General features: G+C 35.1%; 2 protein-coding genes across 9 annotated transcripts in view; one reads left to right on the top strand and one right to left on the bottom strand.

Moving 5' to 3' along the window:
• The window catches only part of LOC134529666 (transmembrane emp24 domain-containing protein 1), a 25,445-nt gene extending 22,919 nt beyond the window's left edge, over window positions 1–2,526 (bottom strand). Inside the window, exons 1-2 of one of the 5 annotated variants that reach the window (XM_063363990.1) lie at window positions 2,453–2,526; window positions 1,903–2,018 (exon numbers count right to left, since the gene is read on the bottom strand). In XM_063363990.1, coding sequence (XP_063220060.1) covers window positions 1,903–2,018; window positions 2,453–2,492 — 156 coding nt within the window. In that variant the 5' untranslated portion in view covers window positions 2,493–2,526. Of the gene's footprint in view, window positions 1–1,902; window positions 2,258–2,452 lie in introns of those variants that run through there. The other 4 variants (XM_063363991.1, XM_063363992.1, XM_063363993.1 and 1 more) reach the window with 4 other exon arrangements.
• Window positions 2,527–20,961: 18,435 nt separating this feature from the next.
• On the top strand, window positions 20,962–63,115 carry LOC134529664 (glutathione hydrolase 1 proenzyme-like). 4 transcript variants are annotated; one of them, XM_063363988.1, is made up of 10 exons: window positions 20,962–21,066; window positions 25,376–25,605; window positions 30,786–30,937; window positions 32,536–32,751; window positions 36,898–37,070; window positions 50,355–50,633; window positions 51,864–51,981; window positions 56,527–56,612; window positions 57,059–57,121; window positions 57,441–57,633. In XM_063363988.1, exons 1-10 carry the CDS (start codon window positions 21,039–21,041, stop codon window positions 57,494–57,496), a joined length of 1,401 nt encoding a protein of 466 aa, XP_063220058.1. In that variant the 5' UTR covers window positions 20,962–21,038; the 3' UTR covers window positions 57,497–57,633. The 4 variants fall into 4 exon arrangements, with proteins under 4 accessions (XP_063220058.1, XP_063220057.1, XP_063220056.1 ...); XM_063363987.1 differs by lacking the exons at window positions 56,527–56,612; window positions 57,059–57,121 and adding an exon at window positions 60,763–63,115 and having other exon boundaries at window positions 51,864–51,963; window positions 57,441–57,751; XM_063363986.1 differs by lacking the exons at window positions 56,527–56,612; window positions 57,059–57,121 and adding an exon at window positions 60,763–63,115 and having other exon boundaries at window positions 57,441–57,751.
• Window positions 63,116–72,089: the final 8,974 nt, after the last annotated feature.

The raw sequence follows: 72,089 nt of genomic DNA, 5'->3' as shown, positions 1-72,089 counted from the left end.
TGCATTTTTTAATCTTGTGTACTTTATAAACTAATATCTGAAAATATATGTTATTCATCTTTTTACCCCTTGGATTTCTTCGGTTGTTTATAAACCACATCTAAAATAATGAGAATAATTGGTTAGGAATGGTTAGCTACATTAAAAATATTGTGAAATATTATGAATGCTTGGTTGAGTTAGCTCCATTAAATACTATCAAAATATATGTTGATGATTGGATAGCTTTAACACTTATTAAAAGTAATTGCAAACCAACAATAAAACAATTTCAAAGCATTTTTAATGTACCTAACCTAACTAGTTATAAAAATAAACTATTTGAAATATCGTAAAACCCTCTTACAATATTATTGGAAAACATGATATAAAGTGAAAAATGCATTCTGGGAATTTTTTTATGTGAAAGTTGCTTAGCTCCAGAATTACCTTTTTCTCTATAAAAAGTGTATTGTTATGTTTATCAGGTAGCTGTAAAAATTTTAAAAATGTGAAAACATAATAAACTAAGGAAATATTTAGTACAATCTAATCAACACAATAAATTTCCTTATTTAATACAATTTTCACATGATAGTACACTAAGACATTCTGGGCTTCTGATTTGCTAAAAAGGTAAATATGTAGAGTCGCGGTATATGCGAAAAAAAAATGCTAAAAATCCGAAAATACTTTTATTCTATGCTCTTTCACTTCCTCTTTTCAATTAACCCAGCGGAGATAAGAAATTCCAAATACTTTAGGAGATATTGAATTTTTATTTTCCATCACAATACCGACCATTGTTGCTTGTTTACGTTTATGATTTTTTTATTTTCGCGACGTAGGTAGAACGACTACATCATTTTCTACTGATGGCAAAGGAATTGTACCCGCCTCTAACGTAGGTGAGTTTTTAAAGTTTCAAATTTTAATGTTTTATTTGTTGCGCAAGTAATAAGTAAAAAAAAATTACGTGAGTTCCTACCGTTCATCCTTTGTCCCGGTTTGTTAGGTCAGGTCAGCTACATTATAAATACTTTAAAACTAAACAACCATTAAAATTAATTTATATTATTTTTAATGTCTGCTTAGTTTGAAAGTATTGATAATGTAACTGACCTGACCTAATCGACCATTTTAATTAATTAGACATTCACGAACGGTAAATCAAGATGCACATAAAGTTCTGCAATTCCCGATTACACCCGAACAATTTACATTCGGCCAACCTCGGGTTTATTTATTAATATTTATATTTCTCTGTTTATTTTAATGTAGCTATACTAACCTAACTAACCGTCCATAGTGTTTTAAAGTGTTTCAATGTAGCTAACCTAACATAACATAACTATAATAAAAGTATTTTCAGATTTTAATAGATACTCCCAAACAAGCAACAATGTAGTCGTTCACCTACGTCGCGGAAAAAAAAAATCATACTCATCTCGTAAACAAGAAACAATGGTGGCCGCCTGAATTCACAGGTGTGATGAAAATTTAAAAATTCGATATCTCCTAAAGTATTTGGAATTTCTTATTTCCGCCGGTTGATTTGAAAAGAGGAAGTGAAAGAGCATAGAATAAAAGTATTTTCGGATTTTTAGCATTTTTTTCACATATACCGTTACCCTACATATTTACCGCTAAAAATATTGCTTATTAACATTTTGTTTTATCATGGCTACAGTGTTGTGCTTGGGAAAGGCTCACATTGTGTTCGGGACTTCTTCCTTCCCACTTACCGAGATAATCAAGCAACTATAGAAGTACACAAAACTTTCATTTTCAAACTTTTCTTTTTTTTTCTGAACAGCCCATAAAACTCCAAAATTACCTGATTTTAAGTATTTTATTTTTTAAGTCGCTATTGTACACAATTATCCTAACTCTAATTCTTGATAATTAATTGTTCCAAATTACCTGATACTCTAATTCCATAACCTGACCGGCAGAAACATTTTCAAAAAAGCACTCTTCTTTTTTTGGTTGTATACTTATGGTCATATCTTTTTCCAGACAATAAACTGCATGAACAACTATACAAAAGAAAGACATTGATGTTAAAAATTCGTAAAACCCCATTTTATTATGCAAAATTTTACCCAATTATTTTAAACAAAACCAAACCCTCTCAGCATCAAGAAAAACAAACATTGCCATGTGATAACTTGACAAAAACACATTTTTCCTACACTATAATTGAGTTAAGAAGTTGAATTTTTTTTTTTAATTATGGTCTCCAGCGGAAAGCCAAAGACCAAGGCTTGAATAATATAAGAAAATTAAAAAATTCACAGAAATAATTCTTGATAGGTATTCGCACAAATCTAAAGCGCTCTATTGGGATAGGGGACGAGCGATAAAATTTTCTAGGAAAGCTCTGATAAAAGTAGGTATTACTAGAAATTATATGGATACATTGAGACGGTGGAGAAAGAAGAAATAGCACAGAAAATAGTAAATGGAGCACCTATTACATATCCGGGAATATTATTGGGAATAGTAGTCATAACTCTGTTAACTCGCGTAAAAAAACTTGTTCTATCAGCGAATTGTGAACATTATAACAAAAATTGATTAACATCAGCTGATTGTGCTCCACAGTCACATATTGGTTTTTGTAACATTTGTATTTTAGGAAAATGGGCACGAGAAGAATTATAACTGGATCGGATGCGAAAAAAGAAATAATAAGTGTATCGACCAAAAGATTTGGCCTTCTAGAGGTGTTCAGGGTCTAATGTTGGGTGTAATATATTATATATAATAGAAGGATGTGCTTAATGTGACGTCGTACTGACCATGGCCGTTAAGCCCGTGCTCCGCACCGCCAGTACCGTATCCCGTTTTCGGAGAGCACCCCTTTGCCCAGCCGGAATGAGTCAGGCGAGCGCCTCGGGCGTGACCCCAATAGACGTAATGAAACTTAAAGGTACGGAACCCCGGAGGCTCGAACCCATAATTCAGTTAAGCGAAAAGCAATTAGTACGAAATTACTAATTACCCGACATGTAATAAGTGCGTCGTGGCCACTCCGGGCAAGTACACCACGCACGGAGCAGACAACAAACATCATTAACAGTCACTTTGGCCACTGGCCTTAATTAAAATGCCCGTGACTATGATCAAGTCAGAATAGGAGAAATCCCTCTAAAACAATTCGCAGTGGGATAATATGAAAGTAAATTTACAGTCGCCAACTTGATGTCACAATTTGAATAATTAAATACATTTGACACCGGTCTGGCTGCCTCCCCGTCAAAGCTATCAAGTTTTTGCGGAATGAGTCTCGGGGTTTGGGTTCGGCCAAGTGGCGGGAGGCAGGGACGTGACTGTAGAGGTGATCCTTGGGCTGTTTAGGACACCCAAGACGCCTTACACTACAAATGATACACTCCGCTACGTGAAGTGTGGTTTTTATTACACATCAACCTCTACATGGTGCTATCCATCCCCTGGCCGCGACTGTTCGGGGTTAGAGAGCTCTGCGCGTGTACGTCTGTTCGGCGATGACCCCGCTTATATGGAGAGAGGGGGAGTTTTGAAAGAACAGTACGTGGCGGACGTTGCTGCTAAGACCTGCGCGGTGATGCACGGCCAGTGGTGTTGTAACTCACGATCTAGATGAGGTTGCGGAATTGGCGCGAAGGTGGCCTCTCAACGTTGCGCGAAGACGACCAGCCTCTCCGAGCTCCCAGTGGATACTGAGTCGCTCGTGTAGCACAGCACTACAGCAGGCCTACCAATTGCGCGCCAGAAGCGCAGCGCGCGGGAAACAGACGCGGCCAAGTTTAGGACCTATTCGCACGTTGAACAATTGCATTACCAAATAAAAACATTTGATGAAATATACATTACATAGTTTATGTCTGTGAGAGAAAACATTGCCGTCCGCCGCGGTCTCGTGTTCGAGGTCGGGCGCAGGTCCTAGCGGGGTGGCTGGCTTTCTTAGAGATTTCTGTTCCGGGAGGGTGCCAGGCTAGCTCGGTGTCTAACCGTGTGATGGTCGTGGGTTCGTTGCCCCAGCGTGGTCCGCTAGAACCGTCGGTGGTGATGGAATTTGTTTCCTGATTAGGTTGGGTTGTTTAGGTTAATTTACATACACTGTTCTGGTTGTTCTACGGGTCGCACGTCGCGCACGGGAGGTGCGGGGTGGACATTTTATTGTTCACGATTTACACTGGTTCATTACATTGGGCGCGAGGTCTACTCGGCGGTACATGACTGCCAATGAGGCGTCGGAACACGTGGAAGTTTTGATTACACTATTATTACAATTAAACTTGACAAAACGGCACTCTGTGGTGCTTTTACGTACACGATTACACTGCACACGTTATCTGAGAGGGACACCTGCGTGCCTCTATGTGTGTTTACTTATTAAGTCCTCACGCCAGTCGGAGTTGAGGGAGAGCGTTCGATTACCATCGGCTAATCTCGTAATCGGTAAATTGCGACGCGCGGGCCCACCTGTGTGGACCGCGGCTCGCTACTAAATTAAAAACACGTTTAAGCTCGGATGTAGCCTGTGCACTGGGCGATTAACTAAAGTTCTGGGGTGGCGGGAGACGGCCCGTACCGTATACTGCATACTGCACGGCCCCACGTAATGCTTTGAGTGGGGCGTGTTAAATTGACGCGGCTGGGTTAGGCCCTACACCGGAAAAGGACCGGGCGCACACGGGAAGTATTTAAAAAAAGGTTTTGGTTGTGACTATAATTACCAGATGGACGTTCGGTGAAACAAAGAGATGCTGGCTCCCCGTGGGACGTGCGTCCGTCCCGGTTCGCGAGTCGCGCTGTACTGGCGTCTGGCCCTGGCGCGAGGGGAGGGGTGAGCTCCCTGTCGCGCCAGAGTTTCTAAAGTTCCGTTATTCGTAAAAAATTACATTAATAATAAAAAGCAAGTGGCTCTAAATTCATACAATAAAACTTCATGATTAACTTAATATCTATATATGTTTTAGAATTGACATTTAATAAGTTTGTCAAAAATAAGTTTGAATATATGAGTCAAGCTGGAGACTGTCTGTTTCTTGATAACAACTCCAGTGGCGAATGATAATGCTAATTTGGGGCAGTTTGCGTTACGTCACACGTTTCACTACTGAATTTAGGCTAAAGGCCGCAAGGGTTGCACTCACAGCTGTTTTAGTAGAAAGCTACACGTGAGTGACCCGGGCACTCCTACGTCGCACTCTATTAATTAGGGGCTTTTGTTTGTTTTTGATTACTTTATTATTGTGTGGGGAATTTTGTAGGCACCGGAAGTGCGTTGCATGCGTAATTAAAATGGTTCGCTATTCTCTACCTTGGGCTGCGGTCCGCTCACTTGACTCAAGTGGGCCATGGCTAGGGGTGCTTTCCGTTAGCGGAGCCGAGTACTGGCGGGTGCAGGTCGGGCTTTGGTGTGGCCTTCGGCCGTACGATGTCAAAATGTGCCCTTGAATGCTATAGTCCGGCGGAAGCACATTGCCACACCCGGCGGAGTGCTTCCGCCGAGGTGGCCGGTAGTGGTGCTAGCTGCGGGTCGTTCGGTGCACTCACACTAGTTGCACCATGTTGCACGCGCGGGCATGTTCGTGGCACACGGCTTTGAGAGGCATCGGAGAGGCATCGCGGCCTGTGCGACTAAGAGGCCCACTATGGACAGCCGAAGATTCACCCCCTCAGATCGACATGCCCTTCGGGCTGGGTCAGTAATGTTCGGGTTTTTTTTAAATTTTTTTTTATCTGTACGTTCAAAACAAACATTACATCATTGATCAAAGAATTGTAGACTAATGTTATTTTATATTTTTTAAGAGTAAAACACATGTACACTAATATTGCCTTGTTACTAATTATGAGATTTTCAGGTAAGTTATTGAGCTATTTCTGTTTGATTTGTTAGGAGATTAGTTTTGTCCGTTTACAAGTTAACATTGCTTGTGTTATTCTTGGCAAGTAATCATTTCTTATACAATTTTTTGTACACTATAGGCTTAATTTTTAAAATTTTAGGTAGCGTGTGGAGATATCATCATATGTTCATGAGCGCACAACGTATAAAATCATAAGAAATGTTTTCTGGTGGTGTGTAGCAGTTAACCGCATTTAAGTAAAAATATTTTGAAATAATTGTTACCAGAGCTGAATTACATTCAGGTGAGTGCACTCAATATAATTTGGGGTATTGCAGGAAAAATATACATACATTGATTCTAAGTACAGTGGAATTTACATTTGGTTAGCTTACGATAGCGCCAATTAAAAATTCTGTAAATCAATTGAACGGTTGGATGTTACTAACCTAATTTAACCAACCAATATACATTTTACAGTGATTTTTTAGGTTATTATCTCACGTTGCTGCGTTTTGTATGCAAAATAAACTTTGGACTCTTATTTTTTTGTTATCTCTAAATAATTATGTACCTGTATTTACTCTGAAAAAAGTTTTTCTAAATTCAGACTGGTTTTTGAGAAATCACTGTTTATAGGTTACATTACATTACCTGTGCAGTAAAGGGCCTGTCACCATGTTGTTCTTTAATTGAGTTGCAGATCTTGTTGTTTTTCATACACAAATTGTCTATTTTTTATTTGGATATTGCAATGCAGTAACGTAAATTATAACATTAAAAAAAGTTATGTGACTCCTTATTGTGCATTCCAAACCCAAGGCATCAGTCCTTGAGAGCGATATTTTTTAGCAGTTTATAGGTGCAAAATTCTGATTTTTTACGTGAGACAACACATAACCTGACATATAAAATAAATTTTCATTTTGTAACAAATGATTCCTTTTATACGTCAGGTTACGTGCTATTGCAGGTAACTAATTTGCGCTTTGTGCCTCCATACTGATATAAAAAAATCCCCGTCAAGGTTGGCGTTTTGGTTTGGATACACATTAGGGACTCGTAACTTTTTTAAAACTATTATTTATGTTTCATTGGGTTATAATATTCAAATAAAAAATATATACATTCTTATATATATGGAAAACCACAGAATCTGCAATGCAATTAGAGGAAAAAATGGTGTCAGCTGCTTCACTGCATAGGCTATCTAGTGTGACCTACAAAATGTGATTTCTTGAAAACCAGTAGGAATTAAGAAAAGCTGTTTACAGTTTTAATAGAGGAAGGTTTTTAGTGTCTGAAAAAATATTTTTAGAATTTTATAATTTAATTTATGGATAAGCAGCAACAAAAGAAAATTACTTTTATTTTTAAATTTAGCTAACCAACCATTCACATGATTTTCCAGATTTTGTATTGTTTATACTTACCTGCTTGAACATTAAACTACTGTTAAACCATTTATTTAATTTTTTTAAAATATCTTTGGGAATTAGTGCAGTGTAATCGAAGACGTTTACTGTATTGATGATTGATTTACTTTATTGATGCGCAACAAAGTTGTATAATTGTTGAATTGGTTAAGCAAATTCAAGCATCAAGGGTACTGATCAATGGTTTTTAACATTATATTTACTTAATGAGTCCATTGGTAAAACGTTAAAACACTGGAATGGCTAAATTTCCATTGACTGCTTATGTTTTTCCTCATGCTCATTTGAAAACAATTACAGGGTTTTACTGTAGTTCACAGTTGCAATACTTGGTTAGGTTAGTTACATAAGTGCTGTTAAATCACGAAAATGGTTAGGGAAAGGTAACTTCTTCATAACTACTGTAAAAATGGTGTAAGCAATTCTTTAGGTAAGTAGTACTAAGAATTACTATTTATCAAATTTTGTTTGTGCGGAAAAGTTGTTACTCTAGGAAATTTCTCAATCCATCTTTGTAGGAATATAAACTAATATTATTAGAAACAAAAAATACAATGTGTGGTATGTTTTAATTTTCTAACTCCCTCTGAACTCTGCAGTTATGCGGTTATCGATAATAATTGTAAATCATTGCAATATACATCTGACACATTTTGTAGTGATTTCACAACTGTACTATGAAGTAATGCCATCGACTACTGCAAAATAACATGCTGACATCTATTCTCGTGTATGCATTTTGTTGATACGACTAAAATATGAGCATATAGGATACATCATATAGAATCTTACAAATTTTGGTAACCTACCTACTAATACTCTCCCCGAAGACTTTGATTAGATACTTTAAAAAAAAAGAACTGCTTATGTGACATGCATTACATGAAATGAATTCAACTTGTAAACATTTTGCTTGAATCAAAGCCTAGATTTGCTTAAGCTGATAACAAGCAAATACATCACTCGAGGCCCTGAGAAACATACTTCTAAAATTGTGTAGTTACTTGGATTGTTAAATACCTAGTTTTTCTGCAATAATGGGCACAAGAGCTTAATTTTACAACTCAATGTTGCTGAAGCATCAAATAGAATTATGTTTTGCATATAATTTTTTTTCACATAAATGAGTTTTTTGTCAAAAAGTATTTGGAAAAAAATATCTGTTTGAAAGGACAAAGAAAAATGTTAATTGTAGTACAGAAATGAGAATTTACCATAAGTATTTGTGAATGTATCAAAATTCTAACTAAAATGGTTTTGAAAGTAATTTATCATTCTGGTACGCATAACTTTTTTCTTTGATACATTTATTTATCAGTTTCATTTCTCTTTAGTACAATATAAATCATTTAACTTTGATTTCTTTTTTGTTTCAGGCTTGTGGAGAACAGCTTTTTTTTATCTACTCTTTGGCTGGCCAATGTAAATAAGCAATGATTTCATGAATGCAGCGAGAGAGTTTATTTGATGTATTTTAAAATCACTGATAATATTTATTGGTGTATTTTAAAATCGCTGATAATATTTGTTTTGTGGCTGGAAGATGGTAACCATGGTGACTTGTGAATTTTTATAAAGGATTAATAAAAAGCAGTAAAAATTATTAATGGTTGTCACAAGGAATTTTTTTTTCAATAATCAATCAATCATCTACACTCTACAGTAACAATTTTCCTTAACTCAAATAATATTTCAATACATATCTTATAAAGTATTAATATATGTACAATACAGACCAATTTTGAGCTATTCTGATATCAGTATATTAGTTATTATGAACATATACTATCAGAACTACCATTTGCATATAGTGCACATACATACATAACACTAGCCAACAACCATAAAAAAAACACCACTATATACACTTACATAAAAAAAACAAATCATAGACAAGTACAGATTATTCACTATTATATTCTAGAGCCAATTCCAATAAGTGTGAGGGCGTACCGGTGTTACGATTTGAATTATTGGTGGAAATAGTGGGCGCCACCACGTGAGTGGGCACGTGAACCCGGCTATATGCTCTTACTCAGGGCGTTACGTGGCCCGTGTGCGGTGAGATATTAGCCCTCCTGATACCTAATTCAGCACCTGTCCCTACCCGAGCCCGCTCTCAGCGTCGGGCACGCTTATACTTAACCGTAGTGGGCTCTTAGGGCGTCCCACACGCCGCTGACTGGGTTAAGGACCCACAGGGCCCCCTACGAACACAAAGACACATGATTCAATTAAGTTGGTTTTATTTACTTACACGTTACACACCCTCATACAATCCTTCCGTGATACTGTTAAAAAAAACGCCCGAGGCACGAATCGGTTTAGTTGAGGAGGCAGACCACACACGTGGTTGCCTCAAGCCTTTACTTAGAACACAGGTGGTTAAAAACTCCGGAGAGTATAAGAATTATTACTTAAGCAGTCTCTCCGACCGAGAGAGACCCCGGGGATGAAGAGAAAACTATTTGAATTAATCAACTGAACTGAACTACTTATCGGTGAGACAATGGTGATGTCCTCGGGGTGTCTGCAGAGACGTCCGCTCTCGGCCGGCTGAAGAAGGAGACCGGGGGGAGGCAAGGCTTGCGGCAGGAAACATGGCACTCTTTATAAAATTACCAGATACACATCCATGACCAGACCGTCTGTAATAATTACTTATGTGATAAAATATAGTTTGAATAAAGTTATGTGTTGGTTCCGTCGTTGCCGTGCTTGCACGTACTTTATTACAATAATATAACATATTAATAAAACAAAAGGCACTTACTTACTGAATCGTCATGACACTATTTTAGGGGCGAAAAGAAAAGGTTACAATAATATTAATTATAAACAGGGGTGCGGCGCACTGCAGCTAAGCGCCCTCTTGCCGGGCTACCATTACACACACGCACTCGCTGGCGGGAGGTTTGAATATGAACAGAGGATGGAGGTGTTTGGGCGGTGGCATTTCGGATTCGAAAGGGGGCCGCAGGCCCGGACGACGTCAAGTGTATTATCAACAAAAGAAAATAATTTTTTTTAAATAAAAATATTTCGATATGAAGGAAAATCTGTATTCTGAAGTTCTTGTATATGTTTGGTATCAATCAATGTAAATTAATCAATCTTTGATAATAAAAAAATCCCAAAATAGATTAATAAATTAAAAAAATTGCCAACCAGCTCTGGGTTTTGCATGAGGGTTCAACTTCTCTGACTTCTGAGATTACAGACAAGATTTTAATTAATAATACTATTGGCTTCATTACTAGATTATCTTTCAACCTATAATTTATTATTTGAATCCGTTCATTGAACTCAAATATTTGCAGCAATTTGTTTAAATGTTCATGAACTTGGATTATTTAACATACAAATGTAGGTAGGCTTACTAGACCTTTAATGCTAGAAGATTGTAATAACATAGGCCTAATTTCACATTTACAACTAAGTCTTGGAGCTGATTTACATTAATATTTGTGCTAGACTGTAATTCTTAAAATTTTATTTTCTGCAATGTTCCAAAGAGCATTGCTCTATTTTGGAACAAAACAATTTAATCTGACAGTTTGTTACAACACTATTCTTCATAAAACAATGCACATTAGCCTGTTAAATAAAAATTATATCTAACATAACAACTACAAACTGCACATTTGCACTTAAAATATTCATCAAACTGTTAGGGAAAGAGATTAAACATAACATTTAACTCTTAAATCGTCATACTTCATTTTAGTTATTACACTTACCTATGCTTGTATGTGAACGGGATCAGATATTAGCACTGCAAATGCACATTTAACACTAATAATTATATCAAACACAAATGATATCAGTAACATCATACTTCATTTTTGGTGTTACAGTAAGCTTCCGTAAATGTTTCTTTTTCTCAGAACATACATCAGAAAACTTTTCTTGAATTTAAACATTACAATAAATTTTTAAATAATGATTTGTTACATAGCAAACCTTCCAAATATGATTTACTTCTAATTTTTGGATAAACGCCATTGAAGTTTTGCATTGTTTGCCATGGAAAACTATGGAAATAAATAAACAAATAAATAATTAAAAATATAAAGACACAACTGAATCAGCTGTAGTTGAACATACAGAACCAGCGAGGAGAATTAAAATATAATATGTTAATGTGTTCACTAAAGGTATGCAATGGATGGAGGATGCCCTACATTAATAACAATTAGTAACAGAGAACAAAGCAAATTTGTAGAGAAGAGACTTTTAACAGTAGTAGAATAATAAAATTCCGAAAAGGGCTGTTTCAAAAACTGCAAACATTTCTACACATAAGAAGCTCTTAATCTCAAAGACTTCCATTCAGTATACTGGTCATTACCTGCTGCTCACAATCTGTAAAGGTAAGGTAATAAGCATTAGGTTTGTGGTCTTATAAATGTGGTCATTAGAGGCAAAAATTAGGTCTCTGTGTTTAAGTGCTCACTTTTCTGTCACCATTCTCAGCAAGGTCATTAATGGATCTTTTGATAGTGGGGAACATAGCAAACATTGCAGTGGTTAGTTGGTTTTCTCAGAGTTCTTACGTTACTTCACCCATCCATTCTGTCATATCATTAGCATTTTATAGCCCTTCATTTTTTTGTAATGATCTAGAGGTCACCAAGCTGAAAGCTCAATTCATTTCCTTCATTGACAGATATAAGGGTTGAGGATTTGAACCAAGCAAGATCAACATTTTAATGTTGCCTGCTTCGTCTTCTATAGAAAATTAAATCTAATATTTTGAATTGCTCCTGTGCTGCACTACTTCTGAGAACAAGTAACCTGCACTTTTTAAGGCATCAAATAAATTGTTATAACAGGTTTCACTGTCTACATATCCCGGAATAGTGTTATATTTATCAATTTTGGTACAATTTTGCAATTTATCTCTTGCTAGCTCAAAAAACGATGTCATTGTTCACGTTCAAAAGCTGTAGCCCGCGCTTTTCTACTACCGAAGTTACCCGATCGAGGAACGTACTTCGGAACTGTTCGGGCATGTCGATCTAAGCGGGTGAACCTTAGGCTGTCCGCGCACTATTGGCTGGCGTCACATTAAAACATTGTTAAGCCTTGAGCACCCAATTACCAGGTGCTACATTTTAATCAAGCACCTGGAGCATGTTTTTTACTCATCATGTAACCAATTAAATTATTATAAGTTTTTGGTGCCGACTCACAAAGAAGAGAAAGTTTCTCTTCCTTGCGAGGCGGCCATGTTCGTCAGTCTCCAACTACTCCGCGCCGGGAACAGACGTGTGTCCGTGGGCAGCATTCAAGTTTGTTTCCTTGATTATTTTTATTCTGTACTACATCTTCAAATTTAAAACCTTTTGTTAATTCACCGCTGCCCACGTCGACTCGGCGCGTATTTTGCGGAGCCGGGCCTATCCCGACCGTCTTCAGTGTGATACCGTGCTATGTATCGTATCACAGAATGTACGGTACTGGCCGACTCCAGCGAAAGTGTTTTTAATTAAGGACGCCGTGCATATGCCTGCCGGCTGCATACACGTAAGTGTTTCTCTGAACTTAGGAGCCCGCTCATAGAGCCCCCCCCCCCCCCCCTGCACCCGTTAACTTTCGGCGCTGGCCGTCTCCAGTGAGCATCGACCCATGTCCCGCGAGATTACCGCGGTAATCATTAGTGTCGCGTAGTGTTGTGGTTTTTTTTGTGTTAATTGTGTAACCGCTAGACGTCGCCAAGTGTTGGTGAGAGTTTTTGTAGCGGGACTAAATTAAAGGTAATTCTCACCAACTCGTGTACAATAATTTTCCGTAGTCTCCCGTCCTCCACACGGCCGAGCGGCCTTCACAGTCAAGGGAGAACCATTCAGGTTAGATTCTAGCCGTGTACCTGGCGGGGCACGCGGGGGCAGAGTACCCACGACCCTACATCAACGGCCTAGCAGCCCGCTAGCCTGGCGCCCCTCCGGACAACAAGAGCATCGCGACGCCCGTAGCGCCCGTCAGGTACCCCCCGGGCCTTTCACAGAGGTCGGGTGATGGCAAATGGTAATTAGTAAAGACACATGAATAAACATATTGACGTCGACCCAAGTGTCTCCCCGGCTCCTTCAGGCCGTTATGCCTCGCCAGCGCCATCTCTTGCGTGTGTAGTGCGATGCAAATGAAGGTGACGTGCGACGTTTTGTTTCTGTACAGGATTTGACATATTATTTTATTGTAAATATATTTTTGTTTTACGTTTATTGTATATATTTTGCTTATATTTTATTATAATTAATTTTGTATTGAAGGGTATGTATTTGTGTAAGTTGTAACTGTTCACCTGGCGCCAAGGCCGTGGCTTCCGCCTGTGACCAATCAGCGTGTTCCACGGGCTCGCGGAGAGGGGAGAGACGCGGGCGCTCGGGTGCGTCAGGTGAGTGGGAGTCAGTCGTGGACCCAGCACGAGAGACATCGGATGTGTTGGTGACGTCGCTCCGGGACGGTGAGATTGAACGGTCGCAGTATTTGCAGGAGCTCTAGATTTTCCCATGCTGAAGCGATTTCAGCTTTGCAGTCGAGTTTGTTACTTTGTCATTCAGTCGCGTGCTCTCATCATATTATTTTCACACACGTGTGTTCTTCTCTTAATTTTTGCGAGTCGCGTTTCATTTTTGCAAACTGGACATTCGCCTTACTGTGTGAGTAACAGTCGTCACGGGCGGGACATGCAGTATTTTTCATTACCATATTAGTGCACAGAAACGGGCTTCGCCCAATATAGAAATAGTCACAGGCGGAAACATGGCAGCCCCATGTAAAGTGTTCATCTTCTGGAGGATAAAAAACCAGGAAACTTTATTCGAGTTGTTCTCATTTCAATTCTGGAGACTAAGTCCCTCGGCCATGCAGCCCAGACCCCCCTCTACCGAACCCTGAGTAGCCGGCAGAATGGAAGCATGTCAGGGACTAGTCGACCAGCTTACGACAATATAATGAGTTAATTTGGCCTTCCTGCTCGTATCCATAGTCAATTTAAAGTTTCATAGAAAAGAAAACAATAAAAATATTTAATTTAGTTCAATACATATAACAAAGAATCACAAATACTTATAATTAAGAGTAAATTCCAGCTTATATTCGTTACATACTTTAGGAAATATGTAGGTTTTAAATATAATTTAAAAAATGTTTAACATAAAACATGGGAAAGCTAAATCAAACAACATAACTTGTAGTGATGGGCAGAACGGGTCTTTTGACCGAATCGGTTCTTTTGGATTAGTTCTGTGAAATGATTCGTTCATCTCGTTCATTTCGTTCTTTTCTGTGTATGGGATCTGGCTCTTTTATCAGGTGTGGTAACTCGTTCATCCTTTAGAGTATTAGCTACGTATTTTTGTATTTGAACATTGATTTTCGTAGCCAGTGAATCACAGTTGCGTATATGAAACAAGATTATTTATATTTTATTACTTTTAAAGTTACAAATATTAATATACAGGCTATTTACACTCTAGTGACAGTAAAGTGTTTACATGTAGACCAACACATTTAGAGAAAAAAAGACAAAAATTTAATACTAATGACGTCCCTCGGCTTCTGGTTCCTATTTCCCCATTTACTTTAAATTCCTGTTGTGCCTGTACTGCTCTCGTCGGAGAGGTGTGGGTCCAGGCCAACGTGGCCGGGACCGGGGGATACGGGACCTGGAGGGAGAGTGAGGTGAGGAGGAAGAAAGATAGGCAGTTTTTAAGGACCACTCGATGTTAACAGTTCCACTAGCCCCTTTTATTGTAATTCCGAGAGCCTGCCGCGGCCTGGCGGATCCGTCGGGGAATGAGCGCCCTACCCACGATGACCCGGACTCCCGAAGACCGTCTCGTGCAACCAACTCGTCTCGACACGAACTACAAATCCTCCCACGTAAAAAAGTTCCTGACCGAAGGTTGCTCCACAAAGGCGCGTGACACGTGCGCGGCCCTTCTCGTAACAGACTCGTAATGACGACGAAGCTTCGGCGGTTCGTAACTACGCTTCCGCTGACGACAGTCGTCGTACCCCCTCAGGTGCAGAGGCCCTACCTGGCCACCGACGGGGGCCTGAGGTAGTGTGTTTCCCCCCAGTTAAGTGCGACGACCAGGGACGCACCCGCGAGCGCCCTAGCGGGCTAATGAGCCTTTTTGTGCAAGAGAGGATTCTGTGTTTTTGTATATTTTCCAAATGGTCACGGGCCTCAACGAGTATGTAAATATTGTATATAATTTATTAATTCTGTAAACTTGTTGTGATTAATGTTTCGTTTAGCTGTGAATATTCTGTGTTTCCTCAAGTATGCTAGTGTGTAATTGCAGCCTGGCGCGCCACGGGACGGGACCACTTCCACGCCGGCCGATTTCCCCTCCCCTCCCCGAAGCCCGGGGGTGCCGGCCCGCGGGCGGGCGGGGAGAGTCAGTCGTGTTCAGGGCTCGAACGAGGACGGTCGAGTATGCCGCTCCGCGCTGCTCGCGAGGCGCATACCCGGAGCTCGTGGCCAACCTTTCGTTTTCAGTTCTCGAGTTGATACGGCAGTCAAGCTGCCTCCGCGAGTCATTCGCCGCGTTACTGAATTTACGAGTCGTCGAGTGACGTTACTAGCAGAGTATTCTAGACAGTGGACGTGCAGTTGCGGGACTCAGAACTTCTATCGTCTTACGGAACGTTACGTACAGCGCTTCTTCATGGTGTAACCTTAAACGGGATTAGTATTACGTATAACCACTCTCAATCTGTGCTAGGACGTCATAACGGACTGTACGGTGTTACGGGAGTCTGGGTCGCCGTGGGAAGGGAGCTTGTTCCGCGGCAGTTCCGCCAGGCTGTGGCAGGGTAATAACTCGTTAATAAAAGGGGCTCGTGAAAATCGTCAACACCGAATCGTTATTGGAACAGTTTACCAATATTCCTCTCCACGTAACTCCTCCCTCCAGGTCCCGCAGTTCCCGGTCCCGGCCACGTTGGCCTGGACCCACTCTCCGCAGAGCAGTACGGGCATAACTGGACATTCACGCAAGCAGGGAACCGGGGGCCTCAAGCCGAGGGATGTCACCGCGTTCTAGGATGTTCGACTCGTGACATAACTCGTAACTCGTAACTCGGAAGCTCAACCGTGTGAGCGGCACAGCGAAGGCAGCTCAGCTGCCGCAACCACCCGTACAGTGGCGCTATCGCCGGACCGCGAGCTCGGAAGACACGCCTCGCGATCAGCGCGGAGCGGCGTGCACGTCTGTCGCTGAACGAGCCCTGAGCATCACTGCCCTTCCCCGCCCGCCAGCGGGCCGAGACCCACGGGCCGCGGGGAGGGGAGGAGAAATCGGTTGGCGTGGGAGAGCGCCCCCCTCGCGGCGCGGACGAGCGCCAGGCCGCGATTACATATTAACACTGCGAGACATTTGAGAAAATTACAAGATTATTTACACAATAATTAATACATTATGGTTACATTATTTACACACTTATTGAGGTTCACGACCATTTGAAAAATATATACAACACAGAATTATTCGTAACACTAAAGTAGCCACTGGCATGCTAGGGCGCACGCGGGTGCGTCCCTGGCCGATGCACTACACTGATGGTTCACTGGGGAAACAGACTCCCTCAGGTCCACGTCGGTGGCCAGGTACGGCCTCTGCATCTGGGAGGGTACGACGACTGTCGTCACTACTACTGCGATTCAGTACCGTATGAAGAGAGACAAATGAAGTACATTAATTAACCCAAAAATGGTAAGTGTGAACGTTGGAAGTTAATTTCCCTGTTATTTTTAATTCATACGGTTTTTATTAGTTTTTTATTTCCAAATGTGTGTATGTGAATGTGAAAAAGCATTTTTAAACCACTACTTAACAGTTGACATTTTCGGGTATAGATACTTTTCATGTTACCCTATTTTATTTGATCAGTTATCATTTGCTCTTGTGAACATGCGCATGCTGTGATTATTAATTCATTTGACTCCTTACGTCATGAATCATTTCACGAACGAATCAGACCGGGGGCGTGGCCGGTTCTCTCATCTCGTTCTCCCGTTCTCTCCGCTTTTTCGTTCTTCCGAATCTTTTAAGGTACCGTAAAATGGGGTGAATAGGAACAGTTTCCAACTTCAAGCACATAAAAGTAACTATATTCACAAACATATATAAATAAATTTATGCCAGAAACTTAGGTCCTTCCTTCTTCTTGCAATACCATAAGCAACAAGTGTTCTTTAAAAATTCCTTTTGTTAATTATTAATTTTTTTAACGGTGTTCCCATTCACCCCACAAAGAGGGGTGAATAGGAACAACAATTTGAATTCATCTTTGTTCATATTCAAACATTAGTAGGGCAAATAGGAACAGGTTGTAATTGTTAGACATGAACGGGAACACACTATTAATTGAATATAAAACATTTTAATACGAAAATACAAATTTTTATGAAATTTCAACTTATAAATACACAAAATATACCCTTTTCATTTTACATCATCATAAGTGTTACGAAAAATATTGTTAATACTTAGAAAGAAATACATTTTCTACTGAGTAAATCATACAACTTCAGAAATGCACATTGGTACCTACCAGTTCTCTCCACATAAAGAGAGAATTCTTATTTGAAGAACAGTAAGCTAACTGTATCTAATACAGAAAAAGATCACTGAGATCATTTTTAAAACTAATCATATTTTTGAATCTGGAAGATGCCTTTTCTGTGTCACTAAGTTGTAATTTTGTGACAATGTCTTCGGAACTGAAAAATGCCTCTTCATCTGTTGGGAAAAATATACATGTTTGAGGGTTCCTTTTGTAAAAGACTCCTACGTAACCATCATCTTCTGGATGCATTACTTTGCAGACATAGAGTCTGAAGACATTCTTTGATTTCCCGTACACTTTAACCACCAAATAGTCTCCTGGATGATGAACACTTGTCGATACCGGTGTGACATGACTAACATGAGTTCCCAAACGTGGTTCCTCTTCTGAATTTGTTTGCAATGTGTACTCATCACTTTCTTGTACACAATAATCTGAGTCATCAGATGATGATGATTCTGTGATTACTGGAATTTTGGTCTTCTTTGTGGGGGCCCCTCCAGCAAGCTTTCTACCATTTGTTTCTAGTCCTGAGGGTCCTGGTTCAGACACAACTGCAGATTCTTCAAAGTCTTTCACCTCCATACTTTTGCCAGGAATAACCGTAACTCTTCTTCTCTTCTGTCGGGTTTTGGGAGAGTCAGACTGCCATAAGCTCTTCAACAGCTCTTTAAAAGTACTGTCTATGGCTTGCACTGCTGGGGACTGTTGAGTTGATTGAGTTTCGCTCTGGGCGCTGCTGTCAATGCTTGGTAACATCTGAAGGACTTTGTTCCGACATAAAGGCACAATGCCACACTTTCTGAAACCAGATCGTACATTGTCTTCTTTAAGTGTGCTAACCAACTTATTTAACAAGCCAGGAAATTTGTCTTTGGGTACAGATGCCTCATTTCGGCCTGGTCCCTTCTTCCATTCTTCCAAGATTTGACGCCATGAATTCTTCATGGGTCTGAAGAACGCAACATCGAGAGGTTGTGTGAGGTGTGTAGAGTTTGTGGGTAAAAATATGAATTTGATGTTGTTAATGTTGCAGAGCTGTATGATGTCAACTGACAGATGAGAAGCTAAATTGTCCCCAATCAAGTATTTTGTCCCATCAAGTTTCTTCAAATAGGGTATGGCGATTGTCTCCACCCAATCACTGAAACAAAAACTATCGAACCAACCAGATTTGGTACGGTTGTATCTTGAGTTTTGTGGTCCACCTACCCTCCAACTGTCGTACAAATGTTGTGCTCTGTACACGACATAGGGAGGCAAGATTTTCCCATCTCCACTTGCCGCGAACATGACTGAAATGGAAGCTTTGGAAGAGTTCAATACACATGTTCAGGGTATTTACAACCCCGCCTGAAAATTAATTTATGCTTTCCAGGATCATCACTCAAATTGGTTTCATCGAAATTGATGATATGAGTAGGGGGAACATTCATCAACTCTTTCTCCAGTTCATCAAAGTATTTAGATATGACATCATGTGACACTGCTGCCCTGGCCCTTTTAATATTCTGGCACATCCGAGCTGACAGAGCTTCTTTATGACGCTCTAAAAATGAATAAACAAAATCGCGACCAGGTGTATTGTCTTTGAATCTGGGCACATTCTTTCCCTGTCGCTCAAGAAAATCTTTTACAATTAATCGCAAGGTAAGCGAATCTAGGGGATATCCCCATTCAGCACACACTTGGAGACGATCAACCAATATTTTCTCTTCCTCCTCACTTAAAACTGTCTGTCCACCTTTTTTTTTATTTTATCTCCTTTCTTAACGTGTCTGTGCAACACTGTCGTTGGAATGTTGTATTTTTGTGAGCACTTTCTATAAGAAAGACCATTTTGAATGTGCGTAACAGCCAACTTGAGAATATGTGGTGGGCAATCTGCATGCTTACGCTCAGTAACTGGTTGATATTTTCGTGGCATTGTTTAGGCACACGTCATAATCTGCAACAAAAACAAAATATAAACTGGTACGTAATATCGGGAATATATTTCAGAGTATATATTTTTACTCTATGGTAAGGAAACAACCTACAAACATGTTCTATACAGAGTGGGGTGAATAGGAACACTCTTCTTCAGTGTTCCTATTCACCCCACAGTTACATAAACATAACCTCACAAAAACAAAATGTTAGCATCACATGTTTGAAAAGAAAAAATATATATATACATAAGAAAAATTTTAAATAGACCTTAGGTTAACACAAAATAAGTTACATTAAAGGTATATAAAGTGTAGTATTATACTTACAGATGAAGTTTTGGGGAATAAATATTTCATAGAATCTAGAGCACAAAATTTACAGCTGTGTTATTTGTTACTCAGTGGTACCAACAGTGTAAAATATAATTTCTCATCTTAGTATCATGTTAGCAAAATGACAAAAATTAACTCAAAGACATTGCACTGCAATTATGCTTCACATGATTTTTTTTATATTTACATGAAGTTTTGTTCCTTTCCACCCCACTGTTCCTATTCACCCCATTTTACGGTACCGGCTCTCAAAGAGCCGGTTCTTTACATCGCGAACGAATCGCAAGATTTCGTTCTCTCAAAGATACGTTCTTTTTGAACGAATCGTTTACGAACGACCCATCACTAATAACTTGGCTGTTTTACGTATTTGAATAGTAATAACCGACACATATTCACAATACATTATTTACTACTTAAATAAGCAACATTGTCAATGGTATCATTGGGTGCTTGGCATTTGCTTTATATATCTACCTTTAGGGTGCTTCCTCCCTATTCTTTAAGTTTAACCATGCACTATCACAATTATTCATTCAAATCAAATACGTTTTAGATATGCAGCACAATATAAACAACCCATTGGTTGACATTTTTATTTAGACACTTGAGAAATATTGATAAAAATTTAAAATTCACGTATGTTAATCAACACATTTAATGAAAACAACGCCTATAATCTTCATTGGATTCAGCAAACACAAAATATCAAGTACGATAATAGGTTGCCTCAGTGTTTAATTTAGTTAAAATTTGTTCTCTATCCTTAGATCAGCTGTTTTAGATCAAAGCTGGAAAATGTCCTATAAAAATATATATTCGCAGTCTCTATGTCGTTGTTCTATGCGCATTGTTATGATTCATTCCTTGTGTTTGTGGGTCGTTTTGTGTTAAATACATAAAAAATATATTTAAGAATTTGTGATATGAAAGAAGAACGGCTTCGTATACGCGGTAATATTTAATTGTAATTACTGCAAATATTTTGAGTAAAAATTATGGCTAATCAGAAGCGAAATATATATTTTATTACATTTCTTGGGTGTGTTACAAGTCAACACTAATTTATACATATATGGGAAAAATATATATATATATTTAATGACATATTAATTTAAATAACATTAAAAAAATTTGAAAAAAAAATTGTTTGAATTAAACTGTGCACATTGTAAGGTATCACACATCCAAGTTTACTTCTTGATCCTGATGGCATGATACTGTATATGATAACATTAGGATTTTCACTCTGAAAAAAAGGTTAACATCCAAAAATTGATTTTTAGTAATTTTTTTTATTTATAAATCATTGTGTGGGGGTGCATTGCTATAATTAAAGAATTTCTTATGCTATTAACCATTTTCACGTTTTAGGAGCTGCCATGCTTGAGCCGCAGTAAATATTGAATAATACTACTTTTTCAGCTTCATGTGAAAAATAGTATTTGAGGTTAAGGGTTGGTTTTAAATTATTGTTATGTTAATGTACTTGTAATGTAAATATGACATAAATATATGTTGTGCTTTAATAGGGTACCTGAGAGGGATATGAGACATTGCCCTGATTGTTTTGGCAACTCTGCTGTTTTCTTGATACTGGCTTCAACTTGATCTTTTGGTTTTTCAGTATTGTTGAATATTCGGTAAATATTTACTTGGCCGGTATTTCCGAAAAAAAAATGTTAAAAATCCGAAAATACCTTTATTTTATGCTCTTCAACTTCCTCTTTTCATTAAAAGTGGCGGAGGTAAGAAATTCCAAATACTTTAGGAGATATCGAATTTTTAAATTTCATCATATGTAGTTGAGCGGTATTTGCAAAAAAAAATGTTAAAAATCCGAAAATACCTTTATCATATGCTCTTCAAATTCCTCTTTTCATTAAAAGCGGCGGAGATAAGAAATTCCATATACTGTAGGAGATATCGAATTTTTAAATTTTGCAATATAAGACCTGTGGAACCATTCGAGCGGCGCCATTTTTGTTATTTTGCCGTGTGTTCGTGAATACGTGAATCGTGAATGCGTAATTAATAAAATGGTTGATTAGGTCAGGTCAGTTACATTATTAATACTTTCAAACTAAGCCGACATTAAAAATTATTTTGTGAATTAATTTTAATGGCTGTTTAGTTTTAAAATATTTATAATGTAACTGACCTGACCAAACAAACCCGGACAGAGGGTGAACAGTAAACTAAAATGGTCGATTAGGTCAGGTCAGTTACATTATAAATACTTTCAAACTAAGGTGATATTAAAAATAATGTGAATTAATTTTAATTATTCTTTAGTTTTAAATTATTTATAATGTAACTGACCTTACCTAACAAACCCGTAACAAAGGATGTACATTAACAACTCACGTAAATTTTTTTGTTACTTATTACTTGCTCAACAATATCAAAATAACAAATAAGACTTTAAAATTAGAAACGTTAAAAACTCACCTAAGTTGGAGGCGGTAATTAAACACCGTTTTAAACAATAATTGAACTAAATAATCACGTATTAGTTCATTTGAATTCTGGCCTATCACGAACAATCACGTGACATCATTAACCAATAAAAAAACAGATACTCGTACGTAAACAAGAAACAATGGTGCACGCACGCCACAGGAATGCGCTGGTTTTGTGCTGAAATTTAAAAATTCGATATCTCCTAAAGTATTTGGAATTTCTAATCTCCGCCGCTTTTAATGAAAAGAGGAAGTTGAAGAGCATATAATAAAGGTATTTTCGGATTTTTAACATTTTTTTTCGCAAATACCGCGCAACTACATATGAAGAAATTTAAAAATTCGATATCTCCTAAAGTATTTGGAATTTCTAATCTCCGCCGCTTTTAATGAAAAGAGGAAGTTGAAGAGCATTAAATAAAGGTATTTTCGGATTTTTAACATTTTTTTTCGGAAATACCGCCCAAGTAAATATTTACCGAATATTCTTTAAAATTCAATTGAAATGGAAGACAAAATAGAAAATAGTCTTGGCTACTCTGTAACATACTGACATTAAAGTAACTTTCTAAGGTTTTCTGGAGAAATTGGGGATAACACCTTTATTGATAATACTCCGATATCACAGCTTTTTAGAACGGAAAGAAAAAAAAAATGTAAAAAATGGTTTTCACATACCAAACGTCTGTAGTTTTGCATTTGTTAATTAGTTTCTATTTATCACTGTGCTACAAACAATACTGTCCATTCTGTATATACCTATATATATTACATTTAATATGTTCATAATAATTTTGCATAATAACATAGTACAGTAAATATAAACTATCTAACATGTTTGGAACGTTCGTAGGTTAAAGTGTTTTTGTTAACCTTCCATGTCATCAACAGAGGTTATGCGGAACTCTGTAATCACTGAATGAATTCCAGTTAAAATACATGTTACAAATACTTTAGACATTTCTGAATTAACCCTGAAAGGAAGGTTTCTTAATTTCTACTGGTTTGTGAAAAAATAACAGTGTACAACTTACATTACAATACCCGCGTATTCATGCTATCGCTGACATTAATTGTTTACCCGTATAGGTTTTTAAAAATGTTTTTTGGAGAACTTTGATCAATGTAGATGTTGTAATAATGAAATTCGTTTAAATAACGACTATTGCAATTGTAAGGAATTTTTAATGCTTATATTTCATGCTTGTTGTTTTATTAGAATAAGTAATTGTATTATGAAATGTTTTTTTGTTATATTGCATTTAAAGTAAGTACTATTTTGAGTCATGTTGTAACGAACGAGTCTAATGGGAGGTAAAAATTTGAATAGAATTGTTAACATCATTCATTTTCTGTGAGGAATACGTGCTGTGCTGGTACAGGGTGCCTGCTGTTTTAGTTCAGTACATCGGAAGATCCTGCTCATGAACTAAATTGCGAAATAAGGATGAATTAAGATTGTAGGTTTAAAAAATTCCTTTTTACTCGACTTCCGATCATAATTCACTATTATAAGCCGATATTTTTTTCAAGTACAGGATCTTCCAATGTACTGAATTAAAACAGCAAGCATCATGTACCACAGGATCAAATATTTTAGTTTGACAAGCCAAAAAAAGTTAAAAGAAAGGCGTGGCACATGAGACAGATGTTAAACCATCCACACCACATGTGCTGTAAATTTTTTTAAGGGATGCCAAGTGACACACAACCTGCCAATACACCTGCCAAGTGAAGACTGAACTGTGCAGCATTAGCTTCGCCTTATAAAATATTCTGAATGTTATCATACTGGATATCACTTCTGTATCATTTCACACAGTAAAAATGGTATAAAAAATCATCCAAAATGCAAGCTACAATTTGAAAAAAAAATACAATAAAATTATGTTTCAAAACAAACCAACATTACTTTTAGAAAAATTTTATTAACTTCTGGCTTCTCTCATAACTAAAATTAACAGAAAATTAACTGAAAGATGAAATCCTTTTAGCTCAAATTGTTTTCTTTTAATCATTTAAACTTAAATTTTTACATTTTAAAAAACAGTAACACAAGGTAGTAAACAGTATTTCTTAAACTAAACATGTCTTTCCACATAATGGACTGAACTAACAGTTATAGTGGCTAAATCATAAAACTGAACCACTAACACACAACTTTGATGCTGTGCTACGATTTTTGGCAACATTGCATATCTTTTAAATAGAACATTTTAAGCAACTGTAGTTGTGCGTATTATGATGGGGATGCTGTTGGTGAATATTTAATCACTAATTTTTAAGTCATTAGTATTACTTATTACTTTTTTACTGGAGAATTCAGAATTAAGTTATGTTGACAGCTAATCTGTATTTTACTAAATCAACATAGGCCTATATAATTTTCCAGTTTTGACATTTTTTTAGCGATATTTTTGGTACGAATACTGTGTCAACTATATACTTGGACATTTTTCATACAACCAGTACTTTTATGCTGCCAAAAAAGTTTTTAAAAGAGAAATTAACCATGGTTAAAAGAATTGTTAATTTGTATTGATGATTCTGTGAGTGAAGAAGTTGTAAAGCAAGAGTTTTCAAGTTAAATTAATTTTCAAATTTTTTTTTCTGGACGCTGTGTGGTTGGTCTGCTAAAAAGTAAAAATCTATTAGGTCACAGAAGCACTAGCTGTTTGTTCTAATTATTTTTGCTAGGTCTCACTTTATAAGTTTTTATAAAATATGCACATGTACAAAATAAAATATATTTGAAAGTGTCTTTTTGTAGTGGTTATGACTAAGTATGTGGCTTGTTTCAGATAATACAAGCATCCAGGGCCCATACTTACGGCCAGAAGTTACAGAGACAGTGCCACAGGGATCCTTCTTGTGCGTTTGTACCCGAACTATTGTTGGAAACTGCTGGTCGTTGGTTACCAGCGAAGAGGGAGGAATCGGAAGTCTGCGTTGTATTTCTCTGTTTTTTGTCAGCATTACAGTCGCTGTTACCATAGCACTTTCAGTACACATTTATCAAGGAAATGTTGAGGTTAGCATTATTCTACAAAACATTTTCCACTTCATTTCAGTAAACTTAGATCTGAACATTTTATATTAAAGTTGATTATTCATTTATTTTTTACTGTTGTGACATGAATAGTCCTAAAACTGATATAGATATTCATTGACTTAACTTGTATATATATCTCGTAGTGCATTTTTAGCAAAGAAATGTTAGAATGATTTTTTGTAATAGGTACTATGAAAGTATGCTATTCTGAAATTCAGCTCACAGCTTTGTTACATCATATTATGTAAAATTATAATTCATTTATATATATAATGGTTTAATTGTTAGTTTATGTTTTTGATTGGCTTGAAAATATTGTTAGCATTTTCAAACAGTCATTACAGTATTTTTTCTTGATTTTCTTGATCTTGTACACCATCTTCAAAATGGTTAGCACTCAGTTTTTAAATGTTAAATTGCTTACCATGGAATGGGAAATTTAAGTTTTCTTGCATAATCAGGCAAGAAAATTCTAAGCAAAAGCATTGTTTCAGGTGATTCAAATGGAATACTTTCCTCTGTCTCAAGTAAGGACTATGCAGAGGAGCCTTAAATCTCAGTTTTCATTCAACTAAGCACACCATCATATTATATTTAATATTTTCAGATGCACACAATTAAAAATGTTGCTATAGTTGTAGCATTGCAGAACCCTGCCCTCCTAATTAAATAATTTTTCTTTTAAACTTCTTTTTTGTATATGTAAGCAATAATAAGTCAATGTTTTTTGAATAATGTATACATTTTGAAACAGTATAATCAGACTTTATGCTGTTATTTTGCACATGCTAGGTGTTTTAAGAAGGTATTATGTATTTTAACAGACGTTTTTAATCATTACTATTTTTTATGAAATTATTCACAAATGAGCCATTATACTAGATTTTTACCTGTTTAGGCCTACTGTTTCAGGTTATTTCTAAATGATTTTAATTTGGTAAAGTAATTTGTATTATAATTGCTGTTTATAATGTGCATTAACGTGTTGGATGATTCTAGAACACGGTACTGTGTCTGGGCTGGTGTGATGGTTAGAAAGAGAGGCATGAGAGGCCTGTAAGTGTAAGTGAGAAAGGAACAGTGCTTCCCCGCCAACCGAGATAAAGACGGTAATTTCCCCCCTACGTGGGAACTGTATGATAACTGCTCTCTCACGGTGTGGGAGAGAGAACGAGAATGGAAGTCCCCGATTTCGATGTGAAATTGAAAAGAGATAGATCAGGGGAAGCCCATAGTTCTGTATGTAAAAGGTTTTTTCATGTATTGTAACTTGTTCTATGATTGGCTTGTATCTGTAAGCGTGAAAGAAGCGTGTATGTGATTGGTCGGTGAGGTCATGTGACGTCTACTCCCTGCGTGGAGAAGAGTGTGGCAGGACTTCACCAGTCGTCTGTCAATCGCTGCCCCAGTAGGTCGCGTTCGGTGGCTTCTCGCCAAATTATAATGTAATTTGCTAATGGATAATTTCACGTTGGTGGTCAGAGCCAGGCCGAGTATTAAGTCAACCTAATTTGTTTTATTTTCTTTCGGACAATAATTAGAAATTGCGGCCACCTTCGTCGGCATTTGGCTCGGGGCGAAATTCGGTTTCGCTGGGTGCTGCCACGTTTGAGGCCGCACCGACTTCATGTATTTGCAGCAAAACATTGCTGAAGGACGCTATTTTTTCGTTAATTCTCATCATGTGAAATACGAGCAATTTTCGACAGTCAGCTATACCTGTGGAACGAGTGAATGAACCATTGGAAGTGTTTGGATTCGTCGGGGCATTCTGTTTGAAAAAATAAAAACAAAATTACAATCGGCGTTGAACATCTGTTTATTTTGTATATAACGAACCGTTATATAGTGTGTATCAGGGAAACAGTGACAGTTATTTGAAATATTGGATATTGTTGTGAATAAATGTACTACAGGACATCAGAAGCAACACATCGCAATTCACAGCTACCAGAAAAACATAAATATAATGCCTGGTTCAAATTAGTGATGTAATAACTATACCTCCTCTGAAATTGCTTATGCCTAAGTCCATTATGGCATGTTGAAGACAAGGGTTTGGACAACTGTCAGTCCATTTGTAACTCCCAGGTTGCTTGAGGAAGTAATTGACAAGCTGGGGACAATAGGCTGGAGAATTATCCTCCTGCAAAATAAGCACATCGTATAAGAGTCTGTAAAATATCTAATTCAGTTACAGGATGTGGTTGCTGTACCCAGTAACCCTAAAAGCACCTTGAATTGCAACAGGCTATGTTCTGCAGATATGAATTAAATTCTTCAACCTGCAGACCAGCCTTAATTCTTTCTCTATTCTAGCCTAATGTTTGACATACAATTTTTTAGTGTACCTATATCAATTGGTTATTTCAAGTGTTGACATTACACAACATATTGTATGCCATTTAAGGAGAACTTTTATTATTTATAAAGCATAAACTTGTCGTGACAATATTACAAACTTCCTGACATCAATCCATCATAGAGTACTTCCTGCTGGGAAAAGATGTGAAACAGCAAACTATAAATATTGAAGTGATACCAAGTGTGGCTCTAGGTGGGAACCACAAGCTGCTAGCAGACTTAAAGGGCTGGACATTCAGAAATAAAGTAACCAAACAAGATAATAGAATAAGGGTGTGGAGACAAAAGAATGAAGAGAAGAGACAGAAATAGGTGAGGAATGTAAGGGGATTCCTCCCGAGGATGAGCTGCAAGGTGTCGAAAAAGAATGGGAGAAATTTAAGAAATATCTTATAGTAGCTGCAGAGGAGGTGTAGGGAAGAACAAGCAGAAAGAAACACCAGGTGGAGTGAGAGAGAGTTAGAGAAGCAGTAAAGGGGATGAACAGAGTCTTCAGAGATTGGTTTAAGAGGTGTCCCAATAGAAAGGAGAATAAGGAAAAAAAGAGAGAAGTGAATCAAGTCATAGAGAGAAAGGAATGAATGCAAAAATGGATAGAGATGGAAAAGGATGTGGAAGGAAGTAAGAAACTATTATACAGCCAAGCTCGGAGTAGGAGAAAAGAGAGGGGTCAGGCAGTCAGGATGATAAATGAAGTATGGTGGAGATGGTATAAGGGAAAAAGAAACTATGGGGTAGGCCCTAATTATTTTAAAAAGCTGCTGAACCCAGACAAAAATGAGAATGAATAAGAAACATATGAGCAGAAAATAATGACAGAGTTGGATGATGATATCACATGGAAAGAGGTAAAGGAAGCACTGGAAAGTATGAAGAAATGCAAATTTCCAAGTAGGGATTAGCTAAGAGTAGAAGTGATAAGAGCAGCAGGGGAAGTAGGAATTAATTTGGTTGTATAGCGTGATGAGGTGTATTTGTAGAGAAAAATGAATACCAGAGGACTAGGGTAAAGGGGTAATAGTGCTAGCTTTTAAGAAAGGAGGACAGGAAAATATATGAGAACTATAGATGGATCATTTTGATGTGCCACTGTGCAAAGGTGTATGAGAATATCTTAGAAAAGAAGATACGGAAAGGCATTGCAGGAAAATGGCGTGAGGAGCAGCATGGGTTTAGAGAAGGGAGGTCTATCATAGACCTGATTATTGCCATATGACGACTGATGGAGAGAAGATATGAATTTGTAAACAATCTAGTGATGATATTCCTGCTTGTGGAGAAAGTATACTACAGTGTGTTTGGCAAGCTATGGAAAAAGCTGGGATTAAAAAGAGTTAATAATTAGTGCGAGGAGTATGTATAGGGGGAACAGAAGCAGTGTGAGAACTGGAAGAGGAATGACAAAGTGGTTCAAACAAGTCAATGGAGTGAAGCAAAGTTATGCATTGTCCCCATTATTATTATTCATTTATTTTGGAGAGGATTATGAAGAGATAACTAATGGCATGGAGTAAGGAAGTGAGGAAATGTGGTATGAGATTTAGAAGTGATGGTCATGACGAGGAACAAAAATGGAGTAAGGAGATAAACAGATAAAACTGCATCCCTTACTATATCATTCAGCTTGGCTTGTGATAAAGTTTGTGGCACATTTGATGTTTCAGGAACGAACTTGTCGGACACAAGTGATAATGATGATGAATCACTGTTACTGTCTGTATCAGAAATAAAGTTCACTACTGTCTGTAGGTGGCATAGGTATAGGAATACCAGGGCTATGGGCCACTGGTCTCATAGCAGATGGCAAGTTTGGGTATATAATTATTATTTTGTTAATTAAAACCCTTCACACAGCATGTACAAAAGTAACAGTCAGTACTGTGATTTTTAAATTCACACCACATCATTGGTATTCCAAAACATAGTGATTGTTTATTCCTTTTTGTCCAATTTTATAAGTCTTCAACACAAACACTGCACACAGTATGAGGAGCCCAAGACTTGGATAGATCTTCTAGTTCGATTCCAAAGTAAGCCTTGTACGCTTTTGTTACAAATGAGGTTATGTTTTTTTATGTGGCTTCACAATAAAACTACCAGGAAAATATCAGAATTAATTTCGATTATTTACACAACACTTCCTTTCCATTATTCTATACTGAATTACATATGATAAAGATAGCAAAATGGTAGTATTTATATGTTAATTTTTTGCTTTATAGAACAACTATTAAAGCCTGTATAGATGAATTCACAATACAAAATTATGTAAGCAGCTAGAATATGCTGCCATCTGCCTTATAACAGTTCAACTAGTTCCTTTAAGTTGATTTAATCCAATAGATGGCATTGTAATGGTTAATGCTCACACAAAAGATTTAAAAAAAATGTAAAAAAATGGAAATATTATTTTGAAATATATGGTATGTGATATGACTATATTCATTTTTGGAATCAGGACATGGACATTATTATAAAAAGACCTCAAAATATAAAATAGCAAAATCACTGTTGAGCTATGATATTAGTTGGGAATGTTTTTGTAATTATTAATTCCTTTTAATTCCAGAATTATATAAAATATTTGTTTTGATTTTATTAATTATTATATAATGCTGAGAAATTGTAATGAAATATGAGTTTGAATGAATTTTAAATGGTTTTACTATACAGAAAATTATATTGGATACTTTTCTTGCATTTGTTTAATTTTTAAAAACAATAAGTGGGAATCCTTACGTTAACCTAATACTTAAACAAATTTTTTTCTATGATAAGTAATTTTATTTTTTCAGTTAGTACCCCATGGAAGTGTGGCAACAGATAGCCATAAGTGTTCCATTATGGGAACAGAAATTTTAAAACAAGGAGGAAATGCCGTAGATGCTGCAATAGCTAGCACACTGTGTCTTGGTGTGTATAATTTCCACGTTACGGGCCTGGGAGGGTAAGTATAGACTTATGTAGTCATGAATTTTTAGTCAGTTTTCTCTTGTCATTCTGAACAATTGAGGATAATATTAGCACACATTTTTGCATGAAATACATGTTAAATAACTTATTTCTACAATTATTCAGTATATTGAATCTCACGTGGATTATTCATCAATCATCACTTTAAATGTATAAGTATAGAAATTAATGTGAAAAAGTTTTTGTTACATGATATAATTAAATACAGTAGACTCCTGATTATCCGGGGTAATGACTGGCATGGGGTTCATGGATAACCAAAAAAGACAGTTAAAGCAACTTTAAAAAAAACTGAATTTTTTTTATCCCAATTATCTAGACAAACATTGTAACACCCGCCCCTGAAAGTAACACCCTAATTTGTTCGAGTAAAACAGAGCTCTCATCAAAACAGCGCTAGACACATACGTTTTTTCTATAAGCGAGTATTTTAATGAAAATAATTTGTTTTCCAAATAGGTGTGTGTGATTGTTGACTACCATTTTAATCAAGACACTACTCCCAATAAAATTAATTTACAGTACTAATATGTTTCTAAATACATTTGGAAGTACATTAAAATAAATTTTGAATAACATTTAAAGATTAAACAACCTGAAATTAAATTTAAAAATTCACATAGGCCTACTGCATTGTTTACATAATATACTTGGGCATAACTATTTTTCCTATGTAGGCACTACCACAATTTAGAGTTACAAAGTAATAATATTATTGATATAGAATTATATATTTCAGTTCTAATAAGAATTTAAAAAGCATAAACTTAACTTTTATATTGTTGAAAGATTATTTAACCTGTTAACATAATTCTGGACTCTCTTGTTTTCTAAATGTGTGTCTGCCATGATTTGCCACTAGCACTTCTGCCACTAGCGCATCCTAGTGGCATAAGGTACACTAGCCCTTAAAGATTCTGGCTTTTCTCTCCAGAAATGCTGTTGACATGCAGGATGACAGTTAATAAACTTTTGTTGATTACTTGGGCGTCATCGGAAATAATTATGCAATGAAGGAAGCGAATAGCTATTGAGGAAAGCAAAATATTGTTTGTTGATTCGTTACATTATTAATTTGTTGTGTTACTAATTCATCGCATTGTATTTAATGCTATACAAGTACCATTGTCATTCTGTGTGCATGGAAATAAAGAATCAAAAATAATTTTTACTTATATGCTTTCTTAAAGTGAAATATGGCAAGGTTAATCTGCAAACCGGATAACCCGCACCCAGATAATTGTGAGTCTACTGTACATCAATGGAACTGATGTTAGATTACAATATAATTTGATACATGAAAGTTCTTGACATTTTGTTATCTTTGTTTAGATTTATAGCTAAATAAACAAAATATTATAAAAGCACATTGATTGGACTTCCAGTTTATGTGGCTATCAGGAAATTGAAAGTTGTCTGTAATGTGATAAAGCAAGGTAGTATGTACTGTCAAATTCATCAGTTGGTTTATTTAACCATGTCAGAGTTGTAGAATTTTATTTAGTTAAGCTTTATTTCATTTAAATTTTATAATGCGTATTGTAAGCATGAAGCATGGCGCTGCTTTTGCAGTGGCGGATTCTTGTTGGTATACAGTCATCGCAAACAACAAGTATTAGATGTCTTGGATTTCCGTGAAACTGTGCCAACATCGTGGTCCCCTTCCCCAGAGAAACTGGGCACCTGGGTGGGAGTTCCAGGTCTTCTAAGAGGTCTGGGTTTGGCTCACAAGCTCTATGGCAAGATGCCGTGGAAAGACTTAGTGATGCCGTCAGTACAGATTGCCAGGTAATTTGATTTGCACAATTTTTGGCTATTTTTTATAGTTGGCAAAAACAGTGTAATGTTTGATAGAATGCAAGAACCTTATGTTTTTGTTGAAGGTAATTCGTATGAATGAATAGGCGTAGTACAAATTATATTATGTGAGTTGTTAGCAAAGTTGTACATATAACTGCGTATTTATTAATCCTCTTGCAGTTGGTAATCACCCTGTAAATTGAATTTTTTTTTTTCTAGAAATAGCTGGGGCTGATTAGTTTTTGCATTTTTCAATATGTTTGGTTCTATCTGGTTTTCAGTGGAGAAGGTTGATTTTTTTTATTCCAGTTCATTCATGGCTTTGTATTATTATTTAGAGTTGCACAAAAGCGAACAAAAATTCAACTAAAATTTTCTTACTGCTATGGCATTTATGTTTATTTTCACTATCTCAGTGCTGGTTAGAGCAATAAAGGTTACATTTTATTATTGAACTTGCCAGTGCTTTAAATAAAAAAATTACTGTGGTTGAATCAAAGGTTTTAAATGTTTCACTACCTAATTTTTTTAATCTACAGATTAACACATCTTAAGGTGAACAAATTTTTTGAAAGGGACATGTATGGCTATTAAAATGAAACTTTTTCATAAGATGATGCTGGTCCTGCTCAATGAAAACAAATTTATGAACTGATTGTGTCTGGATTAACACACTCTTTACATTGTCACAGTATTTTGTGTTGCTGAAAAAAGTTCTCACTAAACACTGAACTAACAGGAATACTTAAGAAGTGCATTGCTAGTTTTGAAAGTGAAAATGTCTCTGTTTGCTTTCCCACCATGCACAGTACAGTCAAACCTCATTATTACAAACCTGAAGGGACCATAATTTTAGCACTTTGTAATAACGAGGGTTTGTATTAACCAAACTATTAGGATATCATGACAAAAAAAATTGATTGAAATACACACCGTTGGTAGTATAAGCTGGCTTCACTACATGCATGACAATATGTAAACACTGAAGAAAACAAACACAATGCAACACTTACAGAATAAATCATAATACAAACTTCAATAAACTTGCATTCATGACACATTTTCTATTCAAACATTTGGTTTAAAAAAAGCATCAATTCTGGTTTGCACTATCTTTTTCTTATAGGCATTGTTTACCACATTTAACTTTGGTAGTATCTACTGCTGCCGACTCCCTACACATAGTTTTGCCAACAAGATTGTTGCGATCCTTAAACCGTTGTAGGCAACCATTGCTGAACTTGAAGTCTGAAATTCCTAACCTCAATGCTAGGTAATCTGCCTTCTTCTGAATCATAGGTCCAGAAATTGGCAAGTTTGCTGCACGCATATCTTAAAACCACTGCAACAAGGTAGCTTCCATTTCTTGATGTTTTGGGCCTCGCATTCTTTTTCTTGTTGATAATCTGCACGAACTCGCAAAAGCCGATTCAATCTTTTCACGATTTTTTAGTATTGTCGACAACGATGATTGCGGGATGTTAAATTCTCTCGCAATTTCAGTTTTCGTTCTCTGTTCATTGTCTACTTCTTCGATAATTTTAACTTTAACTTGCAATGTAAGTCCGTTGCGTTTACGTTTCGCAGTCATATTACAAAACAACTAACACTCAAAATTGAGGTTAAGATACACGTGCGTGAACAATGGAAAATATCACAACTTTTTTCCATAGATTGTTTAAACTTCTACGTATGTACACTTCCGACGACTAATATTAATACAGTATAGAGTTCTTTCCTTTTCGTTTTCCGTTTACAACATGGCATCTTTTCTAGTTTAGTTACTAACATCACCACTAGAGTTGAACTTTTCATCTTGTTTTTCGACCATTTTGCGCTGTAGGATACATACATGTATCTTTGGAGAAACGTTTGTTTACATGACGGTTATGAAGACGATTTACTTTAGACTTCGGCGGTGAAATTCGTATTAACCGTTTACTTATACACGTTGACAGCTGCTTTAGGGATCAAAACAACTTCGTAATTCATATTATCTGTATTTCGTATTAAAAGTACTGAATAACATAGGAAATCATACTTTATTTTCCGGGACTGTGAAAGTACTTCGCATAAACGGGAATTTCGTACTAAGCGGATACGTATTAATGAGGTTTGACTGTAATTAACTTTCCTGATGACTAATGTATAATTACCAACGTCTTGTTGTGCTAGGTTTTTCCGTCCCTAACAGAAAGTTTTTCCTGCCCATCAGAAAGTGTTTCTGATTGCTCAGGAACACTGCTGTGTATAGTAGCTGTATTATTATTTAATCATTCTGTTACTTCATGGTCTTATGTGCTAATGAAAACACTTCCACCTTAGGTCCAGAACCACAGCAAAGATTTAGGTCTTATGATTCTCAAAAAAAAAAAAAAAAAAAAAAAAAGTTGACCTGTTATTTTAGCAAATTTCATGAACAGTCTTCCTTTCATTCAGAAATACCTGCAATTTCTCTGTGATACTATCGAGAGGTATTGCATAATGTTGGGTACTGTTCTTTAATTATTTCCTTTGAAGCCTCTTCAAAATGGTACTGACACTTCAACATATCATTCAAACAAGTTTCACTCTGGGTTCTGGGTTGTAGCCGTGTCCTTGGCGAATAATTCTCCGACGTTTCGGTCGACATTGCAGTCGCCATCATCAGGGAGCAGTTACCTACTGTATTCATTACCTACTACTCAGTGAGATACTTGTTCATTACATTAAAACTCCACCTCATATTTTATTTTCTATATTTTTATTTTTTATGAGGGTTCTTACTAGTGTCTTTCAGGTGTTAATAAAATCCAACAACATTTAAAATAGAAACCATCATATCTGTACAAATTTGAAGTATCCAGCCAAAACCTTATAAATTACCTAATTTAATCAACAGGCCCCAACAGAAACATTGCAAAACAATACAGTTAACACAAATGTTTTGTTAATTAGTTATCAAAAAAATTAATTATCTAAAGATGTGTTACTATAGTTAAGCATTTCAAATGTCATTTTAAATTAGACTTCAAAAACACCACCTACCACTGAAAACAGTCACTCAGAACTTACTTGATTTGCAGGAATCCCTAAAATTTTTGCAGCAATAACAGACAAGTTTGGATATTTTATACTTCCTTGATTTTTCCACCAGTCCAGTGTAAAAGGTGTATAAGCAGCTCTTGAAAAAGAGGTTGAAGAGGTTCAATGTGCTTATAGGCATTTTTTTATACAAGTTATTTTTCCATGGGGTAGTGTGAATAAACATACGTCGTGGTGTAGAGAAGATTTTACTGCATTCGTTACATATTGCCGCCGAACTGTCTGATTCGGTAAAATAATCTCAAATAAGACTTGATTTTTTATGCCTTAAAAATAGCGCAGGCGATTCATCAGAACTATGGCTTGAACTAGCCATTTTATGTGGTAAGTGAATGTTTGCTCCTTACAACTGAAAGGAACGTAGCAACTACGGCTGTGGTCGCAACTGGAGATTGCTGTTGTTCTTTGTTCACTAAAATCAATTTATGTCACCATTAATAGATGGATTGATTATTCGTATTCGAGCATGTTTTATGGCTTGCAGGAAAAACTAAGGCCGCATCACGACTCTTAGAGAGCACTTCCTCATGCAACGGTGTTTGTTTTTTAAGCTTCGCAATGCACGCGAAGCTTTGCATCATGTTCAAAGCTTCAAATAGCTAATTTCCTGGCGAAGCCGAATCAAATATCAAAACAAGCTTTAATTTCAATTCGCTAAGTCGTAGCTTCGCATAGGCCTAGAAATTAGCTACTATTTTTAAGTTTCAAGGGAAAAATGCCATTTAATATAAGCGTTAGAAGTTTTTTTTAACATGTTACACTTAGTAACATCCCATGTTTTGTCATTGTCATTCAACTTTACTTTAATGACTTAATCTAAGATTTTGAAGCAATTGTAAATTATCCTTTTCAGTGCATAAACCTCCTTCATATTAACTTTAGAATAAAATCATTAACTTCTCACAGAGCAAAAATTCACTGTTTTGATTTGCCTTATCATGTTATACTAAAAGTTTATGATATTGTGGGTGAAGTTATGTACTGTAGTTGTAGGTTTTAGTATGTTGATATATTAATTTAAAATGATGAGGTAATGTGTTCTGTGTGAAGGTTTGGTTTTCAAGTTCCTAAAACCATTGTGGTGGCTACTCAGAACCTCTTGAAGAAGCAGATTCAAAATTCTAAACTGTCCGACCTGGTAATGCCACTGGAAGCAGGTCAGCCACTTGTTCTCCCAACTCTGGCCAACTCACTGGAGATGATTGCCAATGAAGGGGCAGATGGTTGGTAATTTGAGTATACTTGAAGATGGTGGTCATCACACGACTAACAATTCTTAGGTACTAATGCTTTTGTACATAGTGCTTCTTTTCCATTTCCTAATTTTCTTTATAGTTTTATATTTATTTTGTGCTAAAGATTCTATGGCATTAATAACTCTGTTGCATGCATGTAATTTTTATGTTAATATTCATTTTGGTAGATGTTACTTTCCTGGGACTGCTTGTGGTATGTTTTAACTGTCAATTAATTATCTGCCCACAAGATTGAAGACCTTTTTCTTGCTGACTTGTTTGCATTTTTGTGGTGATGTGCAAAGCGAGGGTGAGTTCACGCTAGTAAATTGCTAAGCCTGAAATTGTTGCAGCTATTCCTCTTACCTATAAAGACAACAGATTATTATGATATTTTCTGGAATAAGTTTGAATCATTTTGTCATTTGGATCAGGTACAGAGAATTAGGCCACTGGAAAAAGTTTGTATTTTATAATTTATGCATTTAGCAAGTACACTTGTTCTAACAAGAAGTCTGGGATTGGAACTCTCTGTTAACAAAAACATTGTTAGATGGAAGTATTAATTTCATGTGGCAATCATTAAGTATTTCAGCTTCTGCATACATTTGCTACAATAATAATTATTTTTTTATAAAAAAAAAAGTGCGGTAGTAAACCTAAGTAAGCAGTGGGAGGCATTTAAAGTGATGTACAAATTATGCTCAAGGTACAAAAGCAATACAAGTGCACAATTTATTGATTAAGTATGTGAAATGAAGGTGATAAACCATAAATGTTAGCTTATTCACTTACAATCTAACAAGTGACATTAAGAGGCCACTCCAGTGTTTCAGGGGCACTACGCAACCCGCGTTAACCTCATAAGATTCAATGCTATTTTCATTTTGCTTATAACTAATTAACTAATATAGATTTTGAAATGATGCTTGCTTGATATGCAAGACAACGATGCTCTTATCAAAGCCCCTTTCTTCAAAAACGTGCATAAATTATGGTTTTATTCTAATCTTTACTAATATGCATAAGTGTAATGTCTAGGTTTGAACCATAATTTATGCACATTTTTGAAGAAAGGGGCTTTGATAAGAGCATCGTTGTCTTGCATATCAAGCAAGCATCATTTCGAAATCTATATTAGTTAGTAAGTTATAAGCAAAATGAAAATAGCACTGAATCTTATGAGGTTAACGTGGGTTGCGTAGTGCCCCTGAAACACTGGAGTGGCCTGGACAATGTTTAACATTCTGTAAATCTGTAATAAAGTTTATTGCCTTGTTAGTGATAAACTAGGATGAAAATTTAAAAAAAATTCTGATAATACTTGTAAGTAGATATGCAGTTGGCGAGTTTTCCAAAAAAATTTAATCAAAAAATTGTATTCTTGAGTACTACTAATGTTGCTTGAATATCCCACAAGGGGTGTTTTCTAAAATCGGCTGGATCCTAAAAAAAACTTGATGGTGGGTCGGGCGATAAGTCCAAGGAAATTTTGGAGTGCAAATCATTAATAAAGTAAAAATAAAAATGCAAAAAATATTAAAATTACTATATCAATTTTACTTACTCTGCATCACTACATAGTATAAAACAGTCGCTTCCTGCTGTCTGTCTGTCCCTATGTATGCTTATACCTTTAAAACTACACAACGGATTTTGATGCGGTTTTATTTAATAGATAGAGTGATTCAAGAGGAAGGTTTATATGTATAATACATGCATAATATAGTAGAGAAACACTGATAATTTTAGAGGTTTCTAATGTGATGTAAATAAACATTTTTTTGCACTTACATTGCAAACGCTGGTTGAACCCTACGAGATAGATCAAAATAATGTACTACAATTTTTTGAACCCGTCTGGACTCCCTCCTTATAAAATGGTGTTGAAAGTAGGTTGTCCTGTAATTTTATTAAGAAACATGAATCCACCTAAACTTTGCAATGGCATGCGTTTGCTGGTAAAATCACTAAAAACGTTCATAATATAGTGCACAACACTCACCGGATGTGGTACCGGAGAAGATGTATTGATTCCCCGAATTCCTCTGATACCATCGGATTTACCGTTCCAATTTAAACGCCTACAATTTCCGGTAAAGATATCTTTTGCAATGACCATTAATAAATCGCAGGGTCAAACTTTCAACGTTGCAGGCTTATATTTGAGCGTTGAGCGTTTTTCACATGGCCAAATATATGTCGCTCTTTCAAGAGTAACCTCTAAAGAAACATGTTTGTATTGTCTTATGACAAAAAAGCTGTGAACGTTGTATATGAAGACATTCTGTAGTATATTTAGTATCAGCATTGCACCCGTGCGAAGCCGGGGCGGGTCGCTAGTGTGTTCCTATACCATTCATCCGATTGCGATGAAATTTTGGTGAGTTATTCACATTCCCACTAAGGATTCTGAGAAGGTACAACAATAGTTGGAGCACAAATCGTTTCAACAAATGTGTGTATTTCATATTAAATAGGGACACTTCGTCTGTTTTCGTTGTATAAGTGAGCATGCATGACACAATTTAATTAAATATAAAAGAGAGAGATATAGAATGAGATAGAGAGAGACAGAGAGATAGGTTGAGAATGAAATGGAGTTAAATAAAGAGATATATAGATGTATAGAGCTACATAGAGATTGATATATAGAAAGAATAGAGATAGTAGGAAGTATAGATGTATGTATGTAGATATAGAGAGATAAATAGAGATAGAGGGATAAATAGATAATTTGTATAAGAGTAACTACTTCAAACATATTACAAAAATAACTGAATGAGGCATTGCAATGCATGCCAAGCATTAGCTAGATAATGGAATCTTTCAATATCAGTAACTTTATTTTTCAGCTTTTTTCTATAGTGCTTTATACAGTCTAGATTACATACAGACCACCAATTTTTAGATATATAGAGGTAAATAACTATACACTGGCAGAATAGCGTTTACCGGGATCTGCCAGTGGTATTAAATATTTTGCACACTTGACATTCAAATTAAGAAGACAATTACTATCTATATCTGATTTCGAAAATGGTCCCCTTCATTCTGTGTTCAGCCCGTACAATGCCGGGTACTGCAGCTAGTTATATATAATTATGTATTAATTTTCTATTTCAAAGTCCTTTACAACTAGCAAATTTTTCGTAATCAAGTGAGAATAGAAAAATTTTTCATAGTATTGAAATATGTTAACAATTTTATGTATTATTAATGTAACTTATCCTAAGAAACCTTCCACCTAAGTTATGTTCACCTAGACGTGCAAACACGTAGCATCCCAGAAAAAATACACTTCAAAACCATACCCTTCATGGAAATTTATACAACCAATCTAAATGTAAAATAAAATACAAAAAAAAACACTAAAACTCACCTTCTTCAAAATCACTTTCATTTATTAGCATGGTTTGTGTAGAAATTAATTTTGTTTAAAAATTATGTGAAACACTATGAATTAGCCAAAATAATATAGTAGCTAAGCAATATTACCCAAATTCACACAATAACTGGTATGTAAAATCATTATAAAATGAACCACTCACTGCCTATCTCCATCATTCTTACAAACATGAAGACAAGAAATGAAATTTATACCACTGGTTTCATCTGAGGTTCTTCGCTTCAATGGTTCAACTTTTAATCTATTACTGTCGAAATACAAACTAACAGAACCAAAAAATAAATACTCAATAAAAATAATAGCCAACTTCTGAATATTACACATATAAAAAGCTAACAAAACAATACATTTCATGAAAATCATTTGAAACAAGTATTAAATAAATTCCAAAATCATCTCAAATTATTATAAACTGTAAGAGGTTCTAATTGCAACATATTTTTTTCTTCTTCCCACAACACAAATGACAATCGGGGAAATGTCATTTATGGCGAAAATGGTATGAGACCCTAAACAACTGTAAAATAACTCTGCTTTCAGGTCAAAGACAGCTTGTAATATTGCAATGCAACACAGGAAGATAACTCAGGGTAAATTGTGGATACTGAGAAAAATTCTTCGTTGGATAGTTCACCTTATTTTGGAAAAACTACTGTCATCAACAGTTAGAAAATTAGACATGCATCTTTTATTACATGAAAAGTAGTTTTGACAAAGTAATTTTCTATTTAAAATACATGTTTACCCTGCTATAAAACACTTCCTCATTGATTTAATTCCACAACCCTGATCCTGCCGCCTTAACACATGGCAAAACGTAGGCTTTTGTTTGAGTCTTTTGTCACAATTTGCTATATTAAATGACATTGTAATTCATAAAAAGTCTATTTAATTTTGCTCTTGTAGAAATAAAAGTATCTTTTAAAATCAATATTACTTTTATGAAGTGAAAATATCAAGGAATTGAATTTAAAAAGTAGTGACAAATAGTTGACATCTTACACGCTTTATTTTTAAAGTAATAGTATATATGTGAAACATGCAATCTTTATTTGTAGGTAACACATTTAAGTGTTATAATCGGAATAAACTCCAAGGCAAGAAAAACTTATTCATTCAAGTTGAATATTTATTAGAGAAATGTATAAATGTACCATTAGGTAATGTCCTCTGCACTTGCTTGATTACTTTGTAAGCTGAAAGCATATTGATGTAAGCCACTAACATAGAAGGAATTGCTTGCTGTGTTTTCTATGAAGAAAAATATTATAACAGTAAACCATTAATTTTGGATTGGGACTGCACACCTATGCATGTAATGATTGAACATACTGAACTGTGTCATACTCTATATAAACTATTGAACTTATGCTATCAATATACTGAGTACAGTAGAACCTCGTTTTTACATATTTCAAAAGAGCAGGAAAAAATATATGTAAAAACTGGGAAAACTTTAAAAGAGGGAAGTGTTAAGAACATTTTTTTACTGTTTCTCTATGATGGAAATAATAAGCAAATTTACACCATACAAAATAAAATATCAAAAATGCTTACATTTTTATATGTTAACTAGAACTTCATTATCATCTCACACTGTGAAAAAATATATCTATCCAATTTTTCAGTTTTTCACAATTGTTTAAAGTTGAACATGAAATTTTCGGTTCTTGAGTAAGAGATGAGAATGTTGAAGCATCTCAGTATGTCCACTTGTAATGGTGAGATTTTCTTACACAATTTATTTTTGAACTTTTTGTATACTCACATGTTAACATTTAGTTAATTTCAGATTTTTATGAGGAATAATTCTATTAAACAAACACTACCACTTTCAATTCTATTGTTTACATTTAGGAACAGCAAAAGTTGAGAACATTTCTGATGCAGTGTTTGGAAATTCAGTGTTGCCAACAGTGTTCCTAAAATATTTCTAAAGTGGTAAAATGAACATCGTCAAACATGCACGAAGACACCATATGCATGGGAATTTGGGGAGTAGTCTAAATCACGATTACATAACAATACTGATAATATTATTAATATTGTGTCGCTTACGTCATTACCACCCCTACATTCTTTGGGACAAGCGCGGGAATATGGGGGTTTTGGGCGGGGAACTATAAACACATTATTTTTTATGTATTTCATTTTTTTGAATATTATACTTTTTTGGTATCGTAAACTACCAATATTTCACTATCAAGAAATTATGTCTGTAGATGTTTCAAATTATGGCGGTATCATGAAATATTACAGTGTGTCCTATTTTGTAAAAATATTCATTCTGAAAAATAAAAGTTACTTAAGTAGTGAATTATGAGGAATAAAATGTTGGGTGTTGCAAAATAGGCTAGACCAGATGAGATTGTATTCTACTTCTCGATAATGATAAAATATTTCCTCGAAACGTCTGACTTTCTAAAAATTTAATATTGGTATCGCAAAATAGACTATACCGGTTTGGACTGTATTCTACTTCACGATACTGATGAGTTTGGTAAAAAAATCTCGCTTTCAAAAAATTAAATACTAGTATCACAAAATAGACTTTACCAGGTGGGACTATAGACTACTTCACAATACTGCAAAAGAATTATGGGGAAATGTCTCAGTTTCATAAAATGAAATACAGGTATCCTAAACAACCTAGACCTGATAAAATTTAAGTCTACTTTACGATAACGTAAACCCTTAATTTACCTACATGAAATACCCAAAAATAACTGTGTCTACATTCTCTCTCGCCTAAATCCATAAATTCCCCTGCTTATACCGAAAAAATGTACAGGTCGTAATTGCTTCAGCACAGTCTTATTAATGACTTCATCAATATTCCTACCATATGTAATATATGTATATAATTTTTTTTTGCTGACCTACCCTCACCAAACCTTTAACTCTGATTTTTCACTTCAATGTTTGCGAAACTAACCTAACACACAACTCACTTCTTACCCAACTCATCAAACAAAATGCACATAAAACAACTACAAATCACTAACATTTTAAAGACATAAAAACCCACTTATTTTTCTTTGTTTTGTGGCAATAATCTTTTACTGTCAATATTTCTCTTGTAGATATAAAATTTACGCCAAAAACAATTGCCATTTCTTCATTCAATTTATTATATATCGTGAAACACGAACCGCAGTTTTCTTGTTTACTACTACAATCACAACCACACATTCTTTCTCTACATTGCACCGTTATATTAATTTAATTTAAATAAACATGACCTTGCTCTTCTCCTTAGGCTGTTACACTTATTTCTACACATATCCAATAAATTTATTGTTATCTATTTATTACTTATTGTGTATTATTTATTCACTTTATAAAAATATTTATTTTCTTATTAATTCTCTCCACATACCACGATCACTCCCAAAACTCACACCTGTCTTTTTTTAAGGCCACTATTTTAGCTTGCACTGTTGTCAATATCACATACTATATTTTCCTTCGTTCCTCAATTTACTTTGTTATCATTTTCATTGAAACTTCCATAATGTCATACATTTACCCTACTTTATTTCTAACCAATAGGAATCTGGTATTGTAAAATGAACTTGATGCAGAATTTGGTACATTGCTTTAAAACACATTTTAATAATGGCACAGTAATCCACTGTTTATGTATAAACCACATTTACAACTTTATTTTCACGCTTAAAACATTAAAGTTTAAAGGGAAAAGATATAAAAATGAACTTGATTTTCTCTTTTACGTCACCAAAGTTTTGGTTCATAGCTGTATGGCTAACAGTGGCACATGGTACATTGGCACTTAGTAACGTATAATAAATAAACTTCACGCTATTCACTTTTGACTTTTATTGATCCATCTAAACTTTTCTGATGGTTTGCTGGTAAATGCAGTGCTGTTTCAACATAAATTGCGGGAAATGTTTTTGCTTAAAGCGGGAAAGTAATGAATTAATACTCTAGGGAAAATGACAGTGCAAGTAAAAAAAAAAAAAATAATAATTAATCACGGGTACGTAAAAATGAGGTTCTACTGTAGTTCTTGACCATTGCCTCTTAACTTACAGGAGTGATAGGTCATGTTATGAAAAAAAATGATGGTAGGCATCATAGATCAATATTAGTCATGTCTGGCAGGTAGGCAGTTCATAATTCTTACAGCCCCTTCCTGTGTTGCCTACTTTCCTCTTAGGAATACTGTCTAGGATGGGTAGATACACAAAGGAACTTTCACTTTTGCTCTCATTTTATTTATTTTATTTAACATGTATATTGTCAGCAGATGTTCACTCCGTATACATGGGAAAACTTTGTGGTGCCTTACTAATTGAATTTCCTGAAAGGTATGCAACCGATTGTTCTGGCATGCTTTGTGAACTGCCTACCTTCCAGGCATGACAAACCATTTCATAACAATACCTAGCTTTCTTTGTTTTTTTTTTTATAACATGACCTATCACCTTTAAAATTGTGAGGTAGTGTTTCAGAACTGTCGTGTGTAGCCAGTTTGAGTTTGTGTAGTTACCTTCTAAAATAATGGTTTGTCATTATACTTAAGTGTTACGAAAATCTTCTTAAAATCTTCCTAAAATATAATGCATGGTTTGTATTAAAAACCCATATCTACTTGTCAAATCTCATGGTGAATATTTAACACCTAAATCTTCACGTATGTGCCACATTTGTGTTGCAGAAAAAAAACAGCAGCAGTGGCCATCATTTGCTGAAATGAGTTCAGAATGAATTTGAAAATTGCACACATCTTGTTCATTCTTTCTCGAGAATTGTGGTGCTGGGGTTCTTCATACTTTATGTAAGTGGCAGTTATAACTAAATGTCAGATAACTACCCTCGTTTATTCCCCATGTAATGCAAACACTGTGTAATGCTACTAATTCAAACTTCTTTGCATGTTCATGTATTTTACAGTGTCCAATTCGTTCTGTGCTAGGGCTCTTAAGTAGTTATACGAAGAAGTCATAAAATGTTAGTGAATGGTAAAACAAGGTTGTAATTTAAACTGTTTTTTATAATAAAACTAAATTGATTAGGTAAAGTCTTTTTAAGTTTATACAAGTGTGTATTTTCATATACATACCTACAGCCCCCTGCGTGTGAAGTTTTTTTTATTTTGTTAAAGTATCTTTGACAGCATGGTCATTAGATATTGTAACTCACTGCTCAAACCAGGGAATATTGGGAAAGGAATTGGCTGTGGGTTATAGATAGGAACCATTACATCTTTGTGCCCTGTGATGTCATTAATATAATTTGAAAATCTTTTAAGTAAATGAACCAATATGTTGTGGTGAAGTTTTTGTTCTTTTTAAAATTAAATTTGTTGCAAACACTGGTTTTAATTTATGTGTTTGTGTTTATCAGGCTGCTGCTACTACTACTCATAAAACTTTAAATATTGTAAGAATTTAAATGAAATATTGAAACTTTAAAATGGGATATGTGCTCATACTTAGCTTGCCTCTCTGTCACAGTCACATAGTTTCTGGGTTGCACAAAAATTGCATGACCTGAAACAAATGTGAGTATGGAATTTAGAAAAAAATTAGAATATGACATACATTAAACTCTCAATCAACTAAACATGCAAAATTGATTTCCTTGTGCACTTAAGTTTTCAAACAATCATGCTTTTAAAAAGTAAAAATTATTGAATACTGCTAAAATATTTAAAAATAGTTTAGTTACACTGGTCAGCTACGTCATTGGTGTTCTTTTTTTAACATGTGCCGTAATAGGTAGTAGAAATTAATGAATTTGTCTTAGAATGTTAAATTAAAATCTTCTTCATGTAAATTTGTGTAGGGTACAGAGTTATATAGAAAATAAAAATACTTTCACCATTTCTGAACTGAAAAGTATGTAATCGATTGTATGATACTTTCATTTATGTGTGTGAATGTGTATGTGTGCCTAGAGAAACTCAAGCTGACGAGGTTAAGCCATGCATAAAATCCTCACATCTGTGGCCCTACATTAAATAACTGTCTCTCAAGAAAAATATGAGGGTCCATTTAAGAGGCAACATTTCTGTTGGAGAGTTTCGGAGCTGCTACTCTAAAGACGGAATAAAGCTTATTCTAAGTTCTAAGGAAAAGTATATATTTTTTGACCACCTGGTCACAGCAGTGACAACGATATTAGACATACCTACTAGCTAGAATATATCCTAATATTTCGGATATACAAATGCAGTCTATGTACTGTGTGAACGTGCCATACTATCCTTTAGACCAACAGTTCTGCTGCCATCAAAAACTTAATATTTAAGTCTTTTAAAGGATCAGAAATGGAATACAGGTCTGTTGATTCAGTTTTCCTATCAGATGAAGCAGTCCACTATCTGATAGAGTTCCTTAAAAGCCTTAACCAACCCTACTTAACCCACATGGTCTTCCTTCTCACAAACTCCTGCTAAAGGTGGGAACTCCTGTCATGCTATTACTAGGGACAAGATTATACTGTGATTTGCTATAAAACCGAAATAACACCAAAAAGCTTGTCAGTGCACCATGAAACATTGAAATTTAAGTGAATACACCATAATACATTAAAATTCAACCAAAATCATTAAATTAATCAGCTTTTTAGTAAAACTTAACTTAAATCATAAAACTTTAAATTTAATATATTAAATTAAATGAACCTAATATCATCAGAATGAAGTTTGTATAAAAATGTATCTAAGTAGTTTGGAAAATATTAATTTTACTTTGTCTGAGCTTGCATCTTTTATCAGTAATTCTTATTTTTACATTTCTGATGTCTGCATTTTCCAAACACACAATCATGTGTAGATTAATTTTTATTCTGAATAGTTCTGCCCAAGACATATATGTATATTACAAATTGTATTGTAAAAAGTGCACCGTATATTAGTCAAAATCACTCTATTTTGTGAAATTAGTACTAAGAAATATCTGAGTATATTAGTAGTTGGAAAACACACTAGCTTTATGAATAAAATGAATTTATAAAAATAAATTATAACTCCGAAATCTCCTGTTTATAGAACAAAATCGCTTTAAAAATAAACCCATGAAATTTTGTGCCTAGCTATTGTGCAATATTAACCTGCTCAAGCTTTGTAACGGAACTAGACTGCAAGTGACAGCATTCTACAAAATGTTATCAAGGCCACTGTGTTTACCAGATTTGCATCGGGGGAATCGGTTTTCATACCGCAAATACCGCTTTTACCCTCTGACTGCACCTTCGAAATCAAGTGAATTTTGCCATAAAGTCTGCTTTGCAGTGACCATAAATAAATCACAAGGCCAGTCGTTAAAGGTAGCAGGCATCGAATAAAGAAAATCCTCTTCACTCTGCGAAAAGCCAATGCAACCCCGGGTACTTCAGCTAGTAATAAATAAAATCACAAGTTTTAATATGTTTTGAATTGGGTCTTTATGTTTATTCTATGGAAATTTAATTTTGTATGGAATGTTACTGTGATGTGGTTGTTGCTTATGCTTAAAAAGTTGGCTTACAAAATTTTTGTTGACATTTTTCACTTTGGAAATTGGATTTATGCTCTAGTAAATGGAATGTTTAGTGTAGTGAGTTGTGACATACATTATAAGGAATTTACATGGGTCTCATCGGGAGAGTTAGTATACAATGTATAAGGCATAACTTTTTGTGATCTAAAGAGCAAAGACTCTATACTAGGTTATTATCCCAGGGTGTGATATCACCCACATGAAAGATGTGAGAGTTCCTAGTATCTTGAAAAAAACTGATTCTCAAACCTCTGCACTCTCAGTGACAAGGGATTAACTGTTTACTATGTTCAGAGTTAATTGCTGCTGTTTATTATGTTGGCTGCACTGAATACAATTGGAATGCAACTATTCAAAATGCCTACCAGCAGATACCAGATTTGGGGAGGCGCAGATCTCGCCTAATGATCGGGCTAATAGATACTTTGCGGTTAGTAATTAAATACCATCTAGTGGTGCAAATAATTATTTAAGCAGCTCTCTGGCTGTGCCAAGTTGGTGGAGGTAGACCAAGGTGAGGAACAGATGGTTTAAAAATGAAGTTAAGTTTAACAGAATTAATAGGTCATTGCTCACACGGGCACATAAAGGTGCACATCTTCAATGGGGAAAAAATTAATTCACAAGGACAGTAGCTGACTGGCAGAACGTAGTGTGGTCTGAGGAATCACATTTTTTGCTTGTATTCCAATGATGCATGACGTCGAGTACACTGAAGACCAAATGAAATATTTCATCCTGGATGTGTGCAGGGTCAGGTTCAAGCTGGAGGTGAGTCTGTGATGTTTTGGGGGTGTTTTTTGTATCATGGATTGGGCCCGCTCACTGCAGTGACAACTAACATGAACCAGCATGTTTATTTAAACATTCTGGGTGATCAGGTGTTGCCTTTCAGTCAACATCTGCATAATAAGTACACCCCGATTTTTCAAGATGACAAAAGCAAAGTTCATCGGGTTGGATGCATATGTGACTGGTTTTATGAACACTCCTCCACCCTATTACATCTTGATTAGTTTGCAAAATCACCTGACTTGAACCCTGCTGTGCCCACCCGGTAGTTAGTTTTGTTCAAAGTGGTGAAGGAAACTTGTATAGATCTGGTAGAAAACATCCAATTATAAATGTAGGGAATCACTGTTGTCCAGCACTGAATTCATGCCCGCCCCTACCCCTCTAACTGTCTAACTGCCTCTGGCGATGATTATATGAACAGCTCAGGCAATTATCTTTTCCCATGGGTTAACTAAAAAGGTCATGTCACAATGCAAAAAAAGTTTGGCCTTTTTACCAAGGCTCACACTTCACTAGTTGCCTGCATTTTCCTTCCTCCTTAACATTCCATGTATCACCCGCTCAGGCAAGCAGTAACAGAGTGATGTCAAGGCACTTAAAGTTCTTGACCTCTCTGATGTGGTGTATATTTATGGCTCATGTCTTATCAATTAATATTTTAATGTCAGTTCAATTGGTTGTAGCTCTCGTTAAAAGATACAGTTGTGCCGCGCATTGCGCCGAGTTTATGCTAGTTTTGGTGATATTAAGTTGTCTGACATGCACTTTTTGGGTATTTTCTCTTTTCAGGAGTCATCTGCTGTTAAAATACATTTATATTTAAATTTTAAAACTTGTCAATTTCGTGCCAGGTACGACTGAACACGGACTTGGTGCGAGAAATTGTATATTTTCTCTTAAAGGGGTTGGGGTGGGTTTATTACGACCCTGTTCCTGTGTACCGTGAGGGGTTGTATCTACACGGTTTTAGTGTATTGCTTTGGGTATAAGTTTAAAATATATTTCAGCTTTATTTGGTATTTGCATTAATCTATTATGTTTTGATTATATTGCAAATATTCTTACAGCATTAAGCACGAATGAGTGCCATGTGCCATTATGTTTATTTTGCACGTGACATCCAGTGATGAAACAGGCATCAGTCATAAGAGTAATTTATTTTAAAACACAATCTTTGTGGGACCAAAAAGCCAGTGTACTAAACTTACCTGGTCCTTCCACAAACAAACACAGAAAACACAGGATTCCCCTATTTGTGTGTCTCCACTGTCTCCAGTATTAAGTTGGATGCTGTGGTTTCCTCCAAAGGTTTCCTGCTTGAACATCAGCTAATTTTTGGAGATGAAAAAGTTATCTTTAATACAATAAAAGTGCAAATTTTAGGAGATCCTCCTTTCATTGTCTAATTTCCTGAGACTAGAAATAAATTATGTAAATATTTGTCTGTGTTTATCATTTATTTGTTAGCATTTTCCACTCAAAAGCTTGAATTTGTTGAAATAGCCAACTCTACACCAGTGTAAATTAATTGAGATTCTTTTTACCTTCCTATTTCAGCTTTTTATGAGGGCAGTCTTGCATCTGACATTGTGGCAACAGTTTCGGCTGCAGGTGGAACACTGACTGTAGAAGACTTGGCTAGTTATCAGTCAGTCAGATGTCATTCTAATCAGTTAAATGCAGGAAAGTATAACCTGTTTGTGCCAAGTCCTTCTTCTGGAGGTTTATTTCTTGATGTAGTGCTGAAAACACTCCAGCAGGGGTCACAGTCATGGACCAGCAATCAAATAGCCAAAGTCATGCGAGAGGTGTTCAGACATAATTACAGCAATTTGGGTAAGTCTTACAATATTTCATTACCTATTTTATGGAGCAATATAATACAGTGTTAAAACTTTGGGCCCGCATATCAGAGGCCCCAGGCTTGAATCCCAGTTTGGCCATTCTGATATCGGTTTTCCATGGTTTCCTGAAATCACTCCAGGAAAATACTGGGAAGTGTTCCTTACTGTAGAAAGTGGTCAATGCCTTTCCAAGTATTCCTGGTCTGGATTATGCATTTATTCTCCCTCACTGTTAATGAGATGTTAATTAGAAATGAAATATAATATTTAATTTAAAGAATTACCTTTTATGGTATTTTAAATGCTTGTTAAATGCTTGGTTTGTTGAATTAAATTTTGATAAAGGGTTGTCATACGTAAAGTTATCAAAATAGATTTTATTCTTCAGCGCAAGTGTTTTATCTCACCATTCACTTGTGACTATAGTTATTCTCCTGAAAATATTAAATGTAATCCAGCAAGAATTTTTTTTTGGTTTTGTGTAATTTAGTTTTTATAATTAAAATCACACTTTATGAAATTAACGTTGTCTCCTCAGAATAAAATGATAATGAAAAGGAATAATATTCAGTAACAAATTTTAGACTTTATTTTATATTTTGAATGTTAATTGTCTAGTGTTTTTAAAATACATATTTTTAATCATTATTTTTTTCTGTTTATTGTAATGTATCATGCCAGATTTTTAAGTTATAAAAAAAATATGTTTGTTAGAAAACACTATTTTAACAAGATATGAAGCAACACAATTCCATCACTCAAGGCAAAATTGTATGGTTTAGAATTTACATTCCATGTTAAATTTTTAAGTTAGGTTATAATGTTTAAGTGATGTTTATTGAAAACATAGCATAAGCACATGCCGCTTAATTTTTAACTGAAATTGTACTGCCCTAGAGACCTTTATGTAGGCAGTATCCAATTTAGCTATAATTATAATATAAATGTTTAAACATAATATTATTATAATTATTGTTAAGCTAGCAAAAAGTTTTTTGTATTAAAGCAAATAAAATAGGAATCTGGATTCAAATCCAAGAATACAAAAAAAAATGGTTTTGTGAATTGAATTTCGGAAATAAAAACAGCACTAATTTGAAGTTTACTGTAAATATTTGTAAACAAATAAAAATTTTTCTACATAATTTTAGTTAATTTAAGTATTTGTATCTGTATATGTGTTTTTGAATGTCACCAATGCATTTTTTTCCCTTGTACATAGGTGACCCAGAATTTTTGGATACTAACTATACCAATGATAACAATTGGAACTTTCCAGAGGCTGTGGGATCTCATGTTGCTGCTGTTGATTTCAGTGAATTGTATGTTTCTGTCATCAGGTAAGTGTAATTTACCTGACCACTAATTATGCTAATAATGAATTCTCTTCTAAAAATTGAACTTAATCAGAAAACCATCGACAAGATTTTGTTATCAGCCTATTTTCCTATGCCAGAGTGGTTTCAAAATTGTAGAAATTAGGAAAAGCACATTAGTTACCTAAAATAAATGAAGTATAGCAATTTTTCCATTAAAAAAATTTCCAAAATAGTATTTTTGAGTAGGTACAACTTATGTTACTTTATTTTCATGCAATGGTTGTTTTTCAATTCAGTCTAGTAATTTTAAAATTGATAGTTGGAATGGTGATAGCAGTCTAGGGAAATTCTGGGGTGAAATTCTTGAAAACTAGAAAAACTTGATGCAGGAAAAATGGTTAAATTTTCTACAAAATTTTGACAGTGAGTTTAATAAATTTTTTCTTTAAGTTTTGGTTTTTATTATTTTAACTACAGTAGGTATAAAAAAAATAATAGTGCAAGAATTCATACAATTGATCAATTTTTACAGTAGTTTTTAAAATGCTCTTGACATAACCTAACCAGCCTTCTAATTTAGTTATCGCCACCTAGACATGTAAATACCCAGTGTCTCGCAAAAATATTTTTACTAGAAATTAAATACGTTAACAATGATTTTTCGTATTATTAATGTAACTACCATAACATAAAAAACTTTCCAGTTTAGTTATGATCACCTAAGTACACAAACAACTAGCCTCCTTAAAAAAAACCACTCTACAAAAACATACCTTTCTTAGAAATACACAAAACTGATGGCATTTTAAAATCCTGTAAAACTAGAGTAAGAAATTTTTGAAAAAATCAAGGATTTTTAAGTTACACTATAATCATACTTAGAATGGTTGGTAAAACATTAACATTTGTTGAGAAAAATGTGTGAAGCATTATGAATTTGTCAAAACATTAAAATAATTATGCAATATTACACATATTCTTATCTAATTTGTAAAATCAAAAAATGCATTATTGCCTACCAGACTTCTCACAAGTGTCAAGAGATGGAATGAAAAATCTACAATCATAATATGACTCACACAGTGGCCACGGACCGGGAAAACCAGGAAAAGTTAGGAAATTTTTTGAGGGTTGAGGGAAATATTTGAGTTAATGTTGTTTTTTGCATCGTAAAGGTTACTTCTATAGCCATTCATTATAAAAACATGATTTTTGCTCTATCATTTTCAAAATTGGGTCTGTATATTACTGTATTTACACGAGTAATCCTCCCTAAATTTTTCATAAAATGTGTTTTGAAAAAACATGGTACTGGAACTCAAAACTTGACAACACTGCATGGCAAAAGTTTTGTCAAGCTCAAATGTTAGTTAACCTGCTGTTTAAAAATGGACAACCGACATCTTATATCTAGTTTGAAATTTTTTTTTTATGGTTTACCGAAGGTTTGCAGTTGCTAAAAAAAAACCTAAAATAATTACAAATTATGAGGAAATGGGAAATTGTACTCTGGGAAGAAAGTATGTAGTCTCAGAAAGTCATATAAGGTAAAACAGTGTGAGTTGCTGCACATTTAATTTCAATTGCCAATGAAAATTGTATTTCATATAAAGTTGCAACATTATACGTGACATGTTACTCTCACCCTTAATGTTTATGAGAAATGACTTACAGCTAACATATGTCTAGTCAAATAAAAAATTTATACATGTTTTAAAAAGTAGTGCTTTGCATCATCTTGCATGGAATATTTTGGTAAGATTGTGCAAGAAGTGGGACAGATTGCATAGACATAAATATTCATAAAATCATTGGTTAATGGGCTATTTATATCTAAACACAGTTCATCCAAAAATATTTTAAAGGTGTAAAAGAGACTCACCTTGGGAATAATACCCACATAACTTGATTGAAGTACTAGAGAAAAGTAAGTAGTTTCCTATAGTATTTTAGATTGTTCTAAGCTAATTTTCAGTGTAACGTAGACCACAGTCTTACATGTAAATAAATAGAACCAAAAAGTTTCTGTTAGTAGAAATGTTGACCTATTTAAACATGTGTCCTTTTTTGGATCTTTCACTCCCTTCATCCGTGCCACAATCGTTGCAGTTACTAATGTAGACAGTACATGTCTCGTGCAACCACATTCCTCTCTGTTACAACACTTAATCCTGTCTACTTTCTTATGAGGAACAAAATATTTTTCTCAGCATTCTGCACAGTGATTTGTATCATCCAAGAGCAGATCACAGGTAGGTAGGTTTACAAGTACTTTTTATCTTCAAACTAGACCCTTGTTGAAGCATTGAAACATCAATCCTGTTCACTTAATTGTCTGCTGCAATTCATTTGGGTGCATAAATACATAATCTCTTAAATTTTTTATTCACAGTGAGTTTTCTACATAGATAAACAACTAGAGACATGGTTTATCACTTTTATATTGCCTATACCTGGAAAATTAGTTTATCAAATTTATATTACCTATACCTGGAATAAACTTAAGTTAAATCTTTGTTTACTTATTCGTCTGTTGAATACTCACAGTTTAAAAAAAATTAGCACTGATTAATTTTAAACTGCAAAATCAGGGTCAGGGAAAACCTGGAAGAGTCTGGGAATTTCATTTGAGATTTGTGTGGCCATCCTGCAACAGTTAAACTTAAATTTAACATTTTCAAAATGCAAATGAAATATATAAAGCAATAAAATACGTTAAAAAAATATAGAATGATTTTAAAAAACTAGAAATTTTGCACATCAAAACATATAATTACCATATTTAAAACAAAAAACAGCTATTTTATTAATTTCACCGCCTGTGGCACCGCTGTCTCTTGCCCTCACATCTCGAGACTTTGGACCACCATCAACTCAAACATCATCAACTTGGATGCATTATTTGTCAACTTCCAGGCCTCAAATAAAGGACATTAGTTGTAACCCAGGTCGGTAGTGGTGAAAGAGTGTCCGGGAATAGTGACGCGCAGACAAAGACCATCAAGAAATAGAGTTACTGTCGAGTTATATTTCAGTGATACAGTAGTCTAAAATACCCTAGTTTTTTGATTAACCGAGGTCCCGTATTATCTGAGCCAACCAAAAGTGCCATTACCACCAGCAAAGATTGTTGAAAAATTTTCTTGTGGACCTAGAAAATGACTAACTGTTGTCGAAAGCATAAAGAAAATTAACTTTAAAATTGCCATTTACTGGTTGGACAAATCATGGTGAAATGTGAAAGAATCTACACTGAAGAAAAGATGGAAACACCACCACACCAAAATATGATATCACTGGGCCAACTGAGAAACAAGACAATTTTTTTTACTATATCCGTGTTAGCTGAGATTTTGCTTATCCGTGGTTGCAGCGATCCACATTAACTCTGTTAATCTAGACCCTATTGTATATGTAAATAGTAGCTTAATTAGGTTAATACTCTTATTTGGACAGACTTATGACTGATTTATTTATTTCAATGTTAATTGTGTACCAATTGGAACATTTGGAACAATTGAGAACTAGCTAATTAACCATGCTAGTAAATAAAATAGTTTACAGGTAAAAATTTGTTATAATTGAAATGCCAGGCAGGAAAACAACAGGTAAAATTGTAGATACCAGATATATTATTTAGTTAATTTAGTTTACTTTCTTTAAAACATACCACTTGTTTTCAAAAAATACCAAAACTATGCATGCCCAGTGGTATGTGGTGGAAGGGAGTCAAAGGTTACCAGACTTGTGGCAGCTGGAAAACCACGGCATGTGTTGGTATTTAATGCAATAAGCATTGTGCTATAGAAGACTGAATGAACATTAAAACTATTTTGGCATGAAAACTGCAAACATTCTATATTTTAGTGTGCAAATTTGGTTGAAATAGCAACTATTTAATACCAAAAACTGACCAGAAATTTTTTCCCCTTAGGATAACTTGGTAAAGTGAGCGAAATTTGATACTGACATTCTGTAGCAACCTATAGTTACACTCAATGCAACATTTAATGTATATTTGAATACTGTTTGTAACGGGAACTGAAGATATCAGAAGTTGATACTCATTCCAGAAATGTGGTATAGTATAATGTCTCAGAAAAAATATTCTGCAGGTTACAAACTGCAAAGAGGCCCCAAATAGGGTCTCACTCTGGTTCCTTTCAATTTTTATGTTGGGTTGTGTTTATGTTTGTTGTGTAGTGTAAAATATGACATTAGTATTATTAAATTGAAAATATATATTCTGAGAGGTGTATTTTAATTATGTCATAAAGAAAGAGTAATTTTAATTACATAAATTATTCTTAGACTTCCATTTCATTACTTTACTTGTTCCCTTGTTTTTGTAACGATACGTACTCAATATTTTTTATTGATTTTCAATAGCTTAAAAATATAGGTTTTGTTTTAGCAGTTAAAGAATTTTATAGTCTAAAAAAAATATTTAGCTAGCACTGTATTTCAGATTAAAGTTTATAAGGTCAATAGTTTTCTTTGATATCTCAGTCTTACCAGATATTTCCAGGTTCTCTCTGACCATGTTCTAATTCCCTGGTTTTACAGGCTTTCCATATTTTCCAGACCTGCAGCAACCCTGTTAAACCAAATACTTCTTTGGTGTGAATATAATTTATATAACGCATTTAAAGGTATGAGTACTTGGACAGGGCTGCCACAAATCTTTAACAAAAAAATCCTTGACTGAACTCCCAAATATGCTGGAAAATTTTGGAAATTTAACGTAGTAACAAAACAAATTTATTAAATTTTGATTATTTTAAATTAACATAACACAAAGTAATAAAAACAATAATGCCCCCTGGAAAACATATATTAGCATATCTTCACATAATCACTACTAATAAAAGAAAAAGTTGTGTAATTATTAAATTATTAAATCAATGTAAACCATCTACAAATATTCAACATAAATAAATCATGTAGTCAGCTATCACTGGAATGAAAACTTTTTTGACACAAATCATTCATTACATCAATGTAAACCAGCTGAAAAATATTTTTATTTACTGGCATTTTTCATAGTTGGCTATAAATAAAACAATCAGAAACTAAGTAATATTTTTTTTTTCCGCAGCTAGCAAAGATGTATGTGAGGCTACGTTTTCATGTTATGCAAATACATCTCAGATGTCGTGTGGTAAGTGCTCAAAACGTTTGTGTAGTAGAATAATAAAATACATAATGTAGTTCAAATTAATGCCACCTGAAGCATTAATGTAAATGTGATAATCAAAATGGACTCTCTCTTACACATTTTGGTACACAAACTTTTATTAGTAAACAAGCAAACATGGAATTGTAATCAAAATTCTTAGGATATTATATTTGCTTTTTTTCAGTTTTGTTGTCTCTCAACTGTTGCATCTCATGTGTAAAATAATTTTTAGGTATGGTTGTGTATTTGTTTTTTTTTTTTCCATGTGTAATCTTATTAACAAACCATTTTGTATGTGCAGTGGTGTCAATACGTGGTTTGGATCACAGTTACTTACTGATGGAGGTTTTATTTTAAACAATGCCTTGAGTAACTTGGACATTAGCAGCAACAGCTCAAAGCCAGGCAGGCGTCCATTTTCTTGGGCAGTGCCAATTGTGGCTACAGAACGTGACAAAATATGTGGGAGGCGACTGGTGTTTGGGGCTGGAGATGCCACGGTAGCTGTGCAAATGCTTGTGAACCTGCTTCTGCGTGAAGAAAATATTACAGTTGCTGTAGAAGCTCCAAGATTCCATATGGCTGCAGGTGGATCAGTAATACAGACCGAAGGTTAGCATAACTTGGGCACCTGTTTGTTGTCAGTGTTATCTTGTTACTTTCAGTTAGAAATGGCTGCATGCTGGTTTTTTTGTTCAAACTCATTTTCTGTGGTTTTTTGGTTCAAACTCATTTTCTGTGGGAGTTATTGGTGGCATGCTTGTTTGGTGAGATGTGATTTGTGCCCAGTTGAGTTTGCAGCCAAATAATTCAGAGCCCAGGATCCAATCAGTTTCAGCATTTTTATCACTTCGTCCAAACTAAAAGCTGCACTTGCTACAACTTACCATGTGACCTTTAGCTTTTTAAGTTTCTGCTTGCAATTACTAAAATTCAATTCAGGTTATTCTAACAAATTGTTTTCCCGGAAATGTATGTACCTCGAATACATGCCTTGAAATTTAAAATCATACTCTTTATGTACAGAATTCTATCAGCATTAAGATTTATACTTACCAAAGGTTACATTTTTGCAGCATTCTCAGTAAATTTAAGTCTAAATTTGATAGAATTTTGGAACTCTGGTTACAAAAACTGTGACTATGGAACATCCGTTAATGGACACTTCTGAATAATGGATGGATTCTGAATAACAGACACTTCTAAATAATGGACATTTCAAAATCACCAGCAGAAATTTGTGTCTCTAATGGGCAAATAACCCCTCCCCTCCAAAATAGTGGACATTCTAAGAAACAGGTGTGGACACAAATGTGGATAAGTAAAGGGCACAAATTATTGCGTGGCACACATTACCCCTCCCATCATGGTCAGAAAACAGCCACTTTTCCCTCCTAATGCTTGAATAGCCAACGGAAAGTGACTGTTTAGTGTCTAGTGTAGCTGTTGATCTTTTGTTTCATGTCCATCACATATTTGCAAGTGTTTACATCAGTCAGATATGTATCAGAAATGCAAACGGTAAAGATGCATCTTGCCTGCTTTTTCCCATTAAATAACCAGTCTTGATGAGGGAATGACGTAAAGTTTTTCAGCTGTGGCATGGAAAGGAAGTGTGTCTCCTCCCTTCACATTTCATGGTGTTATCTGCAGTCTTCAATTTGTCGCATCCAATTCCGAGATAAACAAAAGTGACTAAAGGTGGCATACATGCCACTAAAGTGCAGTTCTTCAACTAATTGTTATCTTTTTCAGAGCTAAGACTGCATTGATACATAAACAGAGGGCTGGGAGTGACAAGAGCTCAACAACACGTTGTGAGATTTGCCAATCAAATTAAACTGGTTGAAGATATAAAAATTTTAGTAAAAAAAAAACTTTCTTGTTCATTTTAAAATTATCAATAGTATTTGCAATATTCTATACATTTTATTTCTACAAGACACCATTTGTAAGATGATGGCATAGCTGAGAAATTTTTGGGAGATCTTAAATCTAACTTTGGGCTTTTTTTTCAATTGTTGTTTGACTATTAAGAGTACTTACAAGAACATCTTCCATTGTGGTCAACTTTCGTAGTAGTAGCAGTAGCAATATTTCACTTCATTATATATACATAGTTATAAGTAGTGGAACTAGCAACATTCTGGGCCATTTTATTTACTTTATTTAAATTTTGTGACATGTTATATACCCAATAGTGGACATGTAAATCCTACAATTAAGGAAATCTGCAATCTAAATTATTATTGTACTACAGGTATTTTTTTTAACAAAAAATACATGTGCTATTATTGAAGGAATAGCTATGCCTATACTGTTTGAACTCATTAATTTGCAGTGTAACAGAGTTTTACTGTTACTTAAACAGTATTATATCTCTGTGTGGAAACAGATATGCTACTTAAAGGATTTGATTTCATGAGTTTATAATTTTCTTTGCAGGAGGCTGTAATTAAAATCAATAAGGGATGTGTTAGTTTTTTCATTAAATAAACATGGTGAACGTAATATTTTTGTTTGCAGTTAGCAAAGATGTGAATATGTGAGGATACAGTCCCATTTTGACGTGACGTCTAATAAATCGATGAACGCCGGCTGCAAGCACGAAAAAGGATGACTCATTGTCCCGTTACACTTTGTCCCGTTATGCTTATTGTACGCTTGCGCCGCATCTATCTCTCTTCCATTTGATTGGAACAACCATCGATTTTCTTTTTCGAGGCACATTAAACTTGAAACACTCCCATTCATTTCCTACTTTTCTTATCATCGTCCTATCCTTAACAGAATAACACAGATTGGAAGAAGTTAAATAGCAAACATGTATAAACGTTATAGTTAAAATAATCGGTTCGTTAAAGTAGTAAACATATTTGAATTAATGAGTGCAAATAAAAGTAAATTTATCAATTAAATTGTAGATTTCATTTCACTCCTTTGTATCTATACAAAATAGTTATAATTCAATAAAAATGATTCAATTTTATTCATAATAGTATGCAATAATTTCATCAATGTTTTGTTATCACGTTAAACTATCATCCGTAAACCGACTTTACAGACAACCAATTTTTTTATATTATGTAAATGCATCTCAGATGTCGTGTGGTAAGTGCTCAGAATGTTTTGTGTAGTAGAATAATAAAATACATAATGTAGTTCAAATTAATGCCACCTGAAGCATTAATGCAACTGTGATGGTCAAAATGGCTTCTCTCTTACACATTTTGGTTCACAGACTTTTATTTTATTAGTAAACATAATTCATACCAGAACCCTTTTATGTGTCATTCCTTTAAAAGTTTTTTTTTTTTTTTCAGTCTAGATGATAATAAATCAGTTTTGGTTAATCACAGCAAGTTAGAGCAATTGTGGTGAAAAATTTACAAAATAATTTACCTAGAAGATATGGTATGTTTGAATGAAAATGCATCTTCGATGTTAAAAAAATAATCAATTTGTCTTGAATATTTATGGCTTACAAATAAAACTGCAATGTTTTCTACCATTTATCAAGTGATTTTCTCTTCATATATTTAATAGTATTAATTTAAGGAACTGAGAATAGAACTGACCCATCTTTATATTTAAACTCTAACTTATTATTCTGATTATTATAGATTTGCCCCAAGCCAAGTTTTCTGAAGAGGTCTTGCACTTATTTAACGAAACAGGATTTGAAGTGCGAACACTCAAGGAACCCTACGCGAGCTGTAATGTAGTTGAGAAAATTGAAGACACTTGGAAATCTCATTCAGATTCAAGAGGTGGTGGTGTAGCCTCAAGATTTTAAGAGTATTAAAAACAATTTATTAATATTTTGATTTAGTTTAAGTGTTGTAGTTAAAACTTGTATTAAATAATTTTTGTAAGTGAATGTGTTTGTTTATAAGTATGCCTAATTTCAAAAATATTCCCTGTATACTAAAAAAAAATTATGTTCTTGTGGTAATTTATTAATGTGCTTGTGGATCTATTAAAAATATTTGAAATTTCATAAATCACAGTGGTTATGAATGCTAATAGATATTGTTTGCTCTGTGTGGAATTTTGGTTAGGAAGATTTACACAAAATTATTAATTTCCAAAATTACTAATTTCCATGTTAAGCTAGTGACAATTTTTTTTGTAGTATTGTAATAAAAAAGTCTCAAAATGAAAGTTAAATCTTTGTTAAATTATGTTCCACCACAATTTAACACCATGTATTCTATTGTGCATTTCAGGAGCGAAGAGTTACATTTGTGCAATATGTACTCTCAAGTAATAGTTTTGTTACATGCTCATTTGAATACAAATCAAACATTAACTACACTACTACGACCTGGGTCCCTTCTCAGCCAAAATGTGTGCTAAAATTGTTTATGACAGCACAGAAGCGCACCAAAAATGCAATGAACCTTACTGTTAAAATTCAGTAGGTAGACTAAAAAAATTTGGTTAGGACGGACAGACGGAAACTCCATATCAAGTAAAACAAATGAACTTACTACAGCCAAGGCTTATCTGAACACTGCTTAAAATTGTAATTATTGCATATAATTCAAAACAAATGCAGCCAGGTTTACATTCTGTACATTAAACAGAAAATTAAGAATAGTAACTTGTACAACTTAACGTCTTATTGAAAGAGCTACGTTAAAATTATTGACCCTTTTGAAACTACAACCAAATTGTTCTAATGGTGGGTGTAATTATAACTTCTGCACCTGAGTGCTGCTGCTGCTGCATCTACTCAAGAGGTGGCATAGAACGTGAAGAAGATGCAGGTGGGTGGGAATTACAAATTTGAACACTGGAACACGAATGCTGTTTTTTAGTTAGGATATGCATCATAAAATATTGTGATTTACAGTAATTAAATTAAAGTTTAATATTTTCTGGAAAATAACATGTAGACAAATTAAAATGGAAAAACAAAGCAAAAAACAGTGTTTCCCATTGAAACAAGTTTTCAGTTTTATATGCATAATTGAAAAAAAAAATGTATTAAACTAATTTTATATCTCAATTATAATTTCTTGCATAAAATCAACAGAAGCTTATAAAATACAGTTATGTTACACATTTTAACAAAAATAATTTCTTTTATTAACCCTCATGCATTTGGGTGGTAACATACAGAATGAGATTAAATTTGACAGACAAACTTTGACTTCAGGTTAATGACAAAATAGGTTGAAAACTTCTATATGACTTATGGTTTAAAACTTTGAAGTTTGGGCGAACAACTTTTTTATTGTAAATAATAAAGTATTTATGATGGAACACTGAGTCTCTGAATCATGTTTAAGAATGATCGTCTACAACCACTGTAAATTTTATGGCTGTAGCAAAATTATTTGATTGAAATAATGGGAGTAACACTTCTATTTTCCACATTTTTTCTGACGTGTTACTGCCCCGATCTATTTCAATGAAATAGTTTTTCTAAAGCTACAAAATTCACTGTGTTTGTAAAACATCATTCAATTAAACATTCAGACACTCAAGTTTCCATCTTAAATACTTTCTCTATAATTTACAATAAAAAGATTGTTCAGCCCCACTTCAAAGACGTACACCAGACTTGGGGAAGCACTTAAGACCATAAGTCGGTAGAGGTTTTCAAATTATTTTGTCGTGATTAACCTGCAGTTCAAGTTTGTCTGTCAAATTCAGACTCATTCTGTATTTCCTTTGTACTTTACACGCCCTCTTTGAAAGCAGAAGTTATAAAAAGTACAGTTCACACCAACAAAGCCAAAGATTTGGTGCAGGGCCACCGAGAGAAATTGTGGGCCCCTGGGCAGTTGGGGTAGTAGCCCCCCCCCCCCCCCTCCCATTTTTTTGTGTAACAATACTAATTATATCATAAATATCTATGTGAAGAATGTTGCAAAATTTCTTCTTTCATTTAAACATAGCTTAACAATCTTCTAATTATAAAAAAAGAGGGCATTTTTAGGTGTTATCTCAGTGCACTTTTACATTGTCAATCTCATCACAATTCAAAGAAAAATTAATTTTGATATATACTGCTAAAATAACAAAAAAATATGAAATGATAATCAGAAATTACATCACTATATCAGGCATTAAAATATATAAGTATCACTAAAATTTATTCTGAACATAAATATTATTATTAAACTAATTTAAAGTAATAATAAATGTTATTACTTCGAAACATTAAACACAGAACCATGTTAAATTACATCGAAAAAATTGTAATACATATTAATAATTTATAAACATTAATTTACTACCCTTAATTTGATGCAAAATCATAAATGACATGCATTTATAAATAACAATAATATATTTCTACATCCTACTACAACACATCAATTTAAATGTCATATACTATATACAAATGCCTTAATTTAGAAACACTTCAAAATGTTTTACAACAGAACAGTCATTACTTCAAATCAAATCACTACATTCAGAATAATATACAGGAGCACAATCCTTTATCCGAAATGGTCGGGACCAGCAGCATTCCGAATTTCAGAATTTTTCGGATTTCGGAATTTTAATACAGGAGGCCTAGTAAAGCCAAGTTAGGTTATGTCAGATTTATTAAGTATTTCAAGCAACATAGTACAAAAACAACAAAGTACACAACGTAAATAAACACTGCAGCATAAATAAATACCTGAAACAATCGCCAAAATAATTTGTTTTTAACAACTGATACTGTAAAACATCTGGAGAATGTTTATGGTGCGTCGTCATTGCCGCCGATGTCGCCGTCAACTCGTACGTCTCGTGATCGGCCGGGAGCAGGATTTTACTTCTCCTGAAATAAAGCAGCACGAATGATGGCATTTTTAAATGCCTCTTGAAGTGTCACTTGTTTTGGTTTAGTTTCCGCAATAATTCCACCGTCTGAGTTATTGATAATGTTGTGTTTTCATTTTTTTTCGCTACCACCCATCTTCATATCGAAATGCCTTTTTGCCATTGCCGTCTTCAAATATGGCAACACGTTCGCGTAACAACACGGTTAACTACTAACCGCGATAAAACAACTCCTATCGTAGCCAAGCAGCAAGCTGTATCTGACGTAGTGATGGGTCGTTCGCGAACGAGTCGTTTATACTGAACGACTCGTTTATGTGAGCGACTCGCGAGTCGCTCTTCAAAAAAGAGCATATCATTCGCGAACGATATTAAAGGTAAGAATCGGCAGGCTATATTCACGAATGATACACAGAAAGGAATGGTTGAATGACTTTGGCTCGCTCGACGAAATGTGAGAATGAAGCAGATATCTCGTAGGTGTGATAACCTTGGCTTGTTTGGATGAAAAATGAGACAAGAGAAGTTGGCGGGTAGCAGATAAGACCGCTAGTTTGTAGGCTTATAGAATTTCATTATCGCGTGTTTTCTACAAAGACACATCTTTGGTAACAGATTCATAACGTTGGAGCGTGGTATCTGCTTTAAATCACACAGCACAGCATTCTATTTTTTAAATCCTAGAGAGAAACAATACGAAAAGAGTGCAGGTTTCTTTTATCGTGGAAAAATATTGTAAAGAAAAAACCTTACAACATGCCACATCACATATTGTGTAATATTGGGTTTATTGACTTAAAAATTAGCTAAAAATTGTGAAAATTGTTTTAAAAATTGATTCGACTACTCGGTAAAAAAGCAATGTAACGTCTTGAAATAATTTTGTGATATCTTGGATTAAAAAAACATATAAAATTTTACATATATCCTATAGCTGCACAGAAATTTTGAACATAATTAATTTAAAAATAAAATTAGGTGAGATGGTAAATTACGCATTTAAATTAAATTAATAGCTACATGAATTTAAGCGAAAATGATTACCTTATGTTGACTGCAGCAAGTGTATATTTCGACTTTCAAAACGGAACACTTAGGCCTATGTACTAGTTGAGATGCTAATTAACACTGACTCCTGCTGCACTTTCAAAAGCCGACACACGTTGAATAAGATTCAGATTCTTCTTACACATAGGAGTAATCCTTTTTGTTGAGATCGATGCATAACAGTTCGAAGTTAAAATTACTGAAATAATAATGTACTCGGGAATTGTTTCTTGGTCCATAATGAATGTTTGCGATAACTGCAATTATTTGGTAAACACCGATTAAATATCCATATTTCAACAAGTCATTATAATAAGGCGCATTTTAAATATTGTCCACAAAGTACTTTACAAATTTTCATTCAGAAATAATATTTGTGAAACAGATTTTCCTGAAAGCCTACTTCTTCTATCTGTGATAATTTGGCCAGCTTTAGAAAAAACTCGTTCGCATGGAACTGAGGTCGCAACTACACAAAGACGTTTTTTGGCTAGTTGGAATAGTGTTGGATAAACTTCACGCCTTTCAAACCACCAAGTGAGCGGGTTTCCATTTCTTGGCAACAATGGTTCCTGTAGGAATTTATCGACTTCAACTATCCCTGCAACTTTTCGATTGGGATTGCTCAGCAATTTTTTTACACTTTCATCGAACTCTTCCCAAATCGAAGACCCCTGGTATTGAGTAGCATTTTGCACCTCATGTGTTATGGTTGGATTAGATTTAGATCCGAATTTCACGCAGTGCGAAATTAGAGTCTGTTTAATTTTTTCCGAAGAATTCACATCGGAAAAACCACGGGCCTTGAATCGCGGATCCAACATCGTAGCTTCTGCAAACACACTGTTTTCTTCAACAGCTTTGAAGCGTTTGTTGATGCCTTCTAGCAATCTCTCTGCAATTTCCTTGGCGGGAACATTTTCGTCGAGTTCGGAATTACGTCTAGCACACCATGTCTTCAGTGCTTTAACAAACAAAATTATTTTTGAAGCAGTGACTTGTTTTTCAGAGCTAATTTCTTCTGTGCAGTCCTTAAACACTTTCAATAATTTACATACATTTTGAATATTGCTCACATCTTCGTTCGTAATAACTGGAAGGTCTGGGTAGTTAATGGCTGTAGTTGAAGCTAGGGCATCTTTGACATCAACAATTCTTTGAAGCATGTCGTAAGTAGAATTCCATCTAGTGACGACCTCTTGCTTTAGCTTCAGACATGGCTCACCTAATTGCTCTTGCATGGATTTCAATTTTGCACAAGCTTGAGGGCTTCGTTTGAAAAATGCCACGATACTCTTGACTTTGGTAAGTAGTATCTTGGTTTTAGTCCCATCAAGTCCATGCTGAACAATCAAGTTCAGGTTGTGGGCAAAACAAGATATGTGTGTCCAGCCGGTAAGGTTAACAGCTGCCACCATGTTAGCTGCATTGTCACTAACAACTGCAACAACTTTTCTGTCGATGCCCCACTCATGTGTCACTCGCCTTAATTCCTCTGCTACATTTACAGCAGTGTGCTTGTCGTCATAATTAAAACATTCAAGAAGACAGGAATGTAGTTCCATATCTTTGTTAATATAGTGTGCTGTTACTGATATGTAACTTTCATTTTTTACTGATGTCCAACCATCTGTCGTAATTGTAACTGCATCAGCAGCCTCTAGAGCAAGCCTAACTTTTACTTTCGTTTGTTCGTACATTTGAGGCACTAAAACAGTGGAAACAGTCTTTCGAGTAGGAAGTTGGTATCCACTGTTTAAATTTTGCGAATATTTTCTGAAAGCTGGGCTTTCTACTATTCTGTAAGGCAGGTAATCTTTAACAATCAATTCTGTAAGACTGTTATCAATGTCTCTATTTTTCCTATTTGACAATGGCTTATGAAAGTATGAAGAAATTGTACTCACACTTTTCCGACCTGTGTGTAACACTGTTTCTACTGACTGTGCTTCACTAGAAGGGACTGTGTTTCGTTGAGTATTTGAAGTTTCTTCTGCAGGCCTACTGGATACAGAAGGTTCTGGATCATTTGGTTTATCCTCTTCAAATCTTGAGATATCTGCAGGTAGCTGACGTTTCAAGGACAGTGAAATTGTGGGATGTATGGTTCGCACATGGCGTGTGAGATTAAATGTACTTCCACCTTTGTACGAAATCACTTTTGAACAGAAATTACATTTTGCTTTTCCATCACTGTTATTAACTTCTGAAAAATAGTCCCAAATTTGACTAGTTTTTTGATTTCTGGGTGCCATGATTAAATAACGTCAAAATAATTCATGGAAACATTAAACACTTTAAGTATATTAAAGATCAAATAAATAAAGTTAATCTTATTATTATGTATTTATACTCACTCCCGTGTTCAAAATGTTTGGCCACAAAGAAAGACTGTTTGCTGCTCGCGACTTTTTGCGACCCCGACTCGCTCGTGAATGAAATGACAACTCACGACTCGCAACTGAACGAAATGAATATCCCGGACTAGCTCCTGAATGAAGTGACGCGCTCCGACTCGCTCGCGAGCGTAATCTACAACTACCGACAGACGATCCGCTCATGAACGATATGACTCTTTTGAATGACTCAAACGAACGACTCCCTGTCGAGAGTGAGCGCACGTGAACGACTCTCTAAAACGAACTGTTTCGACCCATCACTAATCTGACGCTAGTTTGCCGGACAAACGGTAAACACAGCGCCTCGGCGTTGCCAAATTGCATGCTGCCTTGCTGACGCAGTGCTGCCAAGTCACTCGCTCGCACTAGTCACGCGATCGCGACTTGAGTTTGCCACACAACTGCGAACAATATCGCGGACGTTGAAGTTTCAAAAAAAATTTCGGATTTTAGAGCTGTTCGGATTTTGTAATTTCGGATAAAGGATGGTGCACCTGTACTATAGTATATATTTTTTTAAATTTCAAACATAAAATGCATTTAAAAGGGTTATACTACGCAATAACATTGATTACAAACTATTATGCAGTTCAAAAGTAATCACAACAAATCTGGTTTCCATGCCTTTTTTTTAAATGCAAAATCATTAATTACATCGTTGTAGTTCAATGACTGCATGAGATCAGGCTCTGAGGCAAGCAAGCTGAGCCCACTAATGACATTGTTGATCGGTGTACATTTTTTTTTTTTTTTTTTGCATTTTTACTGAAGGACCTTTTGGCTTCTGCAACTGTCACGCGAATTGTGCAGAACACTAACAGCGATACACAAGTTTGGAAATAAACTGTCCAGTTTTAATCTCTGCAGTGTGTTTAAAAGCTGGAGTGGTATCAACTCGTTAGGACCTATATTCAAAACATGAAAACATCAAATATCTCTTACATTTATGCCCTCAGGATATTTTTCACACAGCTTCATGCAGATAGTTTCAATGTTGTGGTCATTCAGATCCACGTAGTGCCACAAACATTTAAACATACAGCTAACTTCTCTGGTGACAGTGAATTGTACAGTCAGTCCACTAACAACTGAGTCAATAAGTTTGTAAAAAACATTCACTCTGAATTCCTGTTCTTCACGTCTCTCGTTCTCATTCATCAGAAACAATGATTCATCTTCTTTGATTTCATCATGGAAATATTTTCTTTTCTTCATCTTCTCTTCTTAAAATCAGTATCGGTTGGAAGCTCAGTAGCTATAATCTTGGCTATTTACTTTTCTTTGGTTAGAAGATCCTTCCATTGATCACGAAGCTGCTTTAGTTCTTCAATCAAACTATTGATATTTGCGACTTCTACATTGAGTCGAATTTTAGGCTTGTAAAATATTTTTTTCTGAAGTCAATTGCTATGAAAATTTCCAACTAAACTAGACATTTAAATACATTTGAAGGACTTGAGATATTGTGAAATTCTCATAAGTTCTGTTTTACATTCAGCTGGTAAATTCATATCTTCACATTTATTTAGTGCTTGCTTGATAAGGGGCAAATGTTTAACACTGTCTATTTGAGCAGATCATCTTGTGTTAGAAAGGCTATGCAAGGAACAACCAATTTCTTTCTGCAATATAACCCATCGCTGTGGGCTACGAGAAAATCAATTATAAACTTTTTGGACCATTCCGAAAAACGTAGTAATATCTTGACAACACTCAGCAGCATTCAGGTGCCACAAATTTAGGCCATGTGCAACGCAGTTTGAAAATATAGCAAGCTTGTTCAATTTACAAATGATAGTTTGTGCAACATTTTACATGCCAGACGTATTGGCCTGGCCGTGTTGTCATTTCCGTGTCCTCTGCAGTCAACCAAAGGAATTTTATGTTTTTCCCGCTCACCAATGATCAAATTTGCAATGTAACAGAAAACAGTTCAATTTATCTCTCTCTGCAAGTGTTGCTTGAAGAACCCAGGCACGACAAGCCTCAATAAATTTGTTTTGTGAGTCAGGAGAGATAGTGAGCTGGTAGCCTTTTCATCTCTTTGAGCTCTCTGTACTTTAGTAATATGTTCTCTTAGCAGTGGGTCATACTGAGCTAATAAGTCTAGAACTTCTAAAAAGTTTCCATTATTGGAATCTCCAATTTTACTAGAAGTGCCTCTAAATGCAAGGCCTCTCACACCAAGAAACAGAACTACGGATAATACCCCGTGAAACAGATCCCTCAAATATTTTAATTTTAAACAAATTTGTGTTCAATTGAGCATGTTTGTCAGTTCCTTGGTTGAATCGGCTTTCAAGTTCTCTCCATTTAATATAGCATTGCTTATGGTGAGCACTCACTTTATGAGATGGCAATTTGTCATACAGCTTGTGCCATGAATACTCTTGTTACGTTGTATGTTTTGCCCGGCTAAGCACACAGAGAAACGTAACAAAACAAAACAAAACAAACAATGTTCCTGAGGAATTTTTCATTACGATGGTTCTGCGTTATTTGGAAATAAAAGAGTTTATTAAATTATCTTTGTTTATTTCTTTTAAAAAAAAATGTTTTTTCTCATTGTTACATGGCCTCAGTGCACAATTTTACAAATGAATTTAGTTAGAAAAATTTGTTACTTGCACAGTTTTCTGTCTTTTCTTATAAAAATTTTAACGATGTCTAAATACATACCACAGCACCATACATCTTGCCGTTGATGGTCGAGGAGTCTTGTCACTCGCCAAAGAAAAAAAAAACTTAGTAATGTCCCTTGGTTAATTAATTACATAACTCAAGGTACCGTCGATCGCGGACCGTAATCCCACGAAGTCGGGCCGATGCCGACGCCTAGGGCCTAAATTTCTAATACATTTGTCCGAAAAAAATGAACTTAAGTTAAAAAAATACGGCCTGGCCCCAGCCCCTAGGCGTTAAATTATCTCTTAGTAATTTTCCATTTGTCTTGCGACTTGCCGACGACGCAACCGAGTTCGGCGACGATGGAGCAACAAGTGACTTGGTCGACGAGATTACCTTCCCTTGTAAAGGTGAAAACAAGGGAGGCAACCCCGTGGGCCAACTGACCAATAAGGAATATCTTGCTAAGCAGAACACATATGTATATTGGTTTTTCTGCATGTAAAATTAGGGATTTTGTGTCAATAACTAGATGTTTCAACTGTCAGAATTACGGACACCCCGCACATAAATGTAAAAGCAAAACTATCTGCTCTATATGTGGACTTGATGGGCATAAGTATACAGAATGTAGTAAGAAAAATGAAGGAAATAAGTGTGCAAATTGCAGACGAGAGAATAAACCACACGAGCATAGGGTAGATAGCACTGATTGCCCTGCCTATAAGAGAGCTTACGAAAGAGAAATAGAAAGAACTAATTATGGTGAAATATGAAAATAACATAAAAATAGGGCAACTAAACGCACAACGTTCAGCTGTTGTCAGTGCTGAATTAAATAAGATTGCAGAAAAAATGAAGCTTGATGTGATCTTATTACAAGAACCCTATGTATTACGTGGGCAAGTTGCAGGAATCCATGGTTTAATATATGCAATAGGAGATAATCCGAAATCGGCAATTTGGATTAGAAATGAAACTCTAATTACGATGTTACTCTCCGGCATTTCTAATGAACATCATGTTTGCATGATCATGCAGATGAGGATGATGAAAATATACGTTATCTCATCCTATTTTCAATTCTCAGATCCTATTGAAGTACATATTGATAAGCTTAATTCAATATTGGATACAATTGGACATGAAAATATAATAATTGGTGCAGACACAAATGCAAAATCTTCTTTTTGGAATTCACCAGTGAATGACGAAAAAGGTGAGATCATGAACGATTTTATCATGGAAAGAGATCTATATGTTATTAATGATGATCCATTAACAGGAACATATCTATCACCAGCAACTAATACTGAGACTTTCATTGATGTGACATTGACTGATAACAACATGAAAGAAAGAGTCAATGAATGGAAGATTCATCTGGACAGTTCAAGTGACCACAGATTGATGACTTATGAAATCCAATTGCAAAGAACTGAGATGCCTCCCATAATAATAAGTCCACGGTACATACATAAGAACGCGGATTGGAAGAAGTTTGATGAATTAATAACAAGCAAAATAAATGAATTATCACATGAAGAAGATGTATATAACTCCGCAGAAGCACTCGCCATGAGATTAACAATTATATTACAGAATATCTGTGAGAAATGCTTTAGGAAACAAACGAAAATTATTCCTGGAAATCCCTGGTGGGATGTTGAATTAGAAGAAACTAGAAGAGATCTGGAAAGACTAAGAAGAATCATGAAGAGAGCGGCAAATGGATTTTATAAACTTTTAATTTTACAACAGTACAGAATAAGGAGAAAGAAATATAAGAAAGATATTTTATTAAAGAAGAAGGTATACTGGGAAAAACTTGTCCTTAACAAGGGGAATATGGACCCTTGGGGATATGTGTACAAGGTGATGGCTGGCAAAGTACGAAGTTCTTTTGAAATCCCTGGGATGATGATGGCAAATAGACAAATTACTGACATTACAGAAAATTTGGAAACTATTCTACATGATTTACTACCTAATGACAACCCAGATGAAGATACGAATATTCAAAAGATGAAGAGAGAAGCGATGAAAGAACTGCCTGATACAGAAGACACAGTTTCTTTCACCATCCAAGA

Source organism: Bacillus rossius, chromosome 2, assembly GCF_032445375.1.
Source record: "Bacillus rossius redtenbacheri isolate Brsri chromosome 2, Brsri_v3, whole genome shotgun sequence".
NCBI classification, from domain to species: domain Eukaryota; kingdom Metazoa; phylum Arthropoda; class Insecta; order Phasmatodea; family Bacillidae; genus Bacillus; species Bacillus rossius.
The sequence above is the reverse complement of the archived record's forward strand: the minus strand, read 5'-3'. Positions and strand labels throughout refer to the sequence as shown.

What these genes read in the sequence shown, in the direction of transcription:
- LOC134529664 (XM_063363986.1), top strand. Translation starts at nt 21,039, where the DNA reads ATGAAAGAAGAACGGCTTCGTATACGCG. An exon ending in CACGTTACGGGCCTGGGAGG is followed by an intron (nt 30,938 to 32,535) that starts GTAAGTATAGAC and finishes CTGCTTTTGCAG; the next exon opens with TGGCGGATTCTTGTTGGTAT. An exon ending in ATCAGTAATACAGACCGAAG is followed by an intron (nt 57,752 to 60,762) that starts GTTAGCATAACT and finishes TGATTATTATAG; the next exon opens with ATTTGCCCCAAGCCAAGTTT.